The 72,089-nt window shown below is 38.1% G+C and overlaps 1 protein-coding gene across 1 annotated transcript; it reads right to left on the bottom strand.

Annotated features, from left to right (window-relative positions):
- Positions 1 to 56,778: 56,778 nt before the first annotated feature.
- On the bottom strand, positions 56,779 to 57,957 carry LOC113306335. Its single transcript, XM_026555284.1, has 2 exons — positions 57,273 to 57,957; positions 56,779 to 57,167 (listed from the first exon to the last, which is right to left on the bottom strand). Exons 1-2 carry the CDS (start codon positions 57,955 to 57,957, stop codon positions 56,779 to 56,781), a joined length of 1,074 nt encoding a protein of 357 aa, XP_026411069.1.
- Positions 57,958 to 72,089: the final 14,132 nt, after the last annotated feature.

Genomic DNA, 72,089 nt, shown 5'->3' with positions numbered 1-72,089 from the left:
TCTTCTGTTGACTTCAAATACTGTACTCGAGTTTATGAACTAGATATTCATGTTCACAAATTGTACAATTTCTTAGCTCTTGGACTATGCAAAACTTAGAATTTTATGAACTCCGATAATGCACTAGTGTTTGAAAACTGAAAATGCTAATTTATGAACTATGCAAATTGAGAAGTTTTCTGTTGATACCCAAATTACACTAGAGCTCGCGAACTGAAAAAATGCTAGTTTGTGAACGATGCAATTCAAGGAGTTTTCTGTTGAAACCAACATTGTACTTGAGTTCACGAACTAGTTTTTCATGTTTACAAATTGTACAATTTCGAACAAGATTTTTTGACCTCAATAGTTATTGAGTTTGTGAACTACAATTCTCAGTTGTGAATATCTAGAACTTGATCATCCGAACTTAAAATTGAATGATTCATGGACCGTATGGTTAACTCGTCATCTACTTTGTGCGCGGTACATATTTGACAAATACTTATGTGAACATTCTTCTTTGTATTACGAAGCAAACTTCTTGCATGCTTAATAGTTTATTTTCTTAGTACGACAATATTGTTAGTAAGTTAGTTCTTTTCCTAATTGTATAGAAGGTAAACTTTAAAAGAACCTTTATTTGAAATGTATTTGGTTGCTATTCGTAAGACGTCTAACAAAGGAAAGAACTCTATTGATAGAATATTATAACTAAGAAAAAAAGTTAATTAAAAAGCTATATAAGAGATCGTGTGGGATTAAAGTAATTCGTAAACATGGAAATTAATTAATGAACTTACTTTGAATGCAAGTAACAGTTTCTTAAACTTAAAGCAATCTAGCCTTATTCATAAAGGACTCTCTGCAATTAAGATTCCGCTCTATCCCTGCACGTTAGTATCTTGTTTTATAAGAGTCTTCCTTTATAAACCTATGTTTCCCTGAGGAACAAACTAGGTTACAACATTGAAAACTTCAATGGGATTCATGAAGCCCGGGTGAGACTATGTTTAACCTGATAGATCTTTGTTATGTGAAATCTTATCTTGATCATCGTACTTACTATATATTCCAAAAGTACAATCTCTTCCACTGTACGACCATTCAAAAATTATCGGTCGATGAATAAGATTGATAGAAACTACAGGGAGTTCTTCATATCTGACCTTGTTAGATCCACAAGGTTACGATCTAAACTTGATTAACCCCTAATTGTTTGGGGTTTTCTTTGATACTTTTTTAACTTGGATATCCTTATAGTGAATAATTTTCTATTAACTTGATTGAAACATATATGAATAAAATCAAATAGGTGTCCCGTTGGAGGCAGGGTAGCACTAGTCTTCACAAAGGACTATGTAGTAACTCTTAGGCCTGTAAATGACGCCAGCTAAGAGAATCGTGTGAGCAGGGTCTTGCGAGATCCAAGATATGCAAGGGGCACAACTACATCCGAATAACTCAGAAGGTATATTAAGTTTCAACAACATTCCAATCCTAAGTCTAATAATAGCCTAGTGTTTGTAGTGGCTTAATACACATTCTGTTCAAATTGGATGAGATCCAGAAAACTTTCTTACTAATAAAATTTCTGGTGTCTTGTGTTACTTCCTTGCCGTGTTATATTGTTTATATTTATAATTAAAGTATCATAAGTAGTACGCCAAGCAACCTAGATCCCATAAACTTAAAGCAAAGATATATACGAATCACAAGATGCACAAACTATCAAAATAACACAAGATTTATAGAATAAAATCTCATTATTTATAGTTGTAAATAGACCATATACAAGAACTGAAATAAAACAAGAATTGATAGTCTATTATAAGATTAAGCGAAAAGGCATCTAACTTAATCTTTAGATGTGCTCTGGTTGTTCATCGAAGTTTCTTCAGAGCTCAAACTTTTGAAACAGATCTCGAGAGACTTGTCAGCAACCATCTTTTGTTTTTAAAGTTTTTCAACTTGTTCTTTCATATCTGTTCAATATCTACAATTCTGTCCTTCCGCCCGTCTTGATTCCAAACTGATATGATGAGATTGGTTCTTAGTTCTTTGAAACCAGTGATGAAATCAACTATACTGTCAGTAGAAATCCATTTAGTTGCCTTAGGATCTTGAAAATAAAAAACAAGTAGGCATGAATACTCTTGAAATTCTTTATAACTATTTGAATGATAATCAGACATGTTTTTCAGGACAGTCTTCTTCTTCCTTTTTGTCTTTTCCCCTTGACAATCCTTAACTTTTTTGAGCTTCTTCTTTGTTTTCCTTAGTAAAACTGCAAGTTACTGGAGGCATGCTGAAGACTTTAAATAAGAATATTACTAGGGTTTCTCAATACTTGTAACTGGGAAATTTTCTTAAGTTATTAAGAAAATATTTTCGAACCGAAAATGACAAAAGAATTTTCTCAAAAATATATTCAAAAGATGCATCTATTTCTTGCCAAAATTTTCAAAGAGAGAATATTTGTCCGAAAAATCCCAAATATGGAAGAAGATATTTTTCATACGATGATAATGTTCGGAACTGAGAACCTAGACACCAAAAATCGTTGTAAACATGAAGGTGGACTATATGGATTTACATTTTATCCATCTTTCACAAATCTGACCTAAAGTAACAATCACCCTATTTGATCAAGATATACTATAACTGTGTTATTTTTCTGATATTTGCAAACACAGTAGATGTGCTCTGGTTTCTTGTGCTTTGTCATCTTATTTAAACCAAGCACAAATCAGATGAGGGTGCACAATTACAATTCAACTAGGTTGTACTGGCATAAGCCTTACCAAGCGTAAACGAGTATCAGATCCTTTGTTCATATTTCCCTTGGAGGATTTCTTCCCAATACGATTATCATTTCTCTTTCCACTTTGATCTTTCCGTGAGATATTGCAAGAAGGATCGTTAGTAAGACATGAAATGCTATAAGAGATAGCCGAAACCATCTATTTTTATTCTGTCAATGAGATTTTTATATGATTTTATCATTATAAGGATTTGCTTATGATAGATCTTAGTTCTTTCTTCAGAAGTTACAGGATTTCTTGGAACCTATTTCTAATGATTTTCTTATTTGCCAATTTTTTTTTCTGGATATTTTCCATATGTGTCAAACTTTCATGTGAATCATGGCTATTTCTACATGAGTATGGAGGGATATTTTTCCAAAAGAGATTATCAACTCCTTTTCCACGATCTTTAGAGTTGACAGGTTTTTTTTGAGACTTGGATACTTTGTCTACTGCAAAATGATATTTCATATCTTTAAGACAGGATAATTCTTTAAACACTTTTACAAGAGTATTTTGAAGTAGTACCAATTTATTGTCAACCGAATCAAATTAATATTCCTTATGATCTTATTTTCTAGATTGGTCCGATGTTCCTTTTGAATCAGATATTAGATGATCAACAATATCAGTAGATAGAGAAATTTCCAATACTTTTCTTTCATGAATTGATGATTCTAATAGGTGATAAACCTTTAATGAGAGAATCATGATATGTTTCAAATGTGACAGTACTAGGTCTATTATCACAATATGATAAATTCGTGCAATGACTCTTTGTTTCTTCATAAGTACAAATTATAACAGATGCATTAGTCAGTTTCTTATCTTGCAACCCTTGTTCTTGAGTAAGAGATTTATCAAGAAATTCTACTTTAATAGAGAGGGACTTATTCTTTCCGGCTAAATTACTAAGTTGCATATCCTTTTCTTTGACCTCTTGTCTAAGAATATTAATTTCTGTAATCAATTTCAAAACCTCAATGGATAATAGACTAATAGGCTTTAGGATGTTGGCCAACTCTTTTTCAGCATCTCTTTTGACGTTAACTTCAGATACAAAATATGTGATATCAACAGTCTTGTCTCGAGAGTTATGAGATTTGGATGTAGCAACATATGCAACTTTTGGACTTTCATAATCTTGTGATACGTTAAATAAATCGTCGTTAGGTTCTTCTTTAACCATTTTTTTAGATTCAAGTCTTATAGGTTGGATCACACCAAACATATATTGTTATATGTTTTCGTGTTCGCTCGCTCTGATACCAACCGAAATGATGAGGGTACCAAGTTGTTGATGATGGTTTTTAGCTTAGGGTTAAAATCGTAAAACCTTGCATCTGATGTGACGTCACTTTATAAGGAAGCGGATCCATGAGTGTCAACCTCTTCACTGGCATATTTATTGAGCCGTTCAATATATTTACATGAAATTTATCCAGACTGGCGCATGTAGCAACAATCCCAGATGCTCTGTAAATTTCGGCTCCTTGCCTATATTACTTATGAATTTAAGACTCACTGAGTACCTTTCCTGTGCTATGTTCCCCGCCAGAACCCTTAATATCGGTATGGCATGACGGATTTGTGTTCACTCGTAGCAGAGTAGCACGGATCTCCAAGTACCAAAGTTAAGTCCCTTGCACAAAATACTCAGTCAGAAAGCGCACTGCACTCTGTAAATAAAGAATTTTGTGCCAACACATATAATTCAATCAATTTTGTGATAACTCACAAAACTCATGAACCTGACTAATTTACAAAGTTAGGGTTTTTGCGTCCCGTGCAGTATATCAGACCCCCTCGGTCGAGACTATGCTTAAACAACTAAGAAATTAACCCGCTTTGGATTTGTAGGAGCAGGGTCCTACCAAAATCAGAATACAAAGAATAACGGATCCGCGGGGTAGGAGCAACAATAAAAGGGAGCGTGACCACGCCATAGGCTAGCCAACGCCACTTGGCCACCCCCCATGCTACTCAACCGGCCCTCATTCCTTTATCGACCAATCAGGTCGCATTAAACCTGCCACACGCACCAAAAGGGTAGCCGCGCCCGTGCTGGCCAACCCCCTACTTTCAGTGACCAATCAGGTTGTTCCAATCCTGCCACAACCTTAAAAGAGGTGGAAATTGTGTCAAGAGGTCGCCATACTAAGTTGGATTTCCAAAACCGTGCCAACATGCTAACGACATGCGAAACATGCCAAAACAAGCATTCCAGGCGCACATGCCAAACTGCATGCCAAACGCACATGCCAAACGCGCCACTTACCGCGACATCATGCCAAAACTTTCCAACCCACTCTCCGTGCGAGACCACCTCACAACTGACTTCAATTTGGCTAGCCAAAACCCTAGGCGCGGCCATGCTCTAGTGGCGGTGGAAAAAACCCTAATTTCTAATCGTGGCAAAAAACTATGCAACCTCGGTCCCGCAACATGCCATATATGCTAATTAGGGTTTCGACATGCCAAACCCTAATTTAGGCAAAGTTGCTGCGCCAACCGAGCCAAACAATGTTCCACATAACATGGGGATCAATGTGTCCATTGAAACTGATGTTGCCACACCATGTTTGAGTCTAACGCCAACGTGCCAAAATTTCAGTGGCCATGGCTACGCCAGGCGCCACTTGCACCATCGTGCCGCTGGCATGCACAAACTATGCGAGCTATTCCACCGTGCCACTGGCATGAACAAGCTATGCCAGCCATTCCACTGTGCCACTGGCATGCACGAACTGTGCCAGCCATGCCGCTGACATGCACTAAAGGTGTCATTGTTCCACTATCAGGCGCCAACAGAAGGTAGCCATAATCAACGGCTACCCTTCCTCATGAGATGCAATCTCATCCATCCAAGATTCCAGGATTGTGGCAAGTTTTGGGCGACCAGCCGCCTAAATCTAGTGGCCATGGCTACGCCAGGCGCCACTTGCACCACCGTGCCACTGGCATGCATGCCATCCATGCCGCACTGCCACTGACATTCACCAAAACGCCACTGTGCCATTATCAGGCGCCAACAAAAGGTAGCCATAATCAACGACTACCCTTCCTCATGAGATGTGATCTCAACCATCGTAGTTTTCCACTGAACTGACAAACTTTTTGCAAGTTTTAGGCGACCAGCCAAGACGATCCTAATAGAATCACATGCTATTTTCCTACGGTAAGCCTCTTGATTTTAACTTTCCACACGTATCAAAGTGCTACATTTTTTCCACGAAAACACTCGAGACATCAAAAATGTCACAAATTGGGGGATACTCATCAGGGTATTGGTCTGGCGGTTTACAGCGTGCGGCGTGCAATACGTCCGTTACAAGAAAGTGTCATAAAGTGGGGCGGTTAGTAATGGCAAGAAGTAATGGTGTAAATGGATCCTTCATTATGGAAGCATAATTCCCGACGTTACACGTTACTCCACTATTCCACCACTCAATCGTTTTCCACTTCCTACGAGGCCAGAGTACGTTTTATTACGACTTGTATAAATAGGTTTCACCTATTTCTACCAGAGAACAAGTTTTGGTCGGAGAACAACATAGTATCCAGAAATCACCTGGTAGCTTTCCATTCTGCTAGCCAGTTCTACTTTCTGATACATGTCATAAGCAACAACACCTTCAGGATCAACGATTCTGGTCTCAACACTTTCTTCGCTTCTCTCCCTAATACCAACCCTTCTCCTTCACTTTGAGACCGAAGCAAGCCTGGAACGACCATTTCTTGGTTTAGGCCAGGATTGTACAGATTGATCTCTCGAATCAAAAGTACTCCCATGCAGTACATTGTTTAGGGTTTAGACTCGTTTCTCATCCACACACACGAATTTACCAAAACCAGCAGAAACCGTTTTCACCCTCAAACAATTGGCGACCACAGTTGGAGATTAATCTCTCGGTTACAATATCAATTTCCAATCTCCAATTTCATTTTTCAACCCCGATCTCAAGATGGTAGAATCAAGCAATACGCTCGGGAATCAACGACTCAGTTATCAGTTATCACACGATAAGGAGTGATTGGGGACTTCTCGCGGTCAAGACGGCGTTCCCCATAAAACTCGGACTTATGCCCGGAGGATCCATTTTGTTGGGAGACCTTAAAAGCGAGTAAGTATTTTTAGGCAAAGTATATAACCTATTACTTCGATTTTCCACATTGATAACAGAAACCGATAACCATATTATTCCCAAATTTCATCCCATACTTCCCACTTTCATACGACGATCATGGTTTCATGACTTTCCTGGAATATTTGTGCTACTCACCTTCATGATCAAAGTGACATTAAAACTAAACAAATAATATAGTGCATTCCAAAAATAATCCAAAAAACCTCGTAGGGAGCAATCATCTATCAATCCAAAAAACCAGAAAATCAAACCATGAACTAGGCGTTTTGTTTGCTTTTCAAAAAAAAAAAGAACCTATGCAAAGGAAGTTCAGAAGACAGAAGATATTCAAGGGAAATCATTCAGCAATGGTTTGTTCTTCTCGGAGAAAGCAACCTTCACGCTTTAAAGAGACGCCTGTTTCAGCTTCAACTCCTGAGACAACATTTCGATTTCTGCTTCCTGCTGGTTGATCGCATCTGCAGAGGGACCTTTGATCGCTTTAGCCTGCAACTTTTGGATCTTGGTAAAACCTTCAAAAAACCAGGGAGCGTTGAACTCAAAGTATACACACATATCCCGGTGAAACTTCCAGCTTGAGATTTCGTCTTCAAAAATGGTATGGCCAGTCACATCGCACATGTCGTGAATCGAAGATGAGGCTTATTCCACGCGCTTAACCAGCGTGAACCGGATAGTGATCTTTTTGGTTGTGGCGATATGTCCATACCTTTCCCATATCTTGGTATACAGTTCCGCATACTTGGATGGCACACTGAAGCCTCCGACCAACACGTGATCTTGGAAAGGAACTAGGAATGGAGGATCGAAAACGACGCCTGTAACAGAGCCCACGACCGACAAAGGCTCCTTGAAAACAATCGCGCCAGCAGTTGTAGAAGTGGTTTTCGCCATTTGAGACGCAACAACATCTTCATCTTGATCGACCTCCATTTACAGATCGCCAGCGGGTGCAACTTCCACGGTTGGAGACAAAGTTGTATCTTCACGAGTCTCCATATTGGGGCCATATTCAGAAAAAGTTTCTCCCTATAATATCACGGATTAGGTATTTATTTCAGCAAAACAAAAAAAGAAAGAGAGGAAAATGTGTGGAAACTCACCTACTCATTCGCGGACTCGCTGGAGGAAGACTCGACGCTACTCTCAGAAGTACTTCCATCATCACCACTGGATCCCGAACTTTACTTTTCTTTATCTTCAGGAAACTTAGTAGTCGTATGATGATTTAGATATCCCGATGTTCAACACCTCATTTTCCTCTCTCCTCTTTCTCTCTCCTTCTCTCGAATAGTGTTTTTTCTTTTATTTTTTCCTTTTAAATTTTTTTCTGATATTTTTTTCTCCCTTATGGAGTAAGATCTTTGCAAAGCTTTGGGTAATAGTGGAGTCATGAACTAAGAGGGACAGATCTGAGTATGAGAAACATATGGGATTTGTTTTTAGATATTTCTTTCAGAGTAATTTTGATTTCTAGGGTTTGTCTGTTCTTTGATGTCTTGTTTTCTTCAGATTCTGCAGAGAAAGTGAGTGTGATTCTTTTAAACCCAAGACTTTATATGGATCTGTTGTTCTTCTATTTATTTTTTATTTTTTATGATTCCTCCTTATGGTTGTTGGTTGATACGCTTGTTATGGTACAACAACAATTCCGGGCTTCTAGTTGCTTTGTTGGCCTTTTACTTGTTTGTAGAATTCCTTTGTTTCCCTTTTATCTCCATTTTCATTACTTTTGGTATTTAATCTAGAAATCAATCGTGCTTGACTAACTTTATTTAATATCTTTTGGGTGGATGTGCTGTTTTGTTCCTACAGTAATCACCAATTTTCTGGTTTGTTCTTTATAATTATTTTAATTCGAGATCAATCCAGAGGGATGTGATGCTTGTTGTCTGATCAGATAGAAATTAAGATCTGATTTAGGATTTGCTGCCGTTGTTCTTGAGCATGTCGATGCTCTATTTTTAAAATCGGTAACAAATCTTTGCAAATCCCTTATTTCATTAATCTTAAAATGGGGTTTTAAATTTGGTATCATGAGGAAATTTCTAAAAATGGGTATAGAGTTTTTTTGTTTTGTTTTGAAGGTACCTTGAACGAGTTTTATAAGTTAAGTTTGGTAAAAATGAAACTTTTAATGATTTAAAGTCGTTAGTTAATTTTTTGAGTAAGTGGGTGCTGAATGTTGATCTTGGTGTTGACCAGGGAGTGCAACATTTTTGGGATAGATTAGAGCAAGTCTAAGAATTGTTGTCTATTCTTTTCAATGGATGCATACAGGTAAGTTTACAAAAAAGGTAGTTTGTTGAATTTTGGCCTCAAAGGAGATAGGCTGGATCTTATTTTTCCATTTTGAAAAAAAATATTTTTATAAAAGTAAACACCAGAGTGATTTAAAGAATCATTAGATATTTTCTTTGAAGTTCCTTCTAGTATGGGTGTTACCCATGGTTTGAAAACCTACAACCTCTCTGATTCCGTAAAGAATAAGGAATCAAAAAAAAAAAAACAAAAAAAAAACTGGTTCGAAGTAAAAAGGGGAATAGTTTAGAATTCCTTTTCATATTTATTTTGTTGTGCAATTGGGGGTCTTGACCAGTGATAACACATCTTATTGGAGAGATGGGAACGAGTTTATCAATTGTTGCATATTCATTAGTTATGGATTGGGTACTAGTAACTACTAATTGCTACCTATTTTGAAATTTTTCTCCTTCTGTTTAAGTTTGATTTGGGGTTTTGTTAATTATAGATCGTGAGTGTCTATCGTTTCCTGTTTTTAATTTGAATAGCTAGTTAGCTTGATTGACTGAAAATTTCTTTAGGATTAATGAATATGATATGGTTTGTGAGTGTAATAATAATGGAGTAAATTAAGGTTAATCTCGAATTTTCTACTTATTTTTTAAAAAGAATTTTGTTAAGCTATTTTCTCTTGATTATTTTTAGATTTCCTATTGTAAATCCTAGTGTAGATCTGTTTGCTTTTCATCTATTTGCTCTATTTCCTCGGTCTGGATATCATTTGATGTTGCTCCCCTTTTTTACAGACTTTGGGCTAACTATAGAGTGTGTTTGGGTCTTAATTCGTCTGCTAACAAGTTTGTTAAATCTTTTGTTATCTGGTTTGGTTGACTCTTTATTTTAGTTTAGTCACTCAGATCTACACCTTGTTACGCTGACTCTAGAAACCCAAAGACTTGCTGCCTCCATCACTTTTCTTCTTTCCTAAATTTCTCAGATCTTCTTAAAGTTTTATTATAATTTCTTCTTGTTGGTTCTTTATTTATTTTTTTGGAATTTTCTCTTCCAGTCATCATAGAAGTGGTCAGAACTAAGGCACAAGATGACTCCATTTCAAGTTCATTAGCAAAAAAAGCGTTGAACATGATTACATTTTAGGCTATACAGGGGCCATTATTTAAATTCAACAGTTTATCTCTGTTATTTGCATACCTTAGTTTGATTAGGGGCCATTATTTAAATTTAATAGTTTGTTTCTGCTATTTGTATATGTTTGTTTGGTTACTTCCGGTTTCTACGTTATTAGGAGTATTCTATTGGCATAGATTGAGAGTTTGTCCAGATTGTTGGAGGTTATTAAATTATCAGTTGGTCATTTAGCCTAGGGATCTTAGATCTACTTAATAAAACAAAATCAATACTTAAGAGTTTTATCATCTTGTGTTCTTGTATAGGGTTTTCTGCTAATCTTTCTTATTTTTATTTTGTCTCAATGCTTTCTTGTTTAATGAGGATTATAGTATCTAGCATAGTCATTGATAATTTTTCCTTTCAAGAAAATATGAATGATCCTGTGAAACATCATGATGTTGAAATCAAAGTTGGTTATGTATTGTCTTGGTCTGGTTTTATAAACCGCGACTCTTCTACTTGTATTTATTCGGAGATACATTTCTCATTTTATAAGTTCTTGATTGCAGAAAAGCCTAAAATGGCATCTTTAATCGCCAAGAGGACGAATTCCTTATCATGTACAAGCCATCGTGACACTTCTGTTAGTATTTCTATTGATAGAAGGGCTCAGGACCATACATTGATAGTATTATCACGAGTGAAGACGCTCATCTTCCACAACTTGCTTGTGGCGACATACATTCAACCAGCATTATAAGACAGCTCATTGGGTACTGATGGAGAACAAAGATTTTCAATGAATTGGAGGAATTATAAATGTAATTTTATCTTTTTAGGTAGTTTTGTTATAGCATTATGGAATTTTGGCGTTGCACTCTTTTCCTTAGCTAAGGGTTTACCACGATGGGTTTTCCTTGACAAGATTTTTAATGAGGCAACAAAAGCGAGTCATACCTTTCTCCAAGTTTTCAATTTCATTCTTTATGTATCTTTTATCATGCTGGTGATTTGGGCTTATTTTGGAGGCATATCCCTGCCTAGGGAAACCTTTAATGGTGTAGTCCTAATCACTTAGCTGGGGAAGGCTTGCCACGAGGATTTTTCACCACGTCATTCACAAATCCATGGATGGCAAGAAATTCATTATGCCAGAATACATTATATTTGGAGGTCGTCGCTGGATTTCGTTCCGAGAGCAAGAAAGGGAGGTTTTTACCCGGCGCAAGGGCACTGACATCGAGAGCAGCTGACAACAATTCTTCCGGAGCCGCCGAGTGACGAAGAAATGGGACTCCTTGGTCAAAGCTCATATGCTGAGCAGCCTTGTCAATGTTATAAGGAACTTCCTCAAAAGACCCTCTAAAAAAAGATGGCACATGCCCGGATATACAACTCCGCATGAATAAAACTTCTCCAATGCCCATATTATTTTCAGCAAAAATCAAAGTCATGTTCAGGACGTAGGCAAAAGTGTTTGGCTGAACTATGGACGCATGGACTGGAGCCCAGGGACGAAAGTCAACTGCATACACATTGTTGAGGAAATCAATCAGCTTTGATCCAGATTTTGGACGCCTGTTCAACCAGCAAAGTATCCTGGAAACGCAATGGGAATCTGGAAACGAAGCCAATGGGTTGGGAGCATAATTTTTGAAATGCTCCCACAGCCACGTTTGGAGAAAGGCGACGTGGACATATGAGTCTACTTTCATATAACCATTAGAGGCGTACATGTCTGCAACCAGATGATCCAGATGGGTGTACAAAGAGCCAAGAAACAACCCACCAATGGGGAGAACAACACCGTTCGCAAATTTGATAGCAAATTTAATGAGCTCATGTCTTATCTCCTTCTTACCAGAGCCATCATCAAAAATGTCTCTGGATAGCCACAGAGCCAAAAATGCTGCAACATGGAGCGTACTACTCAGTTCCTGATTTGACTCCGATTCACCCGAGAACCATTCAGACACCCACCAGTTATAGAAGCATTCGTCTCATTTTCCTTCCGAACGAATCCCGGAGACTTCTCGACGAGGATGGTACACATTTTTTCTTCTTCATCAAACAAAGTGATATTAAGATTCCCTGTTATTGGAAGATTCATCAAGATGGCTACGCTCTCCAAGGAAATGGTTATTTCACCCCACTTACATATGGCGTGTGAGTATCCGGACACCATCTGGAGATAAAAGTGATCAAGCCTGCAATGTCTTTCCTGATTCGAAGTGTTGCAGAAGCCATGCCAACATTGATGAATTGCGCCTTGGTCAGATTGGCCTTCACGCAGTCTTGACTTATCATGAATTGCATCCATTTATCAAAAGACTGCAATAGACTTTGACAGATCTTGAAGTCGATAGGAGAAGCAGGATACTTTTTTCTCTGAAGAAAAAACCGCATTACGCTCCCTGGATGAACCCATTGGACGTCTCCCTCATTTTCGGAACCGGTCAAAAGGATCGTGACATATTTGGGATGTGTCCTCCTAATTGTGGAAGACTTTGTGAAGAACTCATCATCCATATTCGTCTTGGAGAAGCTTGCATTTTTCGACGCAATGGCGAGACCGCTTTCAGGTGACATCTTAACAAAATCCTTTTATACTGCTTAACTACAATGGATCAAAAACGGAGAAAAGTCACTACTTTGAGAAAACCGTGCATGAAGGCTTTGTCAGAATCGAGTACAATGATCAAAAAAAAAAATCCACGACAAGTTTTCTACGGGGAACTTTGTTTAACCACAAGTCATAACACGCGTAGCCAAGAGGACCACGCATAGCTAAAGGGGCGGGGACTGATGCTCACTTCAACAAGCCATATTTTGCCGCGGAAAACACACCCCTAGCGAAAACCGTGTCTTGTAGCGGGAAGCATGCTCACGGCCAAAATAAAGAGTGCATCCCACTGCGGAAATTGTGCTCACGAACACAAAGGAAAAGGAAACCCTAAAGCTCGGGTTTCATTGGAAAGGAATTAATGGAAGTCACCCGTCCGTACATGCCTACTTTGCATAATAGTTATTTTCGTTGTTACTAATGTGGTGGCTAACATTACTGCGGTGCTACTGGCAAAGAGGAATCATTCATATTGAAGTATTTCAACAAATTTATGGAAGATATACCTATGGCTAGGGTTTACACCAATACATAAGAGCAAGCAAAAGAAGAAACACTGGGATACGTACCTGAAATATGCTCGTCTGCTTTATTGCTACTGCTCTGCCGCTAGCACCAAGACGTGGAAACAAAGCCAATAATACGAGATAAAGAGGATAGGTAACGCCTTTTATAGGCATAGCACTTTTGGAGTTCGAGTGAAGGAAGGTTTCTTTTTTGGGCTATACACGAAAGGAGGCAACCGAGCCAACCCTGACAACGCTCCACGACACAAACAGGCTGCGGCCAAGCCAGTGCCAACAGTACGTGCCTAAGACGGGACAAACAGTCCGCGTCCCAGCCAGTGCCACACCCGGCGCCAACAAGCCACTCCCAGTGCCAACAATCCACGTCCAAGTCAGCATCCATCTCTGTCGTTCCGCGTCCCAGCCAAAACAGCGCCATCCACCATTCCAAGCAAGCAGCGCCATTCCAAGGTCAGCAAACCCATCTCCGCACGTCAATATTGAAGTGCCATCTCCGTCGTTTAAAGCAGCGCCATCTTAACCATTCCAAGTCAAACGCCATCTCCGTACATTCCGTGACCTAGCCATCCCTTTCCCGTTCGACGAGCCAAGTTACATTGCCATCTCTGCCGATCAGTAACCAAAATTGCTGCGCTGACGCCAACACCCTATGGCCGAGCCAAAGTTATGCAAAGCCGGAAATGCAAGGATCACAGATTCTTCATGCCTTCTGAAAAAGGTTAGCCAAATTTTCCTGACAATATCTTCATGACTTGCCGTTTTGATTTTATCCTTGTCTGTCACCATCTTATGCTTACCCCGCAACAATGCCACTGTCACGGGCTAAGCAAGGGACTTAACGTTGATGGTGGTTTTTAGCTTAGGGTTAAAATGGTAAAACCTTGCATATGATGTGGCGTCACTCTTAGGCTTGTAAATAACGCCAGCCAAGAGAATAGTATGAGAAGGGTCCTGCGATATCCAAGATATGCAAGGGGCACAACTACATCCGAATAGCTCAGAAGGTATATTGAGTTTCAACAACATTCCAATCCTAAGTCTAATAGTAGGCTAGTGTTTGTAGTGGCTTAATACACATTCTGTTCAAACTGGACGAAATCCAGAAAACTTTCTCATTAATAAAATTTTTAGTGTCTTGTGTTATTTCCTTCCCGCGTTATATTTTTTATATTTATAATTGAAGTATCATAAGTAGTACGCCAAACAACCTAGATCCCATAAACTTAAAGCAAAGACATATACGAATCACAAGATGCACAAACTATCAAAATAACACAATATTTATAGAATAAAAGCTCATTATTGATAGTTGTAAATAGACCATATATAAGAACTGAAATAGAACAACAATTGATAGTCTATTAGAAGATTAAGCAAAAAGGCATCTAACTTAATCTTTAGATGTGCTCTGGTTGTTCATCGAAGTTTCTTCAGAGCCTCTTGAAACAGATATCGAGAGACTTGTCAGCAACCATCTCTTGTTTTTAAAGTTTTTCAACTTGTTCTTTCATATCTGTTCAAGATCTACAATTCTGTCCTTCCGCCCGTCTTGATTCCAAACCGATATGATGAGATTGGTTCTTAGTTCTTTGAAACCAGTGATGAAATCAACTACACTGTCAGTAGAAATCCATTTAGTTACCTTAGGATCTTGAAAATAAAAAACAAGTAGGCAGAATACTCTTGAAATTCTTTAGAACTATTTGAATGATAATCAAACATGTTTTTTGGGACAGTCTTCTTCTTCCTTTTTGTCTTTTCCCCTTGACAATCCTTAACTTTTTTGAGCTTCTTATTTGTTTGCCTTAGTAAAACTGCAAGTTAATGGAGGCATGCTGAAGACTTTAAATAAGATTATTACTAGGGTTTCTCAATACTTGTAAGTGGAAAATTTTCTTAAGTTATTAAGAAAATGTTTTGAAACCGAAAATAACAAAAGAGTTTTCTCAAAGAGAGAATCTTTGTCCGAAAAATCCCAAATATGGAAGAAAATATTTTTCATAAGATGATAATGTTCGGAACTGAGAACCTAGATACCAAAACTCGGTGTACACATGAACGTGGACTATATGGATTTACATTTTATCCATCTTTCACAAATTTGACCTAAAGTAACAATCACCCTATTTGATCAAGATATACTATAACTGTGTTGTTTTTCTGATATTCGCAAACACAATAGATGTACTCTGGTTTCATGTGCTTTGTCATCTTATTTAAACCAAGAACAAATCATATGAGGGTGCACAATCGCAATTCAACTAGGTTGTACTGGCATAAGCCTTCCCAAGCGTAAACGAGTATCAGATCCTTTGTTCATATTTCCCTTGGAGGATTTCTTCCCAATACAATTATCATTTCTCTTTCCACTTTGATCTTTCCGTGAGATGTTGCAAGAAGGATCGTTAGTAAGAGATGAAATGATATAAGAGATATCCGAAACCATCTCTTTTTATTTTATCAATGAGATTTTTATATGATTTTTTCATTATAAGGATTCGCGTATGACAGATCGTAGTTCTTTCTTCAGAAGTTACAGGATTTCTTGGAACTCATTTCTAATGATTTTCTTATTTGCCGATTTTTTTTTCTTCTGGATATTTTCCATGTGTGTCAAACTTTCATGTGGATCATGGATATTTCTACATGAGTGTGGAGGGATATATTTCCAGAAGAGATTATCAACTCATTTTCCACGATCTTTAGAGTTGACGGGTTTTGTTTGAGACTTGGATACTTTTTGTACTGTAGAATGATATTTCATATCTTTAAGACAGGATAATTCTTTAAACACTTTTACAAGAGTATTTTGAATTAGTACCAATTTATTGTCAACCAACTCAAATTAATATTCCTTATGATCTTATTTTCTAGATTGGTCCGATGTTCCCTTTGAATCAGATATTAGATGATCAACAATATCAGTTGATAGAGAAATTTCCAATACTTTTCTTTCATGACTTGATGATTCTAACAGGTGGTAAAACTTTAATGAGAGAAGCATGATATGTTTCAGATATGCCAGAACTAGGCCTACTATCACAATATGATAAAGTCGTGCAAGGACTCTCTTTGTTTCTTCATAAGTAAAAATTTTAACAAATGCATTGGTCAGTATCTTGCAACCCTTGTTCTTGAATATGAGATTTATCAAGAAATTATACTTTAATAGATAGGGGATTATTCTTTTCGGCTAACTCTTTTTCAGCATCTCTTTTGACATTCAATTCAGATATAAAATATGTGATATAAATAATCTCATCTCGAGAGTTATGAGATTTGGATGTAGCAGCATATGCAACTTTTGGACTTTCATAATCTTGTGATATGTTAACTAAATCATCGTTAGGTTCTTCCTTAACCATTTTTTTAGATTCAAGTATTGTAGGTTGGATCACACCAAACATATATTGTTAGATGTTTTCATGTTTGCTCGCTCTGATACCAACCAAAATGATGAGGGTACCAAGTTGTTGATGGTGGTTTTTAGCTTAGGGTTAAAATCGTAAAACCTTGCATCTGATATGACGTCACTCTGTAAGGAAGCGGATCCATGAGTGTCAACCTCTTCACTGGCATATTTATTGAGCCGTTCAATATATTTACATGAAATTTATCCAAACTGGCGCATGTAGCAACAATCTCAGATGCTCTGTGAATTTCGACGCCTTGCCTATATTACTTATTAATATAAGACTCACTGAGTACCTTTCATGTGTTATGTTCCCTGGCAGAACCCTTAATATCAGCATGGCATGACGGATTTGTGTTCACTCGCAGCAGAGTAACAGATCTCCAAGTACCAAAGTTAAGGCCCTTGCACAAAATACTCAGTCAGAAAGCGCACTGCACTCTGTAAATAAAGAATTTTATGCCAGCATATAGAATTCAATCAATTTTGTAATAACTCACAAAACTCATGAACCTGACTAATTTACAAAGTTAGTGTTTTTGCACCCTGCGCAGTATATCAAACCCCGTCGGTCGAGACTATACTTAAACAACTAAGTGTAGATGGCGGATTTTCGACAAAGGCTAAAATCGTAAAACCATAATCTTACAGATTCCTGATCCAACAATCAGATGAAAGATCATCCCATAAGAGTCTTCGACTGAGTATACTTCTCTCATAGCATGCATGAATATGCAGTCTCTCAACTGAGGCAGCGGCATATTTCATGAATAATGAGCAATTTCAGTAATCACTTTTATATAGAATCGAACGATTGGACGGCTCCTAGACAGCTTGCCTGCTAGTATAGAGCGATAACACTTCAGGATGTAACAATGTTTTCCCTGACTGTATAAAAGACATGTGTATAGAATCTTAATGATTGGATGGCTCCTAGACATCTTGCCTGCTAGTATAGAGCAATAACGTCTTTAGGATTCAACAAGGTTTTCCCTGACTATATAAAAGAGATATGACGTTTCAACAAGCTCATATCTCTCAATTCTCAGATAATTAATGCTTCTAGAGTACATGCCTGCTAGTATAGAGCCATCAATTAATTATCTCTAATCGTTAACTGAATATTCAAAATATTCTAGGATTCTTCATAATATTTCGTCACTTCAATTCGTGGTTCTTCCCAGCAGAATTCCACGGGTTAGTGATAAATATTCAACTTGCGTGCATCTGAGAGGCTATTGAGTAAGCCCCGAACAAAATGGTGCAAGTGTACTCAGCAATAATGCACAAACGAGCATTCCAAAACACGAAGGAACGATGAACCTATGCAAAATAGGAAGAAAATAATAAACAATAAATATTAATCGAGGCGCTGGGAGACTGAGCCCATCGGTCGGCCGGTCGTGTCGTGGCCAATACCACGCCCAATTTCATATTTTATCATATTTTTATTATTTTCCCCGATCTCATGAAAATCCCTTCATTTGAGCAAATCTCCTTCGTCTCAAGGAAAATCCTCAGTTTCATGGTGTTTCCTCGTATCAAAGAAATAATAATAAATTAGGAAAGATGTCGTGGGACCGGACTCACTAGCCGTCCGACCATGCCCTAGCCGTGGACGATCCCACACCTCATGACTCCTTATTATTTCATTATTATTTCCCTCATCCCATGAAAATTCCTTGAATCCATGAAATTTCCCTCAAGTCATGAAAATAATGTAAAATTAGGGAAACTCGTGGGACCGGACCCTAGCCGGCCGGTCATGCCCTAACCGGTCCAACACGCCCCTTATTTTATTATTATTATTTTTTATGTTTCCCTCATTTCATGTAAACTCTCTGATTTCAACAAATTCCTTGGTTTCAAAAAACCTCTTGATTATATGATATTTCCCTAAAATCATGAAAAATATAATAAAATTGGGAAAAGTGCCTTGGGACGGGCTCTTTGGCCGGCCAGCCATGCCTTGGCCATAGCCGGTCTCACACTTCATGACTCCCTATTTTATTATTATTATTTCCATAATCTCATGGAAATTCCTTAACTTCATGAAATTCCTCATTTTCATGATATTTCCCTCACATCAGTGAAAATACATAAAATTGGGAAAGGTGCTGCGGGACCGAGCTTGCTAGATGGCCGGTCATGCCCTAGCCGTGACCAGTCCCATACCTTGCAAATCTCCTATTTTATTAATCATTTTTCATCATCTCATGAAGATTCTCCAGTTTCAGCAAAACCATGAATCCTTCATATTTTCTCAAAATGTTGCTCAAACACGCATCAGAAAATATCAAAATTCTCAGGATTGAGACACGGACAATATGGTGACGCGGGCATGTCTCCTTGACCGACCAAGGCTGGCCCTAAGGTTTGAAAATAGCCGATCCCACATGTTTTAATAATTTTGACATAATTTGCTCAATTGCTCATATTGGGTCCAAACTCTTCTCAAACAACTTGGAGTTTGCTCAAACGACCATCAGCTGGTCCCATGATCACCAAGGGTCGGTCTCATGCCCCCTTGGTTGGTCCCTAATCTCTCCATAATCAGGTTTTACTACCTAACGCTCACATAGGCATTATTTTTTAAAAAAATGATTAAACCAGCATTTAATCATATTTTCACCAACTGGTCTTCAGGAGACTTTGGTATTTTTGCTCACTTGAGCATCTGGGCGTTACATGGTCGACTCATCATCCCATGTAGACGGTCCCTCCTTCACTCCGTGGATTGGTTTTCAATAAATCATCAATTGATCAACAATTGATCAAAATTAGGGTTTCGAATCCAGAGCTCTGCAAAAAATGTAATTCTGAGTAGATTCAAATACTAATAATTTTATGTTGATCCCATGAGAAACACTTTCATTATTATTATACTCGGCCTAGCAGTCAGTATCTTAAATTAATATTTTGTTTGGCCTGCCACCAACAATTCGTCAGATGAGCAATATTTGCTCAGACTAGCAATATTTGCTCAGACTAAGGAATATTGGTTCAACTATCAATATTCAACGATTCAGCAGCACACTTTTCTCAGGTTATCAACATATATTCGACAATGATACCTGTGTCTCAAAAGACATGTTCAATTCATAAGTCTCAGAACATTTGCAAATCACGTTCGACTCAGCAATACAAGGACTCATCATCCCATGAAGTCAACAACTGAGTCCACAACCACGAGATGTCAATCGTGTCACATGGGGGATATTAACTAGGGTTTTGGTCTGGCGGTCTACGACACGTGTGTTCATGCACACAATGAGAATGTGAGCAAGTCGTGCAATCAGTTGGAGGAGTTAGCAAAGAAGTGGATGGAAAATCAACCAAGTCTCTGCACGATGAGAAATTGGTTTTGACACGATTTCCTACTTCCCCACTCTTTGACTCCAGCAACTGTCACACTTCATGAGATCAAGGTGTTTACAATTCAGCAATATAAAAAGGCCTCTGAATCCTGGTTGAAACATACAAGAATTTCTCGACAAGTTTATACAGGTAATCTTTCGTCTACACGAACTCATTGTCTGAGAAATCACTCTCAACTGAGTAAAATTAAATCATTCAGAACTTTCTTACGTAGAATACACAACACACCTACAATCTCGATCACCATTGATCTCACATATTTATCAGCTTACCTCCTACAGATCGACCCATCCTCTCTTATGACCGAATTGTCTCTGGAATGGTCATTGTCTTGGTTTAGTCCGGAGTCCTATGATTAATCTCTCGAACTTAAAGTACTCCCTTCTTGCAGTGCATCTGTGTGAGGTTGAGCATTTGCTCGGTTCAAGGAGTCTCCTCCGCACGGTCATCTCCTCGATTCCGTAAAAACCAGCAAATCGTTTTTCCCCATCTCAACTTTCACAAAATGGTTGATCTTAGGTCTGGGTTAGTTACGAGTACAAACGACTCTAGCACTAGCAACAATGACAATAATTGTATACCATAAACCATTCTTGCTTCCAACAATGATGGTGACATTACGCCTCCTCAGCCCAACACTGGAAGTCATCCTCTCTTCAGCCGGCATCTCGAAGAAGTCAGAGAAAATCCACCTACCATAGGTGATCTCATGAAGGTGCAAGAGACTCTTTCCAAGAATCAGACGGACATGGCTGCAACACAGAAGGAGCTGTGCAATTATCTCAAAACGCTCACTGACAAGATGTCATAGAAAACTCAAGAAAAGGGAAAAGGAAAAGAAACATCTTCGGACGCTGATCCTGAAGTCGTTCCAGTTCATACGGTGGATGACAATGAAGTCCGCAAAGCTGCAGACGATCCATCAGCGAAAGAATCACAAAAATTCGTAACTCGGGAAGATTTGGAACGCCTCTTGGAGGACCGTGGAAAAGACAAGACACCACATGTCCATCGTCACCAGCCTCCATACCTTGTTGCTACGCAAAAAATTCCTCTTCCAAAAGGTTATACCTCTCCAACCTCCACTTTGTATGATGGAACAGGCAATGCTCGATAGCATGTCTCTCGGTTTCTGGAAGCATTGGGAGAACATGAGCACAATCATGTCGTCCGTCTAAAGGAATTTTCAAAATCCCTGAAAGGCAGGGCATATACTTGGTACAACAACATCGCGCCAGGAAGCATCACTAGTTGGAAAGAAATTATTAACGCCTTCTACATAAAGTACTTCTTCGTGTCAGAGCAAATTACTCTCCCTGATCTGGGAAGAATGTTTCACAGGAGCAATGAACATCCCAATGACTACGTGAAAAGATTCAGAGTTCAAGCCTTGGATTGACACGACCCAGATGTCACATATCAGCAACTTGTAGACTTATGCATCAACAGAACGATCCAGGTCTACAAAGATTTACTGGAAAATCTCCGGTTCCAGCCTTTTTCAGAACTTCATGAAGCAGCTAAGCGATCAGCAACTACCACACCTGCTTTACTGGAAAGATCAAGCTACAAAAACTGAGGAACCACGAGAAACTTGAGGTAAAAGACGTTTGATCAAAAAATAGTACAGCTTCCGACCTTCCACAAATGTTGTTGTAGAAGGGATAAAATTCAAAGCTGAGTCACAACGCAATCACGCTTCTCCATCTCATCTGAAAGCACCAAAGAAAGATAACCAATCTTGAAATGCACAAACCTTGACCCGACATCAACGAATGGGGAAATGATCGGACAGACTCAAACTTCTCTCTTCTCATGAAGGAGTGATCGAGTTACTGGAAGTCTGGGTTCAAGATAGTGCAATCAAATTGTCGTTCATCAGGAGAGAGCCAACTGAAGAAGAAATGGAGAATCCCAGGTACTCTCACCTTCATAGATTCATCAATCATCCAACAAGCAACTGCAATATTTTGAAGCACATTTTCAAAGATAAGGTTGATCCACAATAGCTTCAACTGGGGACTGAAGGAGTACACAAGAATCTCCTCCCAATCAGAACCTTTACACTCTCTGAACAACATATCAAAGAGGCAGTTCAATCCTTCGTCGAACGTGAATTGCTCTATCTGTCGAAGGCACAAAGGAGAGACATGTTCACTGAACCACATCGTGTCAAGAAGTCCATTCCGGAAATACTTATTGAGCCTCCATCCACATACCAAGAGATGTATGACTGGGGACTGCTTACCACAGTCAATCTCAGAAGAAACGAATTTGGTAGAACATTGATCGATGCTGGCACCGCCATCAACAACATTCCACTGAAAACCATCGGATCCACAGGCATCACTCAATAATAAGCTACTCATGCTCCCATCTCAATCAGAGACCTTGAAGGAACGCTCGGAAATACTTATGGTTACATCACTCTCAAACTGAACATAAGTTCAACCTGGACAGAAACCAAGTTTCACATAATCAGGAAGATCCAGGATATGACATGTCCTTCAGACGAGCGTGGATCCACGCTGAAAATATGGGTACTGATGAAGCGACTTTGGTTGCACATCTCTCTAACGAAGAAAGTTTTGATCCAGAAGATTTGACGGACATTCCATCATCAGAGTACTTGGAGGAATTTCAAACTTTGACGAGGTTGAAGCAAGAACCTGCAAAAGATGCATAGACATGCATCAAGAGGTTCCACACTCAGGAAAGTCTCATTCCATGTCTATGCCATTTATTTCCTCACATGCTATCCTAGCATGGGGACTCAATTCTGCTAGCAACTCCGTAAGACATTATGAATGGTAGCTTCACCGCATTAGTATTTTACCAAGTGGTTGAATCTGACGTTTCTCTGAATCAAGCATTGAAACATTCATTACTGAGATGATGTCCAAACATGGAAAAGAACACTTTGGGCATTTCTCCTGCAAGTCCGTCCATGTGTTCCACCAAATCATAAAGCTCCGATGTCTACACAAGTGTCGAATCCCACTACCGCAACGAAAGGGATGCTGAATCAACAGAAGATACTCCAAGGCCGAGATGATCAAACCCTAAGGCATTCGATGCTTAAGGAATGTACGCTTCAACGCTCAAGCATCTAAGAAGCCTTCAAATTATACTCCCAATCAAAGAGTACACCTTCGATAATGGCACATCTGGCTTCAACACAAATATCTCGACGATGACACACTAATTCAACAATAGCACGATCAAAGTGCAACTGAACTACAATCGATAAGTCTTCATTATCCCATGATAAGACTTCTGAAGCAGATGCAACATCATTCATCCATCGATGGCACAAACTCCTTCAACATACACCGGGGACTTGATCTTATTGGAGAAATCAATTCTATTTCAATAAATGTTATCCACATAACAAGTTATTGCGATCTGACGTGATTCCATGAAACTTCATCAACGGGTCTCTCTACATCGCAAGCCCCTGCACGACTGAGGAACTTCCTCTCTTCACCGATCACATCCAGAATGGAAACTGCCGCTGCTATCTAGCGCAACAATATCGATTCCATGACAAGGCACTTCACAGTAAAAGTTCGGGAGAATTTGGGTTAAACCCTACACCCTCATCTTAGGGACGCTCAACTCATCAATTAGTTCGTGAATGTAAAGGCTCACTGGATGAAGGAGTAAAGACTATGTCAATAATCATGGATCTAGCCTTTTCGGTCTCTGGAGCAACTCCGACCATATTATCGGCATCAACAAGCATTTTTGGATAAAATTCTATCGTGATCCAGCATCAACGACGGTCTCAGGTGCAACATCCTCATGACCAGCTTCATCAACTATCCGTTCTCTGAAGTGTTACTCGATGGATCAGACTTCTCCAAGCACTAATGATTCATATCAAGGTATGTAGACATGAAATATGTTCACATGAAAGTATTTCCGAAGCTTGCACAACAGGCGGTCACAACCCCAAGTCTTCTACAAGAAGTTCTCATCGCCTCTACAAATGAGATACAACATACTTCAGCCCATGGGTTTACAAAAACGTACTAATGAGTGAGGAATGGGACAATACTTCCTCAAAGAAAGATGTTCGTCTATGTCTCTTATACAACATACCAAAAGGGCGCATCAATCAGACATACGAGCTGAATGATATGGCCTTTACCGTCAGGTCTACGAAATCTGAAAAATTTGTACGGGATTATAAATTACAAATGTGCACGCTTCGTTGGATGAACTCTACAACTCCAAATTGAGTGATTCTTTTCTCATGTGATAACTCAGTCTCTTAGCTTCAAAAGTTGGGTTCAATCATCGAATTCCGACGTCGTATGAGATTCCTACATCTTTCAGAGCATACAACTTGCAGGCAGCAATTCTTGGATGGGATTCATAACTTCCACAGTCGATCGGTGTCCACCAGGTATTTCCATAAAGTCATTCATCAAGGTACCTTCAACTTAGACCACCTAGGTCATTGCATCAATTTTTCTACCCGGATCCTCTATCTAGGTCTTACCGGAAGAAGGGAAAACGAAAGGGAGAGATTTAACAAAATACCGTGGACCGAAAGTCCACTGATCATGATGATCAGTTTCACAGTCCGAGACCCGTGACACCAGACTCTCATGTGCTAATCATCCATCATAAAAGTAATGCTACCACCAAGACATGCACCCATGGTCACTACATCACCCCCTCTTGAGAGTAACCTCAGTTATGGTCCTGTGACCAGGGTTTCAGAAGTGATGTTTCTACGACAGACAGAAACAAGATGGCACTGCAAGCACCATGCTCATGTATCAATCAAGGGGTCCTGATATCAAATGAATCAATGACATTAAAATCCTTCTCCAATATTTCAAGACACAATAGAATGGTCTAAAGACACAACATGAGTGTTTTACAACAAGCTCGCCTGAGATGATCTTACACTGTCACGCAAAAAGAAGAGATCTGGGAGAAATTGGTCAAGAATGTAGGGATTGGTCATATACCATTCTCTTCGTATAGATGTCATCTACAACATATCCAAAATTCATAGCAATTGGAGAAACGAACAAAAGGATGTGGCTAAAACATTGGACTACATACCAGCTGAAAAATTTCTGGTAGTCTCCTGGAAGTTTACTGTTTCGTCAATTTTGTCCCTTAAACCTACTCAAAATCCGAAAATCTTCTTTGATAAAGATTGGAAATTTTCTGAGGATAAAGAAACATGGGTAGATCATGAAAATCCGACATCGGACGAAGATTCTACAACGTTTTCAATGAAGACCTGACTTTTGAATTTTCTGTGACGAAATTCTTCATTCATCTACATCTGAATCAGAAACTACGCCTTTCGCGCGAGATCATACTTCATCTTCAGCCGCTAGTATCATTTGCTGAAGTCGGCGGCGTTTAGCTGATAAGCTGTAATCCTTTCATCTTCAGCTTTCCTTTTCAATAATAACTCATCTCGTCCCTGCTTCTCTTCTGCATCCGCTAAGGCTAAGAAAGCGTTGATTCCATCACGGACGACTCCCAGATGATCGAGATACATACAATGAATCATCTTTCCAGCGTCTCTGAAAGGTTGATTCACCTCGGCATGAACATCTGCAGAAGTCTTCACCTTGACTTGATATTTCTGGGGCGTTCCCCGGAAGGGACAGAAGAGTGGTTGTAACCAGAAGTCACCACTATCTGAGGCGAAAGACAGGGTGTCATGGATATACCAATAACACACGCGTAACTAAATGGTAACAATTCAACTCTTACCTATTTACGATTTCACTACCTGTAGTGATTATAACTTCAGAATTTCGAAAACTTGATCGTTCCCTCAAACGTGCAAAGACGAGCAAAATTCATTATTCAAAATCATGACTTGATTTTTATAAAACCGTGAACAACCCACGTGAATTTTTAACATCCAATGGTTTTTCAAAAACTAGACAGACGTCCATTCTACAATTGTGAAAACTCACATACATACATTATTTCACCATGTATAATGGTCTACTTTCAACAGTTGTTCAAAATCAAAACATTATTTTACAAAATATATAAATATTTAACGTTAAACTCACGTAAATTTGAAAAATATATCTATATATTTTTTCTCCCTCGCACGAGCATCTGTCTTTGAAGCGAGAGTATATTTTCAAAGATTTCTGAAAGCGCGAAGATAAAAAATTTTCATGAAAGCTCATAAATTTTTTTTTATTACTAACAGACGCACGTCTATTAAAAAAAAAACTTTTCTCTCGTACGAGCGTCCACCTTTGAAACGAGAGTTTATTCCACTTTGTGAAATCTCACATATTTAAAAAAGATAAAAATAAAATTTTGGTTTTCGTGAAAGCTCATAGACAAAATTTTATATCATCAGACCGAGGTCTATTTTGTTTGTTCCTTAAACTAACAAACGAACGAGCGTCTGTTCCTAAAACAAGGATTTCTTTTCTTGGGCCCGGACCCATGGATCCTAAATCAACCAAGGTTCGATCACCAAATCAGCAGTGCTACACCAATTTGCGCTCGATGCTCTATCATGCTACTGGGATCTTCGTTCAAGCCATGGTTCGTTCGTACAATCGAACATCCGGTAACATTCTATCTTACGACTAGGTTCAATTACTTATTTCGTCTGTAACTAGAAAATCACCATCCAGTGCTGACTGAGGAACATGACTGTCCCTCACTAAGCAGGGGACTTAATGTAGATGGTAGATTTTCGACAAAGGCTAAAATCTTAGAACCATAATCTTACATATTCCTGATCCAGCAATCAGATGACTATTGAGGCTCATGTATCTTATCGAAGCATGAAGGCTCATGCCATAAGAGTCTCCGACTAAGTATACTTCTCTCTGAGCATACATGAATATGCAGTCTCTCAACTGAGGCAACGACGTATTTCATGAATACTGAGCAATTTCAGTAATCACTTTTATATAGAATCGAGCGATTGGACGACTCCTAGACAGCTTTCCTGCTAGTATAGAGCGATAACGTCTTCAGGATGTAACAATGTTTTCCCTTACTGTATAAAAGACATGTGTATAGAATCTTAATGATTGGACGGCTCCTAGACAGCTTGCCTGCTAGTATAGAGCAATAACGTCTTCAGGATGCAACAAGGTTTTCCATGACTATGTAAAAGAGATATGACATTTCAACAAGCTCATATCTCTCAATTCTCAGATGATTAATGCTCCTAGACAGCATGCCTGCTAGTATAGAGCCATCAATTAATTATATCTAATCGTTAACTTAATATTAATTAATATTCTACGATTCTTCGTAATATTTCGTTACTTCAATTTGTGGTTCTTCCCAGCAGAATTCCACGGGTTAATGATAAATATTCAACGTGCGGGCATCTGAGCGGCTATTGAGTAAGCCCCGACCAAAATGGTGCAAGTGTACTCAGCAATAATGCACAAACGAGCACCTGATTGCACAAACTAGCATTCCAAAACACGAAGGAACGATGAACCTTGCAAAATAGGAAGAAAATAATAAATAATAAAATATTAATTGAGGCGCTGGGAGACTGGGTCCACCAACTGTCCGATCGTGCCGTGGCCAGTCCCACGCCCAATTTTATATTTTATCATGTTTTTATTATTTTCCCTGATCTCATGAAAATCTCTTCATTCGAGCAAATATCCTTCGTCTCAAGGAAACTCCTCAGTCTCATGGTGTTTCCTCGTATCAAAGAAATAATAATAAATTAGGAAAGATATCGTGGGACCAGACTCATAAACGTCCGACCATGCCCTACGCGTGGTCGGTCCCACACCTCATGACTCCTTATTAGTTTATTATTATTATTTCCCTCATCCCATGAAAATTCCTTGAATTCATGAAATTTCCCTCAAGTCATGAAAATAATGTAAAATTAGGGAAACTCGTGGGACCGGGACCTAGCCGGACGGTCATGCCCTAGCCGGTCCAACACGCCCCTTATTTTATTATTATTATTTTTTATGTTTCGCTCATCTCATGGAAACTCCCTGATTTCAACAAATTCCTTGGTTTCAACAAACCTCTTGATTTTATGATACTTTCCTAAAATCATGAAAAAAATAATAAAATTATGAAAAGTGCCTTGGAACGGGCTCTTTGGACGGCCGACCGGGCCTTGGCCATAGCCGGTACCACACTTCATGGCTCCCTATTTTATTATTATTATTTTCATAATCTCATGGAAATTCCTTAACTTCATGAAATTCCCCAGTTTCATGATATTTCCCTCACATCAGGGAAAACACATAAAATTGGGAAAGGTGCCGCGGGACCGAGCTTGCTAGATGGACGGTCATACCTTAGCCGTGGCCGGTCCCACACCTTGCAAATCCCCTATTTTATTAATTATTTTTCATCATCTCATGAAGATTCTCCAGTTTCAGCAAAACCATGAATCCTTCATATTTTCTCAAAATGTTGCTCAAACGCGCATCGGAAAATATCAAAATTCTCAGGACTGAGACGCGAACATTATGGTGACCGGGGCATGTCTCCTTGACCGACCAAGGCTGGCCCTAAGGTTTGCAAATATCCGGTCCCACATGTTTTAATAATTTTGACCTAATTTGCTCAATTGCTCATATTGGGTCCAAACTCTTCTCAAACAACTTGGAGTTTGCTCAAACGACCATCAGCTGGTCCCATGATCACCAAGGGACGGTCTCATGCCTCCTTGGTCGGTCCCTCATCTCTCCATAATAAGGTTTTACTACCTAACGCTCACATGGGCATTATTTTAAAAAAATGATTAAACCAGCATTTAATCATCTTTTCACCAACTGGTCTTCAGGAGACTTTGGTATTTTTGCTCACTTGAGCATCTGAGCATTACATGGTCGACTCATTATCCCATGTAGACGGTCCCTCCTTCACCCTGTGGGTTGGTTTTCAATAAATCATCAAGTGATCAACAACTGATCAAAATTAGGGTTTCGAATCCAGAGCTCTGCAAAAAACGTAATTCTGAGTAGATTCAAATACTAATAATTTTACGTTGATCCCATGATAAACACTTTCATTATTATTATATTCAGACTAGCAGTCAGTATCTAAAATTAATATTTTGTTTGGCCTGCCACCATTAATTCATCAGATGAGCAATATTTGCTCAGACTAGCAATATTTGCTCAGACTAAGGAATATTGGTTCAACTATCAATATTCAACGATTCAGCAGCACATTTTGCTCAGGTTATCAACATATATTCGGCAATGATACCTGTTTCTCAACAGACATGTTCAGTTCATGAGCCTCGGAACATTTCCAAATCACGTTCGACTCAGCAATACAAGGACTCATCGTCCCATGAAGTCAACAACTGACTCCACAACCACGAGATGTCAATCGTGTCACATGGGGGATATTAACTAGGGTTTTGGTCTGGCGGTCTACGACACATGTGTTCATGCACACGATGAAAATGTGATCAAATCGTGCAATCAGTTGGAGGAGTTAGCAAAGAAGTGGGTGGAAAATCAACCAAGTCTCTGCACGATGAGCAACTGGTTTTGACACGATTTCCCACTTCCCCACTCTTTTACTCCAGTAACTGTCACACTTCATGGGATCAAGGTGTTTCCAATTCAGCAATATAAAAAGGCCTCTGAATCCTGATTGAAACAGACAAGAATTTCTCGACAAGTTTATACAGGCAATCTTTCGTCTACACGAACTCATCGTCTGAGCAATCACTCTCAACTGAGTAAAATTCAATCATTCAGAACTTTCTTACACAGAATACACAACACACCTACAATCTCGATCACCATTGATCTCACACATTTACCATCTTCCCTCCTATAGATCGACCCATCCTCTCTTATGACCAAATTGACTCTGAAACGACCATTGTCTTGGTTTAGGCCGGAGTCCTACATATTGATCTCTCGAACTTAAAGCACTCCCTTCTTGCAGCGCATCTGTCTGAGGTTGAGCATTTACTCGGTTCAAGGAGTTTCCTCCGCACGGTCATCTCCTCGATTCCGTAAAACCAACAAATCGTTTTTCCCCATCTACACTAAGAAATAAATTCGCTATGGATTTGTAGGAGCAGGTTCCTACCTAAAATAAGAATACAAAGAATAACAGAGTCGCGAGGTAGGAGCAACAATAAAAGGGAGCGTGGCCACGCCATAGGCTAGCCAGCGCCTCTTGGCCACGCCCCATGCTACTCAACTGGCCCTTATTCCTTTATCGACCAATCAGGTCGCATTAAACCTGCCATGCGCACCAAAAGGGTAGCTGTGCTTGGCCGCACCCTATTTTCAGTGACCAATCAGGTTGCTCTAAACCTGCCACAGCCTTAAAAGAGGTGGAAATTTTGTCAAGAGGTCGCCATACTAAGTTGGCTTTCCAAAACCGTGTCAACATGCTAATGACATGCCAAACATTCCAAAACAATCATGCCAGGCGCACATGCCAAACGGCATGCCAAACGCACATGCCAAACACGCCACTTACCGCGACAGCATGCCAAAACTTTCCTACCCACTCTCCGTGCGTGAACAACCTCACAATGGACTTCAATTTGGATAGCCTAAACCCTAGGCGCGGCCATGCTCTAGTGGCGGTGGAAGAAACCCTAATATCCCATCGTGGAACAAAACTATGCCACCTCGGTCCCGTAACATGCCATATATGCTAATTAGGGTTTCAATATGCCAAACCCTAATTTAGGCAAAGTTGTTGCACCAACCGAGCCAAACAATGTTTCACAGAACAAGAGGATCAATGTGGCCATTGAAACTGATGTTGCCACACCACGTTTGAGTCTAACACCAACGTGCCAAAATTTCAGTGGCCATGGCTACGCCAGGTGCCACTTGCACCATAGTGCCGCTGGCATGCACAAACTGTGTCAGCTATTCCACCGTGCCACTGGCATGCACAAACTATGCCAGCCATTCCACCATGCCACTGGCATGCACGAACTGTGCCAGCCATGCCGCAATGCCGCTGACATGCACTAAAGGTACCATTGTACCACTATCAGGCGCCAACAGAAGGTAGCCATAATCAACGGCTGCCCTTCCTCATGATATGCAATCTCAGCCATCCAAGTTCACCACCAAGCTGGCAGGATTGTGGCAAGTTTTGGGAGACCAGCCTCCTAAATCTAGTGGCCATGGCTACGCCAGGCACCACTTGCACCACCGTGCCACTGGCATGCATGAGCCATGCCAGCCATGCTGCACTGCCACTGGCATTCACCAAAATGCCACTGTGCCATTATCAGGTACCAACACAAGGTAGCCATAATCAACGGCTACCCTTCCTCATGAGATGTGATCTCAGCCATCGAAGTTTTCCACTGAACTGACAAACTTGTGGCAAGTTTTAGGCGACCATCCAAGACGAGCCTAATAGCATCACATGCTATTTTCCTACGGCAAGCCTCTTGATTTTAACTTTCCACACGTATCAAAGTGCTACATTTTTTCCACGAAAACACTCGATACATCAAACATGTCACAAACTGGGAGATACTCATCAGGGTATTGGTCTGGCGGTTTATAGCGTGTGGCGTGTAATACGCCCGTTACAAGAAAGTGTCATAAAGTGGGGAGGTTAGTAATGGCAATAAGTAATGGTGTAAGCAGATCCTTCATTATGGAAGCATAATTCCCGAAGTTACATGTTACTCCACTATTCCACCACTCGATCATTTTACACTTCCTACGAGGTCAGGGTACGTTTTATTACGACTTGTATAAATAGGTTTCACCTATTTCTACCAGAGGACAATTTTTGGTCGGAAAACAACATAGTATACAGAAATCACCTGGTAGCTTACCATTCTGCTAGCCAGTTCTACTTTCTGATACAAGTCATAAGCAACCATACCTTCAGGATCAACGATTCTGGTCTAAACACTTTCTTCGCTTCCCTCCCTAAGACCAACCCTTCTCCTTCACTTTGTGGCCGAAGCAAGCCTGGAACAACCATTTCTTGGTTTAGGTTAGGATTGTACAGATTGATCTCTCGAATCAAAAATACTCCCGTGCAGTACATTGTTTAGGGTTTAGACTCGTTTCTCATCCACACACACGAATTTACCAAAACCAGCAGAAACCGTTTTCACCCTCAAATTATTGGCGACCGCAGTGGGAGATTAATCTCTCGGTTCCAATATCAATTTCCAATTTCCAATTTCATTTTTCAACCTCGATCTCAAGATGGTAGAAGCAAGCAATCCGCTCAGGAATCAACGACTCAGTTATCAGTTATCACACGACAAGAAGTGATTGGGGACTTCTCGCGGTCAAGACGACGTTCCCCATAAAACTCGGACTTACGCCCTGAGGATCCATTTTGTTGGGAGACCCTAAAAGCGAGTAAGTCTTGTTAGGCAAAGTACATAACCTATTACTTCGAGTTTCCACATTCATAACAGAAACCGATAACCATGTTATTCCCAAATTTCATCTCATACTTCCCGCTTTTATACGACGATCATGGTTTCATGACTTTCCTGGAATATTTGTGCTACTCACCGTCATGATCAAAGTGACATTAAAAAAATAAAATAATATAGTGCATTCCAAAAATAATCCAAAAAACCTCGTAGGGAGCAATCACCTATCAATCCAAAAAACCAGAAAATCAAACCATGAACTAGGCGTTTTGTTTGTTTTTCAAAAAAAAAAAAGAAGCTAAGCAAAGGAAGTTCAGAAGACAGAAGATATTCAAGGGAAATCATTCAGCAATGATTTGTTCTTCTCGGAGAAAGCATCCTTCGCGCTTTGAAGAGCCGCCTGTTTCAGCTTCAACTCCTGAGACAACGTTTCGATTTCTGCTTCCTGTTGGTTGATCGCATCTGCAAAGGGACCTTTGATCGCTTTAGCCTGCAACTTTTGGATCTCGGTAAAACCTTCAAAAAACCAGGGAGCTTTGAACTCAAAGTCTACACACATATCTCGGTGAAACTTCCAGCTTGAGATTTTGTCTTCATAAATGGTATGGCCAGTCACATCACACATGTCGTGAATCGAAGATAAGGCTTCTTCCACGCGCTTAACCAACACGAACCGGAAATTGATATTTTTGGTTGTGGCGATATATCCACACCTTTCCCATATCTTGGTATACAGTGCCGCATACTTGGATGGCACACTGAAGCCTCTGACCAACACGTGATCTTGGAAAGGAACCAGGAATTGAGGAGCGAAAACGACGTCTGCAACAGAGCCCACGACCGGCAAAGACTCCTTGTCAATAATCGCGCCAGCAGTTGTAGAAGTGGTTTTCTCCGTTTGAGACACAACAACATCTTCATCTTGATCGACCTCCATTTCCATATCGCCAGCGGGTACAGCTTCCACGGTTGGAGACAAAGCTGTATCTTCACGAGTCTCCATCTTGGGGCCATCTTCAGAAACAGTTTCTACCTATAATATCACGGATTAAGTATTTATTTCAGCAAAAAAAAAGAAGAGAAGGAAACGTGTGGAAACTCACCGACTCATTCACGGACTCGCTGGAGGAAGACTCGTCGCACGGACTCGCTGGAGGAAGACTCGTCGCACGGACTCGCTGGAGGAAGACTCGGCGCTACTCTCAGAAGTACTTTCATCATCAGCACTGGATCCAGAACTTTCCTTTTCTTTATCTTCAGGAAACTTAGTAGTCGTATGATGATTTATATATCCCGATGTTCAACACCTCATTTTCCTATCTCCTCTTTCTCTCTCATTCTCCCGAATAGTGTTTTTTCTTCTTTTTCCATTCAAATTTTTTTCTGATATTTTTTTCTCCCTTATGGAGTAAGATCTTCGCAAAGGTTTGGGTAATAGTGGAGTCATGAATTAAGAGGGACGGATCTGAGTATGAGAAACAGATGGGATGTGTTTTTAGATATTTCTTTTAGAGTAAATTTGATTTTTAGGGTTTGTCTGTTCTTTGATGTCTTGTTTTCTTCAGATTCTGCAGACAAAGTGAGTGTGATTCTTTTAAACCCAAGACTTTCTATGGATCTGTTGTTCTTCTATTTTTTTTTTTTTATGATTCCTCCTTATGGTTGTTGGTTGGTACGCTTGTTATGGTACAACAACAATTTCGGGCTTCTAGTTGCTTTGTTGTCCTTTTATCTGTTTGTAGAATTTCTTGATTTCCCTTTTATCTCCATTTTCATTACTCTTGGTATTTAATCTAGAAATCAATCGTGCTTGACTAACTTTACTTAATTTCTTTTGGGTGGATGTGCTGTTTTGTTCCTACAGTAATCACCAATTTTCTGGTTTGTTCTTTATAATTGTTTTAATTCGAGATCAATCTAGAGGGATGTGATGCTTGTTGTCTGATCACATAGAAATTAAGATCTGAATTAGGCTTTGCTGCCGTTGTTCTTGAGCATGTCGATGCTCTATTTTTAAAATCGGTAACAAATCTTTGCAAATCCCTTATTTCATTAATCTTAAAATGGGGTTTTAAATTTGGGATCAGGAGGAAATTTCTAAAAATGGGTATAGAGTTTTTTTTTTGAAGGTACCTTGAACTAGTTTTATAAGTTAAGTTTGGTAAAAATGAAACTTTTAATGATTTAAAGTCGTTAGTTAATTTTTTGAGTAAGTGGGTGTTGAATATTGATCTTGGTGTTGACCAGGGAGTGCAACATTTGTGGGATAGATAGAGCAGTCTAAGAATTGTTGTCTATTCTTTTCAATGGATGCATACAGATAAGTTTACAATAAGGTAGTTTGTTGAATTTTGGCCTCAAAGGAGATAGACCGGATTTTGTTATTTCATTTTGAAAAAAGAAAATATTTTTATAAAAGTAAACACTAGAGTGATTTAAAGAATCATTAGATATTTTCTTTGAAGTTCCTTCTAGTATGGGTGTTACCCATGGCTTGAAAACCTACAGCCTCTTTGATTCTGTGAAGAATAAGGAATAAAAAAAAAATTGGTTCGAAGTAAAAAGGGAAATAGTTTAGAATTCCTTTTCATGTTTCTTTTGTTGTGCAATTGGGGGTCTTGACCGGTGATAACACATCTTATTGGAGATATGGGAACGAGTTTATCAGTCGTTGCATATTCATTTGTTATGGGTTGGGTACTAGTAACTACTAATTGGTACCTCTTTTGAAATTTTTCTCCTTCTGTTTCAGTTTGATTTGGGGTTTTGTTAATTATCGATCGTGAGTGTCTATCGTTTCCTGTTTTTAATTTGAATAGCTAGTTAGCTTGATTGAATGAAAATTTCTTTACGATTAATGAATATGATTTGGTTTGTGAGTGTAATAACAATGGAGTAAATTAAGATTAATCTCGAGTTTTTTACTTATTTTTTAAAAAGAATTTTGTTAAGTTATTTGCTCTTGATTATTTTTAGATTTCCTGTTGTGAATCCTAGTGTAGATCTGTTTGCTTTTCATCTATTTGCTTTATTGCCCCGGTCTGGATATCATTTGATATTGCTCTCCTTTTTTTTTACAGACTTTGGGCTAACTGTAGAGTGTGTTTGGGTCTTAATTCGTCTGCTAACAAGTTTGTTAAATCTTTTGTTATCTGGTTTGGTTGACTCTTTATTTTAGTTTAGTCATTCAGATCTACACCTTATTCCGCTGACTCTAGAAACCCAAAGACTGGCTGCCTCCATCACTTTTCTTCTTTCTTCTTTCCTAAATTTCTCGGCTCTTCTTAAAGTTTTGTTATAATTTATTCTTGTTGGTTCTTTATTTATTATTTTGGAATTTTCTTTTCCAGTCATCAAGAACTAAGGCACAAGATGAATCCATTTCAAGTTCATTAGCAAAAAAAGCATTGAACATGATTACATTTTAGGCTATGCAGGGGCCACTATTTAAATTCAATAGTTTATTTCTGTTATTTGCATACCTTAGTTTGATTAGGGGGCATTATTTAAATTTAATAGTTTGTTTCTGCTATTTGAATACGTTAGTTTGGTTACTTCCGATTTCTATGTTATTAGGAGTATTCTATTGGCCTAGATTGAGAGTTTGTCTAGATTGTTGGAGGTTATTAAATTATCAATTGGTCATTTAGCCTAGGGATCTTAGATCTACTTAATAAAACAAAATCAATAGTTAAGAGTTTTATCATCTTGTGTTCTTGTACAGGGTTTTTTGCTAATCTTTCTTATTTTTATTTTTATTTTGTCTCAATGCTTTCTTGTTTAATGAGGATTATAGTATTTAGCATAGTCATTGATAATTATTCCTTTCAAGAAAATATGAATGATCATGTGAAACAGCATCGTGTTTAAATCAATGTTGGTTATGTATTGTCTTGGTCCGGTTTTATAAACCGCGACTCTTCTACTTGTATTTATTCGGAGATACATTTCTCATTTTATAAGTTCTTGATTGCAGAAAAGCCTAAAATGGCATCTTCAATCGCCAAGAGGACGAATTCCTTATCATGTACAAGCCATCGTGACACTTCTATTAGTATTGTTATTGATAGAAGGGCTCATGACCATATATTGATAGCATTATCACGAGTGAAGACGCTCATCTCCCACAACTTGCTTGTGGCGACATACATTCGGCCAGCATTAGAAGACAACTTATTGGGTACCGATGGAGAACAAAGATTTTCAATGAATTGGAGGAATTATAAATGTAATTTTATCTTTTTAGGTAGTTTTGTTATAGCTTTATGGAATCTTAGCGTTGCACTCTTTTCCTTAGCCAAGGGTTTACCACGATGGGTTTTCCTTGACAAGTTTTTTAATGAGGCAACAAAAGCGAGTCCTACCTTTCTCCAAGTTTTCAATTTCATTCTTTATGTATCTTTTATCATGCTGGTGATTTGGAATGATTTTGGAGGCATATCCCTGCCTAGGGCAATCTTTAATGATCTAGTCTTAATCACTTAGCCGGTTTATTAATATAAATCGATTTATTCTAAAAAAAAAAGGAAACTTAGTCGTCGGTTTTTGACTACGTGCAAGTCTGGCAAAAGCGTTCGTGCTGTCAAGACCCTGAGTTTTGAAAGAAAAGAAGATAAGATATTCAGCAACAAAACATAAGATTTGTGTAAACCAGTCAAGTTAATATGGAGTCATACATACCCGTGTGTTGGAAGAACTGAAAGTCACAAGAGCCGTCGAATCCGACTGAAAACCACCCGCACGGTTTTTCGACCTTCGCTCCTTTTTCTGGCGACTGTCCACATCCGGGCCGGGAGATTTACGCTTAACCGTGGGAAGCTCCCTCAACAATGGATGTTTCACTAAAATCGCGGGGGAAGGCTTGCCGCGAGGATTTTTCACCACGTCATTCACGAATCCATGGATGGAAAGAAATTTATTCTGCCAGAATACATTATATTTGGAAGTCGTCGATGGATTTCGTTCCGAGAGCAAGAAAGGGAGGTTTTTACCCGACGCAAGGGCACTGCCATCGAGAGCAGCTGACAACAATTCTTTCGGAGCCGCCGACTGACGAAGAAATGGGACTCCTTGGTCAACGCCTATATGCCGAGCAGCCCTGCCAATGTTATAAGGATGGCACATTCCCGAATATACAACTCCGCATGAATACAACTTCTCTAATGCCCATATTCTTTTCAGCAGAAAGCAAAGTCATGTTCGGGACGGAGGCAAAAGTTTTTGGCTGAACTATGGACGTATGGACTGGATCCCAGGGACGGAATTCAACTGCACACACATTGTCGAGGAAATCAATGAGCTTTGATCCAGGTTTTGAATGCCTGTTCAACCAGCGAAGTATCCTGGAACAGCAACGGGAATCCAAAAACGAAGACAATGGGTTGGGAGCATAATTTTTGAAATGCTCCCACAGCCACGTATGGAGAAAGGAGACGTGGACATGTGAGTCTACTTTCATATTACCATTAGAGGCGTACATGTCTGCAACCAGGTGATCCAGATGGGTGTACAAAGAGATAAGAAACAAGCCACCAATGGGGAGAACAATACCTTTCTCCAATTTGATAGCAAATTTAATGAGCTCCTGTCTTATCTCCTTCTTACCAGAGCCATCATCAAAAATGTCTCTGGATAGCCACAGAGCCAAAAAAGACGCAACATGGAGCGTACTACTCAGCTCCTGATTTGACTTCGATTCACCCGTGAACCATTCAGACACCCACAAGTTATAGAAGCATTTCGTCTCATTTTCATTCCGAATGAATCCTGCAGACTTCTCGACGAGGATGGTACACATTTTTTATTATTCATCAGACAAAGTGATGTTAAGATTCCCTGTTATTGGAAGATTCAGCAAGATGGCTACCCTCTCCAAAGAAATGGTCATTTCACCCCACCTACATATGGCCGTGTGAGTATCCGGACACCATCTGGAGATAAAAGTGATCAAGCCCCCAATGTCTTTCCTGATTCGAAGTGTTGCAGAAGCCATGACAACATTGATGATTTGCGCCTTGGTCAGATTGGCCTTCATGCAGTCTTGACTTATCACGAATTGCATCCATTTATCAAAAGACTGCAATGGACTTTGAAAGATCTTGAAGTCGATAGGAGAAGCAGGATACTCTTTTCTCTGAAGACAAAACCGCATTACGCTCCCTGGCCGAACCGATTGGACGTCTCCCTCATTTTCGGAACCGGTCAAAAGGATCGTGACATATTTGGGATATATCCTCCTAATTGTGTAAGACTTTGTGAAGAACTCATCATCCATATTGGATTTGGAGATGCTAGTATTTATTTCGACGCAACAGCGAGACCGCTTTCAGGTGACATCTTAACAAAATCCTTTTATGCTGCTTAACTACAACGAAGCAAAAACAGAGAAAAGTCACTACTTTGAGAAAAACCGTGCATGAAGGCTTTGTCAGAATTGAGTACAATGATCAAAAAAAAATCCACGTCAAGTTATCTACGGGAATCTTTATTTATCCACAAGTCATAACACGCGTAGCCAAGATGAGAACGCATAGCCAAAGGAGTGGGGATTGATGCTCGCTTCAATAAGCCATATTTTGCCGCGGAAAACACGCCCCTAGCCAAAACCGTGTCTTGTAGCGGGAAGCATGATCTCGGCCAAAAGAAAGAGTGAATCCCACCGCGGAAATTGTGCTCACGACCACAAAGGAAAAGGAAACCCTAAATTTAGGTTTTCGTGGGAAAGGAATTAATGGCAGCCACCCGTCCGTACATGCCTACTTTGCATAATCATTGTTTTCGTTGTTACTAATGTGGTGGCTAACATTACTGCGGTGCTACTGGCAAAGAGGAATCATTCATACTGAAGTATTTCTATAAATTTATGGAAGATATACCTATGGCTAGGGTTTACACCAATACAGAAGAGCAAGCAAAATAAGAAACACTGGGATACGTACCTGAAATATGCTCGCCTGCTTTATTGCTACTGCTCTTCCGCTAGCACCAAGACGTGGAAACAAAGTCAATAATACGAGATAAAGAGGATAGGTAACGCCTTTTATAGGCATAGAAATTTTGGAGTTCGAGTGAAGGAAGGTTTCTTGTTTGGGATATACACGTAAAGAGGCAACCAGGCCCACGCTGACAACACTCCATGGCGCCAACAGGCCGCGGCCAAGCCAGCGCCAACAGTCCGCGCCCAATCCGGAACCAATGGTCCGCCTACAAGCCAGTGCCATGCCCTGCGCCAACAAGCCACTCCCAACACCAAAAATCCAGGTCCAAGTCAGCAGCCATCTCTGCCGTTCCGCGTCCCATTCAAAGCAGCGCCATCCACCATTCCGAGTAAGCAGCGCCATTCCAAGGTCAGCAGCGCCATCTCCGCATGGTCAAGATTGAAGTGCCATCTCCGTCGTTCAAAGAAGCACCATCTTCACCATTCCAAATCAAGTGCCATATCCGCACATTCCATGACCTAGCCAGCCCTTGCCCGTTCCACGAGCCAAGTTGCAGTGCCATCTCTGCTGATCAGTAACCAAAATTACTGCGCTGACGCCAACATCCTATGGACGAGCCAAAGTTATGCAAAGCCGCCAATGCAAGGATCACAGATTCTTCATGCCTTATGAAAAGGTTAGCTAAATTTTCCTGACAATATCTTCATGACTCGCCGTTCTGATTTTATCCTTGTCTGTCACCATCTCATGCTTACCCCACAACAATTTCACTGTCACGGGCTAAGCAGGGGACTTAATGTTGATGGTGGTTTTTAGCTTAGGTTTTAAATCGTAAAACCTTGCATCTGATGTGACGTCACTCTTAGACCTGTAAATGACGCCAGCTAAGATAATCGTGTGAGTAGGGTCTTGCGAGATCCAAGATATACAAGGGGCACAAATACATCCGAATAGCTCAGAAGGTATATTGAGTTTCAACAATATTCCAATCCTAAGTCTAATAGTAGGCTAGTGTTTGTAGTGGCTTAGTACACATCTGTTCAAACTGGACGAGATCCAGAAAACTTTCTCATTAATAAAATTTCTGGTGTCTTGTGTTATTTCCTTGCCGAGTTATATTGTTTATATTTATAATTGAAGTATCATAAGTAGTACGCCAAACAACCTAGATCCCATAAACTTAAAGCAAAGACATATACGAATCACAAGATGCACAAACTATCAAAATAACATAAGATTTATAGAATAAAAGCTCATTACTGATAGTTGTAAATAGACCATATACAAGAACTGAAATAGAACAACAATTGATAGTCTATTAGAAGATTAAGCGAAAAGGCATCTAACTAAATCTTTAGATGTGCTCTGGTTGTTCGTCGAAGTTTGTTCAAAGCTCAAACTCTTGAAACAGATCTCGAGAGACTTGTCAGCAACCATCTCTTGTTTTTAAAGTTTTTCAACTTGTTCTTTCATATATGTTCAAGATCTACAATTTTGTCCTTCCGCCCGTCTTGATTCCAAACCGATATGATGAGATTGGTTCTTAGTTCTTTGAAACCAATGATGAAATCAACTATACTGTCAGTAGAAAACCATTTAGTTACCTTAGGATCTTGAAAATAAAAAACAAGTAGGCATGAATACTCTTGAAATCCTTTAGAACTATTTGAATGATAATCAGAAATGTTTTTCGAGACAGTCTTTTTCTTCCTTTTTGTCTTTTCCCCTTCACAATCCTTAACTTTTTTGAGCTTCTTTTTTGTTTTCCTTAGTAAAACTACAAGTTACTGGAGGCATGCTGAAGACTTTAAATAAGAATATTACTTGGGTTTCTCAATACTTGTAAGTGGGAAATTTTCTTAAGTTATCAAGAAAATGTTTTTGAACCGAAAATAACAAAAGAGTTTTCTCAAAAATATATTCAAAAGATTTGCATATATTTCTTGCCAAAAATTTTCAAAGAGAGAATCTTTGTCCGAAAAATCCCAAATATGGAAGAAGATATTTTTCATAGGATGATAATTTTCGGAACTGAAAACCTAGATACCAAAAATCGGTGTAAACATGAACGTGGACTATACGGATTTACATTTTATCCATCTTTCACAAATCTTACCTAAAGTAACAATCACCCTATTTGATCAAGATATACTATAACTGTGTTATTTTTCTGATATTTGCAAACACAATATATGTGCTCTGGTTTCATGTGCTTTGTCATCTTATTTAAACCAAGTACAAATCAGATGAGGGTGAACAATCACAATTAAACTAGGTTATACTGGCATAAGCCTTCCCAAGTGTAAACGAGTATCAGATCCTTTGTTTATGTTTCCCTTGGACGATTTCTTCCCAATACGATTATCATTTCTCTTTCCACTTTGATCTTTCCGTGAGATGTTGCAAGAAGGATCATTAGTAAGAGATGAAATGATATAAGAGATATCCGAAAACATCTCTTTTTATTTTGTCAAAGAGATTTTTGTATGATTTTATCATTATAACGATTTGCTTATGAAAGATCTCATTTCTTTCTTCAGAAGTTACAGGATTTCTTGGAACCCATTTCTAATGATTTTCTTATTTGCCGATTTTTTTTTTCTGGATATTTTCCATATGTGTCAAACTTTCATGTGAATCATGGCTATTTCTACATGAGTGTGGAGGGATATTTTTCCAGAAGAGATTATCAACTCATTTTCCACGATCTTTAGAGTTGACGGATTTTGTTTGAGACTTGGATACTTTGTCTACTGCAGAATGATATTTCATATCTTTAAGACGGGATAATTCTTTAAACACTTTTGCAAGAGTATTTTGAAGTAGTATCAATTTATTGTCAACCAACTCAAATTAATAATCCTTATGATCTTATTTTCTAGATTGGTTCGATGTTCCCTTTGAATCAGATATTAGATGATCAACAATGTCAGTAGATAGAGAAATTTCTAATACTTTTCTTTCATGACTTGATGATTCTAACAGGTGGTAAACCTTTAATGAGAGAATCATGATATGTTTCAGATGTGACAGAACTAGGCCTATTATCACAGTATGATAAAGTCGTGCAAGGACTCTTTGTTTCTTCATAAGTAAAAATTATAACAGATGCAATAGTCAGTTTCTTATCTTGCAACCCTTGTTCTTGAGTAAGAGATTTATCAAGAAATTCTACTTTAATAGAGAGGGACTTATTCTTTTCGGCTAGATTACTAAGTTGCATATCCTTTTCTTTGACCTCTTGTCTAAGAATATTAATTTTTGTAATCAATTTCAAAACCCCAATGGATAGAAGACTAATAGGATTTAGGATGTTGGACAACTCTTTTTCAACATCTCTTTTGACATTAAATTCAGATATAAAATATGTGATATCAATAATCTTATCTCGAGAGTTATGAGATTTGGATGTAGCAGCATATGCAACTTTTTGACTTTCATAATCTTGTTATACGTTAAAAAAATCGTCGTTAGGTTCTTCCTTAACCATTTTTTTAGATTCAAGTCTTATGGTTGGATCACACCAAACATATATTGTTAGATGTTTTCGTGTTTGCTCGCTCTGATACCAACCGAAATGATGAGGGTACCAAGTTGTTGATGGTGGTTTTTAGCTTAGGGTTAAAATCGTAAAACCTTGCATCTGATGTTTTTTTCACTGGCATATTTATTGAGCCGTTCAATATATATACATGAAATTTATCTAGACTGGTGCATGTAGCAACAATCCCAGATGCTCTGTAAATTTCGGCGCCTTGCCTACATTACTTATTAATATAAGACTCACTGAGTACCTTTCCTGTGCTATGTTCCCCGCCAGAACCCTTAATATCGGTATGGCATGAAGGATTTTTGTTCACTCGCAACAGAGTAGCACGAATCTCCATGTACCAAAGTTAAGGCCCTTGCACAAAATACTCAGTCAAAAAGCGCACTGCACTCTGTAAATAAAGAATTTTGTGCCATCACATAGAATTAAATCAATTTTGTGATAACTCACAAAACTCATGAACCTGACTAATTTACAAAGTTAGGGTTTTTGCGCCCTGCGCAGTATATCAGACCTTGTCGGTCGAGACTATGCTTAAAAACTAAGCAATTAATTCGCTGTGGATTTGTAGGAGAAGGTTCCTACCCAAAATCATAATACAAAGAATTACGGAGCCGCAGGGTAGAAGAAGCAATAAAATGGAGCGTGGCCACGCCATAGGCTAGCCAGCGCCGCTTGGCCACGCCCCATGCTAATCAACCGGCACTTATTCCTTTATCGACCAATCATGTCGTATTAAACCTGCCACGCGCACCAAAAGGGTATCCCCGCCCGTGCTTGGCCGGCCCCCTACTTTCAGTGACCAATCAGGTTGCTTTAAACCTGCCATAGCCTTAAAAGATGTGGAAATTATGTCAAGAGGTCGCCATACTAAGTTGGCTTTCCAAAACCGTGCCAACATGCTAACGGCATGCCAAACATGCCAAAACAAACATGTCAGGCGCACATGCCAAACACGCCACTTACCGCGACAGCATGCCAAAACTTTCCAACCCACTCTCCGTGCATGACCAGCCTCACAACGGACTTCAATTTGGCTAGCCTAAACCCTAGGCGCGGCCATGCTCTAGTGGCGGTGGAAGAAACCCTAATTTCTAATCGTGGCACAAAACTATGCCACCTCGGGCCCGCAACATGCCATATATGCTAATTATGGTTTCGACATGCCAAACCCTAATTTAGGAAAAGTTGCTGCGCCAACCGAGCCAAACAATGTTCCACAGAACATGGGTATCAATGTGGCCATTGAAACTGATATTGTCACACCAAGTTTGAGTCTAACACCAACGTGCCAAAATTTCAGTGGCCATGGCTACGCCAGGTTCCACTTGCACCATCGTGCCGCTGGCATGCACAAATTATGGCAGCAATTCCACCGTGCCACTGGCATGCACAAACTATGCCAGCCATTCCACTGTGCCATGATGAGCACGCAAGTGTGACACATTTTCACCCATAACTACATTCGCTATGACTAATTTAATCACTAATAATCTTGTTTTAAGTCTTTTCAAGGAAATAAGCTCTTTTGGAAAAATAGCTCGAAAAAATGTTAAAGGCAACCAGAGGAACTGATAAAGGCACCCATCATTTCAGATACGGGCTCCCAACAAATGGATAAAGGGACCCTCTTCTTCTTCATTTGAAACAGATTCACATAATTTATGGGAGATCTCAAAGATTTAAGGAAAAGATATCTTCTTGCGTTTTATACAAGAAGTTTTCATATCTTGAAGTTAAAAGAGATAATATATTGATGAGTTTGTTTCTATTGAAAAGGAGAAAGAAAATCTGTGGTTTTATTTATAAATAAAAAAAGATAATATCCCCAGGATTTTATTCTAGCAAATAGAGGAAGATGTGTGATAAATGGAGAAAGAAATTATTCCTGAGATATCTTTCATTAAAGAGAAGATCTGGTGGAGTTATGGAAGAATATTTTGAAAAGATGTTTGAGTAATGGGTTGTTGTGTATAAATAGGGTGCTAATAGGACCAAACAGGTATCCGGAGAGGGGGGAGTTTTGGAAGAGCAAAATAGTTGCGTTTAATTTTTCTTCATTTTCACCATTGTCTACAACATGATGAGCTAGACCCCTACACTGGGTCGACGGAGGAATCCGAATTTCATACATGGGTAAATTTATTTTATTTTCTATATGAATTTTGCACTAATTAAAATAGAATTATGATTTGAATTAATTAGTTATTATTTTATTTGATGGGTCATGCTTGCTTAAATGTTTGATGTCCCATGCTTACGATTTATAACTAATATTTTGAGAATCTACTTTGGCAAGAATAAGAGTCGATGTTGTTTTATTTGTCGAGCGATAATTGTTGAGAATGAATAATTGAGCCTTATGATATGAATGCGGTGGAATCCTAGTCCCAGTAGCTCTCTTTTATTATTTTCGTTAAACCTTTAAATTTAGTCTTCACAAATCTTAGAGTTCGAATCTTATATTACTACAACAACACTTTAAAAACCCGATCATGCCACTGGCATGCACGAACTGTGCCATCCATGCCGCAATGCCGCTGGCATGCACTAAAGGCGCCGTTGTGCCACTATCAGGCGCCAACAGAAGGTAGCCATAATCAACGGCTACCCTTCCTCATGAGATGCAATCTCAGCCATCCAAGTTCACCACCAAGATGGCAGGCTTGTGGCAAGTTTTGGGTGACCAACCGCCTAAATCTAGTGGCCATGGCTACGCTAGGCGCCACTTGCACCACCGTGCCACTGGCATGCACGAGCCATGCCATCCATGCCGCACTGCCACTGACATTCACCAAAACGCCATTGTACCATTATCAAGCGCCAACACAAGGTAGCCATAATCAAAGGCTACCCTTCCTCATGATATGTGATCTCAGCCATCGAAGTTTGCCACCGAACTGACAAACTTGTGGCAAGTTTTAGGCGACCAGCCAAGACGAGCCTAATAGCATCACATGTTATTTTCCTACGGCAAGCCTATTGATTTTAACTTGCCACACGTAGCAAAGTTCTACATGTTTTCCACAAAAACACTCGAGACATTAAACGTGTCACAAACTGGGGGATACTCATGAGGGTATTGGTCTGTCGGTTTACAACGTGGGGCGTGCAATACACCCGTTACAAGAAAGTGTCATAAAGTGGGGCGGTTAGATGGCAAGAAATAATGGTGTATGTATCCTTCATTATGGAAGCATAATTCTTGACGTTACACGTTACTCCACTCTTCCACCACTCAATCGTTTTCCACTTCCTACGAGGTCAGGATATGTTTTATTACGACTTGTATAAATAGGTTTCACCTATTTCCACCAGAGAACAAGTTTTGGTCGGAGAACAACATAGTATCTAGAAATCACCTGGTAGCTTTGCATTCTGCTAGCCAGTTTTACTTTTTGATACAAGTCATAAGCAACCACACCTTCAGGATCAATGATTCTGGTCTCAACACTTTCTTCGCTTCCCTCCCTAAGACCAACCCTTTTCCTTCACTTTGTGACCGAAGCAAGCCTGGAATGGCCATTTCTTGGTTTAGGGCAGGATTGTACAGATTGATCTCTCGAATCAAAAGTACTCCCTTCTAGTACATTGTTTAGGGTTTAGAGTCGTTTCTCATCCACACACAAGAATTTACCAAAACCAGCAGAAACTGTTTTCACCCTCAAACACAAGACACCACAATCTTTTCGATATCAACTTATATGACAGATACCTTGTGTCATCTAATATAAACAAAGACTTTCAAGAAGATAATAACCATAATGTATACATTTGGTATATAGTATAAGTTCGAAACGAACCTAACTATAGGGATCAAACCCAAGTGTTTGGATTAACATACACGTGCATTTACTTTCATTATAAAGACAAGCTAAATAATACAAAAGTAAAATAAATAACACAACACAAGATTTTGTTAACGAGGAAACCGCAAATGCAGAAAAACACCGGGTCCTAGTCCAGTTTTGAATACTCTCACTGTTAAGCCGCTATACAAAGACTACTACCAACTTCGTATAATTGAGACCAAGTAAACTACCCCTAGTTACCTACTTTCCTCGGTATCCATGTGCCTTCAACCAATCTATTCAAACCATGTGATTCCTAAGATGAAGTCCACCATCTTAAGTTACTTCACAAGTCGTGAAGACTTCTTGCACCCAACTCCTTTGGATAGTATCCGAAACAGTAAAGAAGTAATATGTTTTCGGTAACCGTTGTCTCTCAATTTCAAGAAGTAAATCAGAGATCTGGTTGAGTCATACAAAGGTTCTTCCATTTAATCTAATAAACTGCTTTGTTTGGATTAGATCAACCAACATTTTAGAGTATCAAGACAACCATATCTAGGTTTACAAACTACAAATTCGGATCCTGAAGAAGACCACCAAATGATAGCTCGCGGATCTATACGACTAACAATAAGATGTCTATCAAAATATAAACAAATCTATGTTGGATCCAGCCGATCAAGTATGTACACGAATTAAATCATAGAGATTAGAAACCAATAATAAATTTTCTCGTCTTCAAATCTTCAATGTACCTGCACAAACAAACTTGAATCCACTTATGATCGATCACCTACAGAATAGAATCTGTTAAATAATGGATGATCACAAGTTTATCGTCAGATTTAAAAACAGATCTGAACTACCGTCGATCCTTAATCTAGTTTGAGTGACCTAACATCAGAAAAGAAGACTCTTAAGAAATATAAAACTAGGTGCAATCAAGGTTTAACAATCGTTAGTGAATCAAATCAATAATCAAAAACTAAAAACCATGCAAATTCTAGCTCCCACCAACAGTACAATCTAGATGCTTATTGATCCCACATATATCTTTAAACTAGTGGATATAAGATATTTCACCTAATTAGGTTACTCTCCTCTCCAAAATGATATTTTAAAATTAATATTATTAGTCGGCCACCACAATGTCTGCAAAATGTAGTGCCTCTGTCAGGATAAGTTTGTAAGGAGAACAAACTTCACTATTTAAAGACCAAGGTAGATTGGACACACCAAGGAATTTCCATAACCGAAAATATTCTAAAGATATGCAATAAACACCAATTTTTGGTTTTGTCTAATTCCAACTACTATCCAACTAATATACCGAAATCCCTTCATGGATGACAACTCAATATTATCTAGTATACAAGTATACTTTACTAATATATCTTCCACAAGCATGTTTTACTTGCGATTTTGGATGAGGCAATGTGTGACTTATGTTTTCAATCTAAACGACTTGAAAGTAACGTATACATAAATGGAAACAGGTCAACTCTTGTATTACTGATCTCGAACAGAAGGATGGTGTGCTCGTTGATGTCTTCAGATTCTCAAAGTCTCTTCAGAGTAATATACTTGTATGTCTCAATATTTATAGACTTCCTAGTCTAACCTAACAAAGTTGACTCTAGTAATCTAACCAAGCGACATTCACTTTTGGAACTAAAATATGAAAACCAACCTTGACGTACCAATGCTTGGCGGGTTCAATCGATCAATGCTCTAACATCATCTTCAGATACTAGTAACATTAAATCATTCACATACTAGATGAAACCAAATCCTTTGTTTTCAAACTTTTCTGCCAACTAGAAAACAAAAACTTCCCAGTTCAAATTATTCTATCCAATCAAAGATATGACACCAGTTATTGAAGTTCATCGCAACCTACATGCTAATTTGGCGGAAACAAACTAGCCAACGACGAGAAAACCTAGATTGATTCATGAACCTCTTCATACGATCTAGGATGAGAAAAGAGAACAAGATAAACACATAGATGCAAGTAATAAATAAAAGCAACAAGTAAAAGTACTCACAGATTTAACGTGGTTCAACAAAATACACAATGTGTGTATTGTCTACATCCACCATATGGCTATGACTTTTTTGATTTATTATAAAACCATCAACTGAGTATTAAACATATGATTTATTAATCAATATATTGATCCACGCTGTGTGACGGAACACAAAAAACTCTCACAAACGCTTTATAACTCTTTAGTAGTGTCTTTACGCAAAGCGAGACAATATTTACCACTTTCTCTCCCACAACGAGGTGATATTTTCTGCACACCCTGACATAAATTATTCAAGGAAGCCTACTTCTCAACACTAATAATCTAAAATACCACCAAGATGATCTTCTCCTTACAACTGATGTCTTACCAACATCATATATGAATACTCCATAAGTACATATCTTTTCAACATCAATAAGCATTCCATAGGCTATCAACAACCACATACCTCTATTTATATAAATTCCATTGTTTTTTGTTTCTTTTCTATAATACCGTAATAAGAAAAACATTTAAAAAAATTGTTATCTGAAAACCGAGATAAACAAGATATAATAGAGGTCCCTTTTCCCTTTTTTTTGAAGGAAAAAGAAATACCTCTTTAGATTATATTAATTGGAAGTCATGAACATACTAATTCAAGTACATCAGATAGATATAACATAAAAGCACAAAAGAAAAATATTACAATAAGAGTTGTAGTATAACAAACGTACATAATTGTTGACCATAAAAGTGATCGATGTAATTGGGGGATGGTGTTTTGGTTCTGCGCGTCCACCATTTGGAAACCTCTTCTTCTTCATTAAGAGAAAATCTTTCATAAAAAGGATAATTTGCACTAAACATCATTATCATAATTAATTCAGTATCCATTGATCTTGCTTGAATCTTGATTATTGTCACACCGAAATTGATTGTCTTCGAAGATATACTTGAATATATCATTGGATTCCAAGTGAAACGTCCGAAAGCTATAAGAAACCGCACTAATGACACACATAAATATAACTACATGACATGAAATAGCCATGAGATATCAACAGTAAAATAAAAAACAAATCTTAAAACCTAAAATCACAAATAATGTGATTGCTTTATTGAAAACATGAAAATTAATTACAAAATCCAAATCTACTCGGAAAATATGATATCTCAGATCCGAGTAGATTTGGTCTTGGAGATGATGAAATGAAGAAATCTATAAGAAAAGAGCTTCTGGATATTACTTTTTTTTTATTAAAATGGTTATGCAGAGAGAGGGAGAGAGACCTCCCTGTTGGGCCCCGCTTATAAATAAAAAACAGGAGTCCCATTTTTGGAATGAGTACGAACAGAGACTTTTATAGACAAATTTGTTGAATATAGAGAAGCTCAGCTCAAATTGATAGCTCTTTTGTTGAATATAGAGAATCTCAGCTCAAATTGATTCGCTGCAAAAACGCTATTGCAGCAAAAAAAAGATATAGCTACACGTAAAAAACCTGATCATGCAGTTCATGCAGAGAATAGCTATAAATTGGTCATCCCCGTTCAATTAATCTAGTAGTATGTCGTTGGAGCTTAGTTTGTTACGCTTCCAACTAGTTTCATGTAATAATCCTTATCCAATAATATAATAATATTAAAAAAAATAAAAATGGAAAAGTTGTTTTTACTTAAATTATTTCCCATACAACTAAAGGCTTAAATTTTCTTCGGGTTGGAAGATGATAATCAGATAGTCCGAATAAAACTTTCCCATGGAACTAAAGACTTAAATTTTCTTCGAGTGGCAAAATGATAATCACGGAGTCCAATAAACTAAGAAAATCAGACCAACTGCTGTTTGATAATGCATTCACCACGTAATACCTTAGAGCGTCCACAGTGGTGCGAGTATAACCAAAGACCAAAGACTAAAAAAAAAGATCAAATTTGGGTTTAGTCCGTCATGTGGCGTAGTGGGAAAAGAGTATATTTGGTCGCGCGTTGATAAACATTACGCCTGGGATCAGGCGTTGGTAAAGATAACGCCCGAGTGGGGCGTTGGTAAAGATAACGCGCGAGTGGGGCGTTGGTATAATATACGCTTCACAAACAAAAAAAAAAAAAAAATGGGGCGGAGGTATAAAGCCCGCCCCATGCAACATCTTAAAATTGTGAAAGTGGGGCGTTAAGTATATGAACGCCCCATTTCGCGCGGAGATTATACAAACGCCCCATCGGGCGTACATTATATCAACGCCCTGTTTCAGGCGTACATTATATCAACGCCCGATGTGTAGCGGACATTATATCAACGCCCGATGAATGGTGGATATTATATCAACGCCCGATGAATGGCGGACATTATATCAACGCCCGACTATATTTGGATTTGGTCTTGATCCCAGAACAAATTTGGTCTGGATTTTACTCTTTGATCAAATTTTGATCGATGGTCCGTCCCACTACGCCAGCCCACTCGACTGAAAATTTGGGTTTACTCGTCCATTGCAGTTGCTCTTAGCAAGTCAAAGTACTTCTTTAAGCCTTTCCACGAGATTCGACAATCTTTATTGCCTTTATTAAATTTCTATTTTCTCCTCCATGTTTTCAGTTATCCTCCATCATCTCATTTTTTTTATTTTAAGTAGAAAGCTAAAATCATTTTGACGGAACTATATGAAGTTGAGATCTTTCTAACTCCAATGTGTGTGTAATTCATATACGAGCAAGGTGATGAATACACGCAAAAAGTGTCCAAAATAATGTTCATGTTTCCTTGGTTAATCATATTATTATTGCATGTTTCAACCCCCAAGTTGCGGATGATATAACACACAACAGTTGCCACAATAGTTAGTCTTTAATTTACACTATGTTTTTGAGGTAATTCATGAACAAGATGTGCCGTGACTATTGTGGAAATACCCTATGGATGTTATAAATGTTTACGGGCCTAGTTTCGTGAAAATGTTTATTAGTCAATCAACCATCATGAAATTATCGACTTCTGGATTTCGGAAATGGCCGGACAGTACTTGGATTTGAATTTGGCCGACAAGTTGGTTTAGGCCACTATTTGAAGCCTGGAAATAATCATGCACAGATTATTCCGGAAAATAAAAATAAAAATATGTCTGCATTGATTAAGGATGTGAAATTGTTAAAACCTTCTGTTTCATCATGTAGCAATGAGTTAAGATCAGTTCTTCAAGGACAGGGGAATTTGAAAATAATGGTGCATTCAAGCTCTCATCCACAAATATCATATGCTTAAGGTGAAGGATCTTGAGCCTCGGAAATGAAAATTTTTCAGCAGAACGAAAAGTCCCAATCCTTTTTATTTTCGCTGCAAGATCACCAGCCATTTCTATCTTTAACATAGTGAGAGTTTCACAAGTGAATAAAGACATGGGTAACACAAACTCTAGTGGTAGACAGAGACTGAGTTCTTCAATTTTACGCTTTATTAGAGTAACCAACCATCCAGAAATCTTATGATTATCATGGAGACTATCATAATCAAGACAAAATTTCTTTATAGCAGGCAAATCATTACGAAAAAGAGGATGAGACTGCAATAGCACTCTATCCATAAAATTTACTAACCCACTTGTCTCCTGAAACCATATAATAGCATCCTGAGGTGGGTAATGTGTGTTGCCATCTCTAGTTTCTTCAAATAGAGATCGAGACCGCCTCCGCCATTCTTGAATATTGAGAACGGGAGAAGATATCCACAAGTCCTTCCATCTTTTAGACAAAATGCAGGTGGCTATGACACATTTGATAGGAAGAAATGAGAAAATATGGTGAATGAGTGGGTCATATAGTTCACTGATCCTAACAAAAAAAAAACAATATATAGGTTTTCTTTGTTGGGGTTTTACAATTTATTGGGTTTAACGAAACTGTGATGAAAGATTTATGTGGATTACAATTATAGCAGCTTAGATTTATCAGATACAAGCAAAATAGAAGCAAGATTTTCAAAGATTACTTATTGGAAAATTACCTAAGAGGTGATTTACTGTTTATACCCAGCCGAATTGATTTGAGACTGATGATTATTCCTCCATTTAATCACTAGCCCGATGAATGAAAGAAGACCCAAACCGCCTCCAACTTCCACTGCCCAAAACTAAAGAAAGAAGCAAAATGTTCCTGTTTTCTGAGACTTCATTCCACTCACTTTAACAGAATTACTGGGTGATTGCCACGTGGCATGTTCGAGTCACATTAGAATTACTTGAGTTAGGCAAGGCATTCTTCTCATGCTCCCGGATGTGGAAATGCAAAGTAAAATCTGAAGCTATCCAAACAACTTGATTGGAGACAACCACTGTTGCAACTTACATAATTGATAGTCTTCATTGAAAGCACTTTGAACTCTGTCATCATACCAGAGTGCCTACAACCATCCCAGAGGTGTATTTAATTTTTGGTAAATTTAATTAGTCGTTTTATTATCAGTTAATTCTGCTTTAAGTTTTACTTGTACGGATGCAATTCTAACACGCGTGCAATCCGTGATGTTTTAGGGTTTCGTTAGGTCCCTTTTTCTAAAATAAGCTTGTACCTGGAATTGTTGTTTATCGGAGATTAAGTTAATGAAGGCAGTACAGTGGTACTGAGTACTTGAATGCTTATAGTACAATCTGTCCGTCCTTATTACATCATATAATAACTCAGTACATCACATTTTGGTATCACCCAGTCGATTCCTCTCTCTTTTTCTACGCCATGACTGGTCCAACTATCAAAGATGTGGATACTACCACCCGTGAACTATCTCAACTCATCAAAAATCTTACAGATCTATACACTCGTGATGCAGCAGATCGAAAGGTAGCTGCTCAATGACAAGATACCTTACTTGCTTCCTTGGTTAAACTTTCTGGGGAAAACCAAGCTAAGTTTGACACACTTATTCAAGTTCTATCTAAAACACCACCAGATCCACCTGAATCTAATTCTGAAGAAGGTTCAACCAACAACCATCGCAAGAACAATTTCAATACCTTCTCTAAAGTTCCTAAACTAGACTTCCCTATATTTACTGGTGAAAATCCTCGTAGCTGGATCCGCAAGTGTGAAAGATTTTTCAGATCCACTCAACTCCTGACGAGCAGAAGACGGAAATTGCTTCTTTATACTTGGATGGCAAAGCTGATTCATGGTTTCTGGATTTCCTTACTGGTAAACCATTCATCTCTTGGCCTATTTTTGTAGAAGCTATTTGTAATTGTTTTGAGGATCTATCAAATGATAATTATGTGGGTTGTTTCAATAAGTTATCTCAGCTTACATCTGTTGAAGAATATTTTGAGCAATTTGAGTAGTTAAAAGCTTTAATGTTGAGTAAAATCCTCACCTTACTGAGGACTACTTTGTGTTGAGCTTTATTAGTGGGTTAATGGATGTTTTGAAGATCTCTGTGCAGATGCACAAACCTACCACCCTTGCTCAAGCATTTTATTTGGATAGACTACAAGAGCTAGCTCTCTCATCACAATCCTCAACCTCAAAAACCATTCCATATAAACCAACACCCACCACTTTCCCTTACACCAAATTTACCCCACCCAGAACACCTACAATTCCTTCCACAATGGGTGCTTATCCATCTACACCTATCTCTCACACTTCCCCACCACCACCTAAAACCCCTTATGTACCACCCATAAGAAGACTCACTTATGAGCAAATGAGTAAAAGAAGAGCACAAGGCTTTTGTTTCAATTGTGATGAAAAATACCAACCAGGCCATAGATGTAAATCCCAACAATTATTTATGATGGTAGCTGACCATGAAACAGATGATATGGAGCATTCACCTCCTCAAGATCCTAGTGAAGATCAATTTGTTGACTCAGATATGGAGATTTCTCTCCATGCCCTTACTGGCAATGTCAATCCTGACACCATTAGGATCCCAGGATTCATTAAGAAAAGAGCCATCACTGTGCTAGTTGACACAGGAAATACTTATAGTTTCATTGATTCTGCTCTAGCAACTCAATTGGGTTGTGAAGTTTAACCAACTGCTCACATATTGGTCATTGTGGCCAATGGAGCTAAGACCACAAGTGCAGGGGTCTGTCCACAACTACAGTGGACAATGCAACAACAACAATTTGCTACAGATTTGAGATTAATTCCTTTGGAAGGGTGTGATATAGTTTTGGGTGTTGATTGGTTGAGAACTCTTGGTGATGTCACTTTTAATTTGGCCAAGCTATCTATTTCTTTTCTTCACAAGGGACAAGTAATTACTCTGCAAGGTACTTCTACTAAACCCACACTCATGCTACTTAGTGGTAATGCTATGAAAAATTTTATCAAGAAAAACACTCCAGCTCTAGTAGGACAATTCTTTTCTATTACCATGACTCCTCCACCTGCTACAATACCCACACCAATTCAGTAGTTGCTCAACAACTTTTCTGATGTTTTTGAGGAAACAACACAATTCCCACCACCAAGAATTTTAGACCATCAAATCAATCTTAAACCAGATTCCCAACCTGTCAATCTCAGACCCTATAAATGTCCTTATATACACAAGTCAGTGGTGGAGTCCTTAGTACAAGAAATTCTCAACAATGGGATTATTCAAGATAGTCATAGCCCGTTTGCTTCCCCAATCCTTCTGGTAAAGAATAAAGACAACACTTGGAGGTTTTGTGTTGATTTTAGAAAGATAATTTTCAAAGATAAGTTCCCTATACCTGTTATTGATGAGTTATTGGATGAGTTACATGGAGCCAGAATATTTACTAAGTTGGACTTAAGGGAAGGGTATCACCAAATCAGAGTTCATGCACCTGATATACATAAAACAGCCTTCAGAACCCATCAAGTCCACTATGGGTTCAAGGTTATGCCATTTGGCCTAACAAATGCACCTGCCACCTTTCAGGCACTTATGAACTCTGTATTTGGTCCATATTTGAGAAGATTTGTTCTTGTGTTCTTTGATGACATCTTGATCTATAGCTCCAACATCCAAGAACATGTTCAACATCTCTCCTTGGTTCTTTCCTTGCTCAGGGAACACAAGTTATTTGTCAAATTTTCTAAATGTTATTTTGCTCAAGATTCTCTAGAGTACTTAGGCCACATTATTACTTCAAATGGAGTGGCTGCTGATCCTGAGAAGATTGCTTGTATGAAGTCTTGGCCAATTCTTACTACTCTTAAACAGTTAAGAGGTTTCTTAGGCCTCACAGGCTATTATAGGAAGTTTTTGAAAGGTTATGGTAATATCAGTAAACCTCTCACAGACTTATTAAGGAAGAATTCATTCTTGTGGTCTCCCTCAGCTGAGGATTCTTTCAACAACCTTAAAAATGCTATGTGCACCACTCCTGTCCTTGCCCTTCCTGACTTCACCAAAACTTTTTTAGTAGAAACTGATGCATGTTCCAGAGGCATTGGTGATGTTCTCATGCAAGATGGTAGAGCAATTTCCTTCTACAGCAAACCCTTAGAGCCAAAGGCTTTAGGGTTATCCACTTATGAAAAGGAGTTACTGGCTGTGGTTAATGCAGTGACCAAATGGAGACACTATCTCACTGGTCACCATTTCATCATCAATACTGACCAGCAGAGCATTAGGTAGTTTATGGATCAGAAGATTACCACATTACTGCAGCAAAAATGGCTCATCAAGCTTTTGGGGTTTGACTACACTTTTTTTTTTTTTTGCTAAATCACATATTTTATTAAAATTAAAGGCAAAAGCCAAGACTAAAGTGTTACAGGACTAAAATAAAGACCAAATTCTTACAAGTCTAAAGCCAGGACTGACTTATGTAATGCCAAAGTAAAATGGAATGTAAACACATGAATTAACATAGGCTAAGATAGGCTACTCCTTGCAATTATATTCTCTTCAGGAAATGTGGTCTCCCAGAATGTATGATTCTCTCTCCAGCATTCAAAACTACTCCTATTTGTTCCAAATTGTTTGTTGTGAAGTTTATCTCTTTGGGGCATTGAATAAATGCAACCTCAACTAATTTCATGCTTGCTTTCTTCCATCTTGCTCTAATATACCAAGGTATTTCATTGCTTTTGAAGCATTCAATTGCAGTTATTGAATCTGACTGAATAATTATATTAGTGCATTCTAGAAAAGCAGCCCATTCAAGAGCACAAAGTATTGCATATTCCCCTGCAATGGAGGATAAAGCAACATCAATTCCACCTGTAAGAGTTCCAATTACCTGACTGTTGCAGTCCCTTGCAATTACACCCAAGCCTGCATTTCCTGGTTCTCCAAAAGATTTGCCAGCATAGCAAAATAAAGTAACACCTTGTGCAGGAGCAGTCCAGTAATTTTCTTTGATTCAGTTAAACTTGATGTTTCTATCACCAATTTTGAAAAAGGATAGTACCTGAGTATCATAGTTTTGGCTCCATTTATTTCCCTTCATTCTGTGGCTTCCTTCCTGTATCAGTTTGTAAATTCTGCATTTAAAATTGTTTTTGTGAGGCTTCATTTCTTCAAATAAAATTTTATTTCTTTGAAACCAAAGTTCCCTCATGGTTGCGCATGCAGCTGTTAACCATAGTTCTCTTATAATGGGGCTTTTGTTCTTTACATCTGAACAAATATCTTCAAAAGAGATTGGTTTTCTAAAACCAAAAAGTGAACTCAACCAAGACCATATTTCCAGACTAAACTTGCAATGCCATAATGTATGGTCCATGTTGTCCTGCTCTTCTTGACAAATGCAGCATCTAGAAACCATGTCATATCCCATCTTCCTCATTTCATCATCATCCGTATACACACCCTGCTGCAACTTCCAAATGGTGATAGCAATGTTGGGGTGAAGAAATGACTTCCAAATGTAACTTGCCCATACAAGATTTGGTTCTTTGATTCTTACTTTTTCAACTGCTGCGAAATTTTCAAATTTTCCACTTTTGTGCCCAATCCAAATTAGCTTATCTTCACCACCACTGATGTCAGGTAGGTTTGCATTGTTTATGAATAGTTGCATTTCAGTAGGAATACTCCAAGAATTGTCTTTCAGTAGACTTGCAACTTTCATTCCAATATTATCTTTAACATATTCAGAGTAACCAATTTGTTCCACTAGTGGTACTTCTCCAATCCAAGTATCAAACCAAACTGATATTTTGGTTCCATCCCCAATACTCCACCTTATATCTTCCTTTAGATAATTTCATGCCCATTTTAAACCCTTCCATATGGATGATTGTCTCCATTTTGTGATCCACTGTCCATTCTTGTTCTTGAATTTTGCAGATAAAAAAAGAGCCCATTCCTCATTTGAATTAATCATTTTCCACAGCATTTTCATGATAAGTACTTTGTTTATCACTTCAAGCCTTTTAATCCCCAGTCCACCTTCTTTGTATGGAATACAAACTCTATTCCATAATATTGTTTTAAATTTCCTTTTTTCACCATCACCAGACCATAGAAAATTTCTAATGATCTTTTCATAAATTTTGATAACAGATGTTGGCCATTTATAGATAGCCATTGAGTAGATTGAAATACTACATAATACTGATTTAATCAGAATTACCCTGTCTTGAAATGAAAGTAACTTACCCTTCCAGGCAGCTAATTTGCTTTGAATCTACTCTACCATGGGCCACACCATTGCTGAAGTAATTCTTCCTGGAGATAAAATGACACCCAAATATTTATCTGGGAAATAAGACAGTTCTATGTTAACTATTTCACTTATCTGATGTTTCCTTGCAGCTGAAGCTCCATCCACAAAGCACTTACTTTTTGTTTTGTTGATAATTTGTCCTGAACTGACTTGATAATCATCCAATAAATTTAGTAAGTTCTTCATACTTTTTTTAGATCCATTACAAAATATGAACATATCATCTGCAAAAAATAAATGAATGGGATGTATGGCATTTTTTTATCACCATGGGTTGAATTTTGCAATTGGACACCAATTTTGAAATATTTCTGCTCAACACATCTTCCATTAGAACAAATAGAATTGGAGATAATGGATCTCCCTGCCTTAACCCCCTACTAACTGGAAAAAATCCACATGGACCACCATTCACCATAACTGAACTTCTTGCTGATTGAAATAGAGTTATTAGCCAATTACACCAAGAGGAAGAGAAACCATATTTCATCAATACTTTCATAAGAAATTCCCAGCTTACAGAATCATAAGCCTGATAAATATCCAATTTTAGTCCCACATTTCCTCCTCTTCTTTTAAACTTCATTTCATTCACTAACTCAGATTCAAGTAAAACTTGTTCTTGTATGGTTCTTCCTTTTATATAAGCTGACTGTTGTGGAGATATTAATTTGATCATAAAGCTACTCATTCTTGTAGTAATAATCTTAGTAAAGATTTTGAATATAACATTACTCAAACCTATAGGCCTGAACTGGTTTGAGTCTTTGCTCCTTGTGTTTTTGGTATTAACACTAAGAAACTAGAGTTCATACCTTTAGGAATGAATCTCCTCCTCCAACAGAATTGAATTGCAGCCACCAGATCATCTTGTATTATCTCCCAACAGCTTCTATAAAAAATTCCAGAGAAACCATCTAGACCTGGAGCACTTTCAGGGTCCATATCAAACACTATTGTCTTGATTTCCTCTGCATTAGGAATGGCATCCAAAAAACTTTAATCTTCTTCAGTGATAAGTTGAGGAACAACTTCTAGTAATTCTTCTTTAATGTTGACACCTTATTCTTTAAACTTTTTTTGGAAGTGTTGCACCAGTTCATCTGCAATTTGAGATTGATCTGATATTACATTCCCATCACTGACTTCCAATTCAGTAATTAAGTTTCTTGAATTCCTTATTTTCAGATTAGTATGAAAAAAATTTGTATTGGTTGCTCCTTCCTTTATCCACTTGATTCTTGACTTCTACCTCATTAGTGTATTGAGTTGCACTTCTTTATTTGCATGTTCATTTTGTGCCTTAACTAACTCATCTAATGCTTCAGAGTCAAAAGGATTATTATCAGATATTTTCATTATCTCCAAGACTTTCTCTTCAACTTCTTTGAGTTTTACATGCACATTTCCAAAAATTGTCCAGTTCTAGTCATTTAATACTCTTTTCAGCTCTTTCATTTTCTGCATAAAGATGAATGCAGGATCACCTTCAATAACATTTGACCAACTTGCTTTTTCTACAGACAAGAAATGGCTGATCCACATTTTTTGAAATTTTCTAGGTATATTTTTTGGTTTTGGAATGCTAGCACAGCCACCCAATAATGGAGAATGATCTGAAACAATTCTTAGTCCTACTTTGTACCCCCAATCACCATATATCTGCAGCCATTTTTGATTGAAAACTACTCTATCAAGTGTACAGAGTATTCTCTTTTTTCCTTGCTGGCAATTAAACCAAGTATATTGCATACATGTTTTTGTAGCTTGAAGAAGTTCACATTTATTCAAACATTCACTAAATTCCAACATTGAGTTTCTGTTAGGAGACCTTCCACCCACTTTTTCATCTGGAGATAATATAGCACTGAAGTCACCTAGGATTATCCAAGGTTTGTTGAGGTCATTAATCACTTCCATTTCAGACCAAAGAAATCTTCTCTGCACTAACTTAACATGTGCATGAACTCCAGAGACAAGTACATCACCTATACTAACAGTAACCATTTGACTTGACATTGATATAACTGTAGGTTGAGTAAGATTTTTATTCCAAAAAATTCAGATATTACCTTTATTATTTGAAGTAGAGTTATGAATAACCATTCTTTCCATTCCTGGAAGATTTAATTTGCTGCAAAAGGAGACACTAAACTGAACTTTTGGTTCAGCAATCCATACTAAAGAAGGGTTTAATTGATTTATCAGAGACCATAATTTGTCTTGAGCCCTTTTTCTTCTAATGCCTCTGATATTACAATACAAAATCTTCATTGTTTAGAAGAGGGGTTTTTGGTACCCCCTTTACCCTGGTTCTTTCTAAAGTTATACTTATTGTTAATGGGAACTTGTTTAACTCCTTTCACATTATCCCTTGTACTGACTGAAGAAGAAGTTGAAGTTTCTTTTTCTACCACCTTAGCCCAAGATGTAACTTGTACTGCTTCATTAGTAACTTTACCATTTGAACCATTTACAAAATTGACACTAGTGTTTTTTAAGCTATTTGCTACAACTATGTTGAGCAAGTTTATTGCTCCACTTACTTGATCAGTTTTTCCAACCTCCATATTTTGATTTTTGGTCTTGCCTTTATTAGAAGTTGTATCTGAAACTGCATTTCCAAATTTGACAACACTATCCACTTCAGTATCTTCTGTAATATGAATCTATTTTTGAGGCTCCATTTCTGCTAAGATTTCTTCATCAACACTAATCACATCATCTTCATCTTGTTCCTCTTGGTTGAGAGCATTGAATCTCCAACTATTTGTGTTTGTTGAAGTTAAATTACTATTAACCTGAAAATTCATTGGTGTTACTATATTGGAAACAATAGCATCTTCTTCAAGGCATTGATTACTATTAGCAGTAGAACTTTGCCTTCTTTTAATATTAGCAATATTTTTCTCAATGTCTGATCTGTCACAAATATCAAATGGAGTATGAGCAATATTAGATTTAGGAGTTTGATGCTGAACAGGAGTTGATGTAGGCTTGCTATTATTAATCTGATCATTACTTTCTTGATGTATCTTGTTCCTCTCAACCCTACATTCTGTAATAAAATGCCCAACTATTTTACATGTTGAGCAAAACTTTGGACATACAAGAATTGAGATATTCTGGAGAAAAAAACCCACCATACTTAGTGCCAATCCAAACTTTGTTAGGAATAGTATTTGCAAAATCAACTTCAACAAGCACATTTGCATAATACCCAACCTCACATTTAGCTGTAGCTTCATCTAATTTGATTGGTTTACCAATTTCCTTGCAAATCTTAAACAGAATCTTTTCACTCCAAAATTCAAGATCTGATCCTGGTAATCTAACCCATACCATAGCTTTTGAAGTTTTCTGACTTTCTGGACGAAAATTAGAGATCCATTTTCTTATTTGTAGAATCTGATTAAGAACCTCCCATTTGCCTTCCTTGATATATTGATGATATGTTTCATTCTCCAACTTAATTGTTAAAAAACCTCTTCCGAATGGAATGAGTTTACAGTCACCTGTCAATTTCCATTGTTGACGAAGAATAACAGCAGCATCCAAAAAAATAATGTCTGTTGTAAATTAAGTCTTCCAATAAGAGAAAATATCCAAGGGTTAATGCTTTCTTCAAACAAATCATCTGGTAATTCAATCGATGGAATTACTTGATAATTATTTTCTTTATTGAAACCTAAGATATTTGACTTAAAAGATTCAAAAACATTGGATTTAGGACAAGAATCCATAAAACCACCTGATTTAATGACTAATCATAAGGAAAAGAAACGGATTCAGATGAAGTTTAGGGTAGATTTCACCTGAATTAATGGTACTGAGCACAAGAAACGAAGATTTGACGAAGAAATTTTCACTGAGTCAGTCGCCCGATTTACAGAGCTCAACTCAAAAGAGTTGGATAACAAAGCTGCAGATGCTCTTTCTAGACTTCCTCATACTGATTTTATCCCAACTTTCAGTGTTATGGCATTATCTGCTCCAGTTTGGACTCAAGATATCATCAATAGTTACACCAATGATGCAGTGGCCTCTTCTCTTATTCCACAGCTTTTGGTTAACCCATCTGCAGTCCCTAACTTCACATACTTGGAGGGCATTCTGAGATTCAAGGGGAGGATTTATGTGGGTACCAAATCTAACTTGAGGAAACACCTTTTGCATTCTATTCATTCATCTGCCATTGGGGGTCACTCTGGTATTCATGGTAGTTATGTTAGAGCTAAAACATACTTTTACTAGAAAGGCTTAAAGCAAGACAATTTGATGTTGGTCAGCCAGTGTGAGACTTGCCAACAAAACAAACTTGATCATCAACACCCTGCTGGACTTTTACAGCCACTTCCAGTACCTACTCAGGATTGGCATTACATTAGCATGGATTTCATTGAGGGCCTTCCTAAGTCACAGAACAAAGATGTTATAATGGTGGTAATGGACAGATTCACCAAGTATAGTCATTTTATTGGTCTTACTCATCCCTACACAGCTATCACAGTGGCTCAGGAGTTTTTAAATACTATCTTTAAGCTGCATGGACTTCCAGCTTCAATTGTTTCTGACAGGGACAATGTTTACAAGCAAGTTTTGGCAGGAACTTTTCAGGACTTTAGGCACCCATCTTTCCATGAGCACAACTTATCACCCTCAGTCATATGGTCAATCTGAAAGAGTTAATGCTTGCTTGGAAGGCTACTTGAGATGCATGACAAGCCATAAGCCAAAACAATGGTTTCAGTGGCTTCCATTGGCTGAATGGTGGTACTACACCAACTATCACACCAGCTTGAAGATATCTCCATTCCAAGCACTATATGGGTGTGTACCACCTCATTTGGCTTTTCCTACAACATCTAATACATCTGTAGCTTCCGTGGAAGAATATTTACAAAGAAGAGATGCTATTTTAGACATTCTCAAAGAGAATTTGCATAAGGCACAATAAAGAATGAGGTGGTTTGCTGACAAGAAAAGAACAGATATGTCATTCCTTGTGGGTGATCTTGTTTACTTGAAGTTGCAGCCTTATAGACAGACTTCTATGGCCCTGCGCAAGAACTTCAAGTTATCTGCAAGATACTATGGACTTTTTACTGTGATCCAAAGAGTTGGTGAAGTTGCTTACAAACTACAACTGCCCCCAAACTCCAAGATACACCCAGTGTTCCATGTGTCCCAGTTGAAGAGGAAGATAGGCGCTTCTACAACTACTGTTCCTTCACTACCATTGGTGGATTCAGAGGGTGAAATCATACTCAAACCAATTTCCACCTTGCACTCCCGCTAAATTTTTCGACAGGGAACATCAGTGCAACAACTGTTGATTCAATGGTCTCACACCACTCCGGCTGATGCTACTTGGGAGGACTTATCGCATGTCAGAGCATACTTTCCACACTACCATCCTTGAGGACAAGGATATTCTGAAGGGGGAGTATTGTCATGATACCAGAGTGCCTACAACCATCCCTGGGGTGTATTTAGCTTTTAGTAAATTTAATGAGCCGTTTTACTGTCAGTTAATTCTGCTTTAAGTTTTACTTGTATGGATGCAATTCTAGCACGCGTGCAATCCGTGATGCTTTAGGGTTTCGTTAGGTCCCTTTCTCTTAAATAAGCTTGTACCTGGAATTGCTGTTTATCAGAGATTAAGTTAATGAAGGCAGAACAGTGGTACTGAGTTACTTGAATGCTTATAGTACAATCTCTCCGTCCTTATTACATCATATAATAACTCAGTACATCACAAACTCGTGAGTTGAGAAGTAAAAAGTATGCACCAAAAATGCGTCTAGACTCTAGAGAAATCAATAAACGAAAGATCTTCAAATTTGCAGATGACGTTAACAATCCTAAACCATTGACCCAAAAATAAGAAAACCATAAAATTTCCTGAATGTTTTACGACGAGAAATTGATCGCACAGTCTGTAGAGCCTTTGGGAAACATCAGTATCTGTTCCATAAGGTGGTCCTTCATGATTTTCAGCAACTATTGCCTAAATTCGTCCTTCATGATTTGCGGCCAAGCTGAATAATCCTTCCATTCTTGCGGGATAGCTGGAGAACTCATCCATACTTGTGGCAAAGTTGAAAAATCCTTCCAGCTTTGTGGGAAAGTTGAAGAAAATACTATATCCATTGTCTGCAGAACAAGTAACTCTTTGAAAAAGAAATTTGTAACATTCAGCTCCTCTTTCGTCCCATTAAATTCCCGCACTTCGACTGCTTTCAAATGTAGCAACAAACAGTCTGGCACCTTTTGTCTCCCGAAATCATTGACTTGATTGAATTGAGAAAAACCCTATAACCAAACTTAAAGGTTTAAAAAACTTTCTAGAAACAGTAATTACAAATTTAAGCATTTATCAACACCAAGAACCCTCCGTTTGTTATTCCTGTCATCTTTTAATTGATGCATATCCAGAAAATGGATTAGCCACACCTGGTTACAAGTTGTAGAGTTTAATTCTGATGGAAATTCATGGGACATAATTTGACTACATGTAATAATTAAGAGGATAACATAAAACACAACATGTTTAATGGGTCACAAAGTCCAGGATTAATATGGGAAATTGTAGGCTTAATGTTCGCCATAGGTGCCAAATTTATAAGGTAAATAAAAATAGCCCAACCAAAAATGAGTACTCAAATCATATACTTGAGAGAGGTAGAGGACTTGCCAGAGCAATGACAAAAGATTCCATATTAGGCAAGGTCGAAAGAAGATAAACCAACGCTGTAACAGTTACACACGACATCTTCGAACTTACTTCTAATCGTCTAAAATTATGAAAGGTAGGCAATTGTGAAGAGAAGAAACCTTCATAAAAGAGAGACTAGCAGGCGGAATAAACACCATATGTCAGTACATAAAACTAAAACATTTATTGAAGATAAATATCTGCATGCAAGGAAAAGTAAAAAGAGAACATATATACCTCAAGGGTACTGCCAGAAATTTTCAGATGCTTTGCATTTGAAATCCCTCCTAGAAGGTTTCTTAGACCACATTTCCTTGCCTGTTTTCCTATTTTTCCATTTAGAACTTCAAAAGTAATGTTAATATCTGCATCGACTAGGGATGCGAAGCCATGATCCATAAGAACATAATCTTCTGGTATGCACGTACGTTAGAGACTGTAGATTTGGTGAATATATCTTGATCATAAAACTATATTTCTTGGAGTTAGTAATGAATAACCGCTTCAATGAAGCAACTGAAATATGCAAAACCTTCTTTTTGATCGTGTAACAATGGGTTAACATCAACTCTTCAAGGACAGGGCAACTTGAAAATAATTGTGCACTCGAACCCTCATCCACAAATACCATATGCTTAAGGTGAAGAATCTTGAGCCTCGGAAAAGAAATTGCTTGAGGAAAACCAAGAGTCCCTGTCTTTTTGATTTTAGTTGAAAGATCTCCAGCCATCTCTATCTCCAACATAATCAAGGTTTCACTGGTAAATAAACATGGCGGTAACAGAAAGTTTTTCGTTAAGCAAAGACTCAGTTCTTCCACTCTGCGCATTATTAGAGTAGAGATCCATCCATAAATTATATTATTATCTAAGAGACTATCCTCAGACTCATAAAACACACGATACTTGAGACAAAGTTTCTTAATAGAAAGCATATCATTAGATGGTACTAACATTCTATCCAGAAATTACCCAGTTTATAAGTCTCTTGACATCGAACATTCTCGAGCTTCTCTTATTACTAGTTTTAACTCTCCGACACCATTTGCGAATATCAATAATCGGATTGGAGATCCATAAGTCCTTCCATCTTTTAGATAAAACACTTGTAGCAACTACACATTTAATTGGAAGGAATGAGAAAATACGGTAAATAAGCGGATCATACAACTCACTGATCCTATCCTCCCCAACCCCCATTTTCCTTGTGCTTACTTTAATCCACCTTCTCTCGGAACCCTAATCAAGATTTAATGGTAAAGTTAGAAATGGAATAGCTTGTAAATTTCATTTTTAGCCTAATTCATAAAACTCCGAATATTTTCATGAAACTACAATATGCAGGTAAAAAAGAAAGGAAAGAAAACTTAAAATTTAGGGGTTTTCTATATGTTAGGGTTTTACAGAACTATGATGTAGAATTATGGCTAGATTAACTAAAAAAACATAATTATTCCAGAAATTATATCATGTTCAAAGAACAATATGTAAATTGAAAATAATAGAAATTCCAACATTTTTCTTCAATTAACATCAAAATGAAAGAGGGAGGGGTAAAAATAACATTTTAAGATTACCTGAAGCAAATGATGATCATTCCTCGACACCCTGAAATAGATTATTACTTCATTTTTAGCAAAACCCTAATGAAATCAAAACTCAAACCTCTCCAACTTCCACCCTAAAACTTAATAATTGAGGAGCACTTCCCTCCTTTCTATACAGTTTTACTGGGCAGTGTTGAGACTATTAGTCCCACGTTGTTGGGCAATCTAAGATCCTGCGGTTTATAATTTCTAAGGGCTCCTCCACTCATTGCCAATTGGTTTAAGTTGGATACCCGTATTCTAACACGTAGTTACCATTACCACGTAACCAAAAAAAGCCCTGTAACTATTACATTTCAATCTGGGTCGAGATTCCTGTTTTCCAGCATGACCAATCGAGAATTCTGTCAGAAACTCGTTTAAAATCATGATTTATATGGACTGTTACCAACACTAGAGTATTGAAAGCTTGAAGTCAAGCGTGACTCGTTTTCTATTTTTGAAAAACGATGCGTAGGTTGAATCGTGAAGCGGCACTTTATGGTCGGCGGTGAATTGTAAAATATAAAATTTGATATGTCACAAAATATAGTCAAATATTATCGCAAATAAATATGTAGAACAGTGATCGAGTACTCACATATTACACATGAAGGTGACATGTTTGAATCCCACTATCCTTTTCTAATTTTCAGAAGCATTATTTCCTGAAGTTTGACCATTTTCGCGCTTATATGACTTTGATCAAAATTATTGACTACACGCTTCTCATTCCAAGCGTTTCATAGGTGCGAGTCAGAGCGTTTCTGGAAAAAAAACATAAGTGAAGCGTACGCTTTTACAAACCATGACCAACACTATTAGGGGATACCATTTAGTCGATCCAACGATTATGATAGCTTAGAATTCTTTTGTCCTATATAGAATGGTATCAGACTCTAATAATACTGGTATCCCTTTTATAAATCTTGGTCTAAAATGGCCAAGATGGCGGAGAACTGAGGCGAGATAAATAAGCTAGATCATTAGCAATGGTAGTATGCACTAGTTATTTTTTTCCTTCTTAAGCATGAAATTTTATTAAACTACTAGAGGGTTATTACAAGATGGTAGGTGCTACCCGTTGGATCAAATACAGTTGGATCGATATGCCATGAAATTGCAGTAACATGGTATCGAAGCGAAATGCGAGTAGCATTCTTCATATTCGAATTGCGATGGGGGTGGGGTGATTGGAATCGGCGATGATGAGGTTGTCAAGGCTCCGCAGGGCTTCGACGAATGCTTTCCACAAGAAAGACTGTATTTTTTATGCGCACAACTGTGTCCATAAAAACTTAGTTGTTAGTGACGTGGTTCGTTGGAATTGATCCGAGATGCTGGTTAGGTATTTGTCTCCAGATGATGCGGAGTACAGCTCAATCGATTTTTGCCTACATTATTGTTTAACGACTTTTTCCATAACTTCAAACTACGTATTTAGTTTTGAGTGTGTGCTAAAGTAGAATCCAATTTGTGCCTTCGAAGGAAGAAGTTAATAACCACTGATACTACTAAAGTTACTACAATCACTAAAACTGAATACGTAAACTGAAAAATACAAATTACAGACTAGACTGATACATATTAAGGTAATTAAAAGGATACAAATTTGTTTGAAAAGTAAAAACAACTAAACTGAGAAACAACTTGTCGAGTTCACCGGCCGATTCGTATACCAATTAGTTTTTATGCTTGATGCTGAAAAGATAGAATGAAGTTGAAGCTATGATACGATCTAAGATTTCTGTACTCATAGATTTCAACATGTGGAGGTGCTGATTATGCTGTTTGCACAGAAAGATAGGTCACCTTATTTCAGAGATTCCACAGATGAAGTGAAATTATTATAGTGGACCAATGTGAGAGATTGGCATGTCATAGGTTCCACCAATAATGCATTAAGGCTTATTTATTATGAAGCTGAATATGAGGTTAATTGTGAAGCTGAAGATGAGTATTATCAATCTAGATGAGTGAGGGAACTGAAATCCTTTGGAAAGAATTCTAACTATTGGTGCATAAGTGAAAATATGGCGGGCCTAAAAACAAAAATGTTATTTTGTGTGCACTGGTTAAAGCTCAATACTGTTTTCTGGAGTCTGAAAAGGTTAAACTCCTATCATAAAAGGCTCCAAAAGGCTCAATCGGTATCGAAAACAAACCACAATAAAATGAGCAGAACCTTGGAAAAAACTAAAAAAGCAAAAACGAAAGAATCATCACAAATAACTTCTGAAATCCAGAATCACACTGAACTTTGCAACACAATGCAAAATACACAAGGAAAGGAGATGAGACTGGTGGATTGAAACAATTTCCTTTCAACTTTAAAAACAGGTACATAGAGCAAAGCAAGCGGGTAACTAAGTAACTTCACAAGCCAATGAAAGTCTATGAAGGAGAGCAGACAACAAACTTAAAAGAAACAAGGTTTTACAACCTACACATAACCAGCAAAACAAAAAGGGTATTGAGTATGAGAGAATAAGTGCAAGAGAGGCCTAACAAATCAAGGTTTAAGCAATTTAAAAGGTAACTTTTGGTTCATCCTGTGAGATAGGAATGGAAATCAAAAGGTATCACAGGGTTAAAGAAATACAAAAGTTAAAAATCGATAGGCTCTTGGAAAAATAACAAGAGAGGTTTAATGAGAGCATCAAACACCATGATATGATATAAATGGTATAATGATAATAACCAAAGAATTTTCCTTCTGCGTTACTGACAATTAGATTGAGGAGGTACCAATTTGAAAATTACCTCACACTTGAATAATAAAGAGGCTAATGCATCTGGGAACCATGGACGGATAGGTTGTCGATGGAGACCGGGGCCGAAAATTCTCAGATGAAAATACATATATATCTTATCCAGAAGCACCAATAAATTAAGTTAAAATCCTAGAAAAAAAGGTGGGGTATCACAATAATTATTGATCAAGAAAACCTATTCGGTTTGAAGGCCATTGAGTCGAGGATTTAACCGTTGATGTTTGTTGAATCCATGGAGGTTGTTTTAGGGTTTTGTTGATGAAGTTGAAGGTTGAGTTATGAATTTGGATTACTGGCCTTTTTCTTTCTCTAGATGAACAAAATTTAGATGAAATTCGAAGATTAGATTTGTCACTGCGCAGATCTAAGAAGTTTAAGGTTGCCGGAGAAAAAGTTTCCTCCCTAAGGGAAATTGCCTATTTAGAGAAGAGAGAAGGTCGGTTAGAAAAAGAGTATAGTTGAATCAACTAAAGTTTAGAGCTAGGTTGTTGGTGGTAGTAGTACTGTGTGAAAAAACAGGGGTCTAACAACCACACCCAATATTTCGCGTAGTAATCTGTGTGGACTAACTCCAATATAGTTTCAAGAGAATTAACTAGACAGTCAGACCCAATCTTAAGAAAAGTATATCAAAGAGTTATATCTCAATTTTTTAATTTCTCAATTAAATATGCAAAATTTGCGAGCCCGATTAAATATAAGAAATAACTTGGACGGTATCAAAAACCAATATCCAAGTTTCAATCAATTTAATCAACAACCAAAGGTTGGATTCACAATCGATTGAACTTACGCACAACCTGTGATATTTCAATTACATAAACAAATATAATGCGGAAAAGAAATAACACAGACACCAGAAATTTTGTTAATGAAGGAAACCACAAACGCAGGAAAACCCGGGGACGTAGTCCAGATTTGAACACCACACTGTATTAAGCCGCTACATACACTAGCCTACTCCAAGTTAACTTCAGACTGGAATGTAGTTGAGACCTAACCAATCTCACACTAATCAAAGTATAGTCACGTTCCTTACGCCTTTGAATCCCAGCATGACTCTGAGCACTTGATTCCCTTAGCTGATCTCACCCACAACTAAGAGTTACTACGACCCAAAGTCGAAGACTTGATAAACAAATATGGCTCACACAGAAAAGTCTATTGAATAGATAAATCTGTCTCCCACAGACAAACCTATGAGTTTTGTTATGTCTTTTGATAAATCAAGGTGAACAGGAACCAATTGATACACCAGACTTATATTCCCGAAGAACAACCTAGTAATATCAATCACCTCACAATAATCTTAATAGTATGGTAGCGAACCATATATTGTGGAGTCACAAACAATGAGACAAAGATGTTTGTGACTAATTTTTATCTTTCCTATCGGAGATTAATTTTCGAGCAAATCTTAGATAAGATAGTACTCAATCATGATAGAAAACAGCAAGATCAGAACACGCAACTACAGAGAAAATAGTTGGGTCTGGCTATACAATCCCAATGAAGTCTTCAAGTCGTTAACCTACAGAGTTTCGTGAAAAACCTAAGGTTAAAAGAGAATCGACTCTAGTCACAACTAGTATCACACAGGAGGTGTGGGGATTAGGTTTCCCAGTTGCTAGAGTTCTCCTTTATATAGTCTTCAAATCATAGTTTGCAATCAATGTTACCTTGGTAACAAAGCATTCAATATTCACCGTTAGATGAAAACCTGATTAGACTCAAGATAATATCTTTCAACTGTTAGATCGAACTTAGCTTGTTACACACAAATGAAAAGTGACTTCATTTAGATATGAGTAACCGTACCTAAATGTGTGCACCTTGTTTGGCTCAACAATAGTTAACCGAAGTTAGCCATATGAACACTTTCATATCAACCATATTCATCTTAATCATAACTAGTTTAAATGACTCAAATGAAACTAGTTCTAGAGTTGTTCAATTGTTTATATTTTGATAGAAGTATACAAGACACAATTGAAGCAAAATCGATTTTGATTCACTCGAAATCAAGTCATGAACATTATAGCCACGGTTTTCAAAAGATTGCATTCCTTATTATATAAATCTATTAGTTCATGAAAAAACCGATTTTAGAATATTATCCACTCAGGTATGCAAAAGGGTATGCATACCTAGGTGGCCGGACTAAGTTTGGGTTCGTGAGTACGCAAACTGGTACGCATACCTTCCAAACTCAGCATAAATTCCCGGAACTAAACCTCACGCCAGTACGCGTACCGGTATGCGTACAAGGTTCCCGGACTTTCACTAAACCAACCAGTACGCATACGGGTATGCATACCATGGTTCCCGGACTTGGATTACATGTATGTAAGTACGCATACTATGCTTATATCTAATTTTTCTAAACTATCATTTCAACTATTGAAACATTCTTGGAAGACGATGATAGTTGTTTAGCTTCAAAGCAATTTTCAAGTGA

The sequence above is a fragment of the Papaver somniferum genome, chromosome 8, assembly GCF_003573695.1.
Source record: "Papaver somniferum cultivar HN1 chromosome 8, ASM357369v1, whole genome shotgun sequence".
NCBI classification, from domain to species: domain Eukaryota; kingdom Viridiplantae; phylum Streptophyta; class Magnoliopsida; order Ranunculales; family Papaveraceae; genus Papaver; species Papaver somniferum.
This window is presented reverse-complemented; position numbering and strand designations above follow the sequence as displayed.

Bases quoted from the DNA above. Each gene is read 5' to 3' on its own strand.
- LOC113306335 (XM_026555284.1), bottom strand. From the start codon at position 57,957: ATGAAAGTTGCAAGTCTACTGAAAGACAATTCTTGGAGTATTCCTACT. The intron at 57,168-57,272 runs GTGATAGAAACA...TTGGAGAACCAG, and splicing joins ACTATCCTTTTTCAAAATTG to GAAATGCAGGCTTGGGTGTA.